Source organism: Pan paniscus, chromosome 2 (genome assembly GCF_029289425.2).
Source record: "Pan paniscus chromosome 2, NHGRI_mPanPan1-v2.0_pri, whole genome shotgun sequence".
Classification (NCBI taxonomy): Eukaryota; Metazoa; Chordata; class Mammalia; order Primates; family Hominidae; genus Pan; species Pan paniscus.
The window spans coordinates 192,242,491-192,308,031 of NC_085926.1; the positions used below are offsets into that span (position 1 = coordinate 192,242,491).

Here is a 65,541-nt window from a genome sequence, read left to right on the forward strand (position 1 = left end):
ACCAGGATCATTGAGAATGTCACAGAAATGCACAGCCCTGGGGTTAGGACAGGGGAGGCCCCTCATTCTCTGGTTGGCTGTTCAAACAGAAAAGGAGCCTGGGAGCACGCCCCGTCTCCAAGGGACTGGGGTCGGGGGTGAGGCGATTTCAAGGTGCACTTTCCACTCCAGTCAACATTTCCTGAGTTCCTGTGTGAGGGCTGGCCTCGGTGCTAGGCATCTGGGTACACGAGGGCTGAGACAGGGTCCCAGTCCTGGAGACATTCACATCACCTGTGAGAAGGGCCCTCACAGAGGCAGGGACGGAGGGCCAAGGAAAGCAGAATGGGTAGTGATGTGTTTCATCCTAGAGGACGCAGCAATTGCTGTAGGTCTTAAAGAATCAAAAGAATCAATAGACTTTTTACTAGTAAAAAAGAGAGGGCCAACTGGGCATGGTGGCTCACACCTGTAATCCCAGCACCTTGGGAGGCTGAGGTGGGCGGATCAATTGAGGTCAGGAGTTTGAAACCAGCTGGGCCAACATGGTGAAACCCCATCTCTACTAAAAATACAAAAATTAGTTGGGCATAGTGGTGGGCACCTGTAATCCCAGTTACTCAGAGGCTGAGGCAAGAGAATTGCTTGAACCTGGGATTCAGAGGTTGCAGGGAGCTGAGATCAAGCCACTGCACTCCAGCGTGGGCAACAGAGTGAGACTTCATCTCAGAAACAAAAAAAAGAGGGGGAGGCAGTTCAGGCAGAGGGAACAGCATGAACTAGCAGGCAGAGGACCGGCTGCTGCCATCCTCCTAGAAGGAAATATATCACCAGGGGTCCAGCACAACAGGAAGCCCACTAGTATTGCAAACAGAGGGAATTTAATCCAGGGGACTGGCGCATAGGTATAGGTGGTACAAAAACTGACAAGGCAAAGCAGACAGCGAGCAGACCAGTGTGCAGGGTGTGTTTGGGAAGTGACTGGTAGCCTGGTAATGGGGTGTGGGGTGTACAGCGGGGGGAGGGGTGTGTAGAGGATGGCACAGGGCTGGAAGGCAGCTTGGGAGCAGAGTGGAAAGGCTGGTCCTACGGTGCATGCTTGATTTGCAAAGTTACAGAGCCTCATCAAAAGCATGGCCTGGTGGACTTGAGCAGCCGTGGGAGGGTGGGCTGCTGGGCTGGCCTTGGTGGGAGGCTGCTGGGGTTGACCAGGGCAGGACTCGCCCAAGGCTGCTGCCAGAGAGGAGAGGTGGGATGGGCTCAGAGACATTCCCAAGGCTCAGTCTTCTGGCTCAGTGATGAATTGAGTGGGGGGAGGGACGTCAACAAGTCTGAACACTCTGACCCGGTGCCATCCTCCTAGAAGGAAGTGTATCAGCCAGGGGCCCGGCCCATCAGGAACCATGCTAGTATTTCCAACAGAGGGAGTTTAATCCAGGGGACTGGTTGCATCGGTGGTATAAAAACTGAGAAGGCAAACGAGATGGTGAGCAGCCCCGAGGTGAGCAATGGGAGGACGGCGCTGCACCATTTGGAGCAGGAGGGACAGAAAAGGGAAGCAGGTGGAGCCCGGAGGCCGGGAGCTGCCCACCAGGCAGAAGCCACAGCAGACCTGCGCAGTGGGAACTGGCGCCGGGGAGGCGCAAGCCCTGCTAGAGATGCTTCCTAGAGCAGGGACCCAGGGGAGGAAATGCCCCGGCGTCTCCCCTCCGCCCACCCTCTCCTCACCTGCTATTGGCCAAACCTACCTGGAGCAAGGGACCTGGGGAGCGTAACCCTGAGATACAAGCCAGCCCGAGAAGAATGGGCATGTGTGTGGGAGCAGCGGGCCGACAGGAGCACAGGAACACCAGAGGAAGCAGCTGCGGAGAAGAGACCGTGCGTCCTGATCTGAAGATGGGAAGCGAGAGGTCCCTCCAGGAAGGAATGTCTAGTTTGCAGCAGCATAGAGAGTAGGATGGCTGGAGAGGTAGATGTGGCAGGCGCGACTGTAGCTCTCTGTCTCAGGTTTTCTCAACCCAGGCAAAAGCTGACTAATGCCTGAGTCACTCTGTCCGCGAGCTGAGCCTCCTGGGTGGGGCAGGGCAAGGTGGTATCGGGTGATTCGGGGATGTGCCAGGCCTCAGGGAGGGGAGAGAGGATAGTGTGCGGGAAACAGAGCTGGCCTGGAGAGGCTGTCACACCCACAGCATCACCCCAGTTCTGACGGCAAAGCTGTGTGACTTTGAGCAAGTGAATGATGCGCTCCGGGCTTCGATTTCCTCGTCGTCACCAACCCCTGCCTCCAGCACAAGCTGCTCCACACCAGGCAACCGCCTGTAGTTGCCCAAACTCTGTGCTTCCTCAACACCCAGGCCTGCAGTAGACGCCACCCCCGACCTGGAATCTCCTTCCCCATTCCCACACGTCTTACTTTCTCCAGTCTTTCAGATTCAGTCCTAGCAGACTCCCAGCACTTTGGGAGGCCGAGGCGGGCAGATCACGAGGCCAAGAGATTGAGACCATTCTGGCCAACGTGGTGAAACCCTTGTCTCTACTAAAAACACAAAAATTAGCCGGGCGTGGTGGCGCACGCCTGTAGTCCCAGCTGCTCAGGAGGCTGAGGCAGGAGAATCGCTTGAATCCAGGAGGCGGAGGTTACAGTGAGCCGAGATCGCGCCACTGTACTCCAGCCTGGCGACAGAGTGAGATTCCATCTCAAAAAACATAAATAAATAAAAAATAAAAACCCACACACACACAGCAAAAACAAACCACAAAGACAAAAACGAAATCCCTTCAATGCCCATTTCCTGAATCAACTGCATCCCCCAGGAACTGCTTTGGGATTTTACTTATTATTTGGGATTATTTGTGCTCATTTCCCCTGTACCAAAAGTCAGAATCAAGTTAGCTGCGCTGTGTCTCTGTCACAAATGTCTGCTTGTATAAATAGGAGCGGGTACAAGCATGTGTCCACACACGCACACACGCCTCTCTCCGGATAAAGAGGTCTCGGGGTGAGGATTCTGGAACCTGTCCTTCCACACCTACTGCATCTGGTCACTGTCTCCGAGGCTGACATTCCTCACGCCGAGGGATGGGCAGGCAGAAGGCTGCAGGCAGTGCGCCAGCCAGGTCAGCTTACAGCGAGCTGTCAACCCAGTCACTGACGCCTCAGCGAGGCCATAAATAACAGCGGTGAAGCTGCAGCAGGCCACCCGGGCCTCCCCCAAACCACTCCTCTGCCATCAATCTCGCCTAATGACTGCTTGGTGTTCAGGCTTCCGCGTGACCTGACCACGGCCCCAAGCGTTCTTTGGGGCGCAGTGTCCCTTCCCAGGCACGGAGTGGGTCAGCCAGGAGCACACTGCCTCGCAAGGTCCCCGTGTCCTGCCAATGTACTTTCTGGATGCTGGAGACAGGCTGAAAAAGACTCCCACCACTCAAAACCCCACCACTCAAAACCCCACCCCTTTCGAGACCGGCTCCAGAAAGCTGAGTTCCATCCCCGTTGTTGATCCGGTCATGGTGGACTCAGTACCAGAAACGATGCCACACAGCAACTGCTGCCCTCCGCCATACAGCAGCGACTCACCCTGTGCCCAGGCTGGTCTTGTGTTCTTTGCAATGTGAGTGGGCAAAAGCCGACATATAAGGCAGCTCTTCCGCTCAGACTCCTTTTGTCCTGCCCTCAGCGGCAGGGACCTTATGTCCACACCCTTGGTTCTGAGGCTCCAACTCTCACCACCTTAAAACATCCACCTAAAATCACAGACCACCACACATACACCCACACACCACATACACACACACCACACACACCATACACCCACACACCCGACACACAGACCACACACACACCACATACACACACACACCTCACACACCATACACCCACACACCCGACACACAGACCACACACACCACATACACACACACACCACACACCCGACACACAGACCACACACACACCACATACACACACACTACACACACCAAACACACCCGCCACACACACCACATACACACTACACACACCATACACCCACACACCCGACACACAGACCACACACACACCACATACACACACCACACACACCATACACCCACACACCCGACACACCACACACACCACATACACACCACACACACCAGACACACACACCAGACACATACACCCACACACCACATACACACACACCACACACACCATACGCCCACACACCCGACACACAGACCACACACACGCCACATACACACACACTACACACACACCAGACACCCACACACCAGACACACACGCCACACACACCCACACACCACATACACACACCACACACACCATACACCCACACACCCGACACACAGACCACACACACACCACATACACACACTACACACACACCATATACACACAGCAGACACACGCCACACACACCACATATGCACACACACGAAACGCCACATGCCACACGCCACATACACACACACCCCACACACCAGACACATGCACACTGCACACCACACACACCACACACATGCACACTGCACACCACACACCACATATGCACACACACCACACACCACATACACAGGCACACCACACACACACCACACACATACACCCACACGCCCGACACACAGACCACACACACACCACATACACACATGCATTACACATACACCATACACACACACGAGACACACGCAACACACCACACACTACATACACCACACACATCACATACACACCACACGTCACACACACACACCACACACACACCACACACACCACATACACACACACTACACACACCATACACACACTACACACACACCAGACACATACACGCCACACAGTACATATGCACACACACTACACACACACCACACGCCACATACACACACCACACACCACATACACACACCAGACATATGCATACCACACACCACACACCACATAGGCACACTACACACACACCACACACACACCACACACACACCATACATACACCTACACACCTGACACACCACACACTACACACACACCACACCCCACATACCCACCACACACACACCATACACCCACACACCCTACACACAGACTACACACACACCACATACACACACACCACACACCAGACACATGCACACCACACACACCACACACCACATATGCACACACACCACACACCACACACCATACACACACCAGACACATATATGCCACACACACCACACACCACACACCATAAACACACCAGACACATATATGCCACACACACCACACACCACACACACACCACACACCACATACACACACACCACACACCACATACGCACACACACCACACACCCCACATAGACACACATACCATACACACACACCAGACACATGCACACCACACACACCACACACCACATACACACACTACACACACACCAGACACACACCATACACCACACACATCACACACTACACACAAACACATACACACACCACATACATACCACACACACATGCACACTCACACACCACACACACACACACACCACACATACCACACAACACACACACATACACCCCCACACACATACACACACCACCACACCACACACATATACACCACACAGACCACATGCACCACACACACACCATACACACATCACACACACACCACACACATACATACACCACATACACTACACACACACCGCACATACCACACACACCACACATACCACACACACCACATGCACACTCACACACCACACCCCCCCGCATACTGCACACACCACACATATTTACATGCACACACACACACACTTCCTCACTCACAAGCTCTCTCCTGAACTCTTGGGATTGAATTTCTGTAAAATGCTCACGTGCCCCCACTCTACCAACTAATGAGATAATTCCGTGATCTCATCAGCCTTCTAATAGGATTTTCATCACATCTCTCTGGATAAAAGCTATCTAAAGGCTCACCAAATGGTCCCTAGGCATTGCACTCTTTATCAGTACCCCCACTCCATCAAGTTAAGCTTCTGTGGCCACAGGGTGGCAGGAGGGAGGGGTCTTCCAGAGTCAAACCCCCTCACATATGGGGAACTGAACTCCAAAGAGGCAGTGACTTCTGAAGGTCACAGGGTCAGATGGGGGCCCATCCGTCCAGAGTACGGTGCGTCTGGGGAAGAAGTAACCAAATCCAGTCCTTCCCCGAGGGGACAGAGGGCACACATGGGGAAGCCATGCCCCAGTCCAGGGCCACACAGAGGGGGCCTGTGGTGGACCCTGGTGGTGCTCCTGCAAGCCCCCCCACCGGACCCCTTCGTGCATCCGGCCCTTCCCCAGCCCCGGGGGGCTTCCATGGCTAACCCAGGCGCCTGCGACTTGCTTTAGGGCCCTGTCCTCAGGCCATTGCAGGGAAGTGGGGAGCAGCCTTTAGCAGTGGCGGACTGGGGAGGGGTCTAAAAGCCCAGCTCCCTTGCCTGAGTTGGGGCAAACTCTGAGAAATAATTCATACTCCAGAACTTTCCTGCGGGATCTAGCTAGGGCTTGTTCTTCCCGGGAAACTGTACCAGCGTGGCTTCCCCCAGCCCACCCGGGCTGTGCACTCCCGGCCTCCTTAGTAGTTCCTCCTGGGATCATCTCCCTTCAATAAATCACCTGCGTCTGGGCCCTTAACGACTGCCTCCGGGGAGCCTGACCTAAGACACCAGGAAACGTGTGTGGAACAAACCGAAGGGCTCGGAGGATAACATCAGCCAGGGAGAAGAGCAAGTGGAATGGAGCACGGAGCACATGGTTAAAGGAAAAGGTCGGGGCAGAGGAGGAGCCTCGCCCGAAGGAGGGCTGGAGAAGACACTGCACTTACACATCCACACACACAGCACACACCACACAACCACACACAATCACACATACCACACACACAACCACACACAATACACACCACACAACCACACACACCACACACAACCACACACACCACACACCACACACAACACACACAACCACACACACAACTCACAACACACAACCACACACCACACACAACACACACAACCACACACCACACAACCACACACTGCAACCACACACACAACACACAGCACACACCACACACAACACACAGCACACACCACACAACCACACAGTCACACATACCACACACACAACACACCACACAACCACACACACAACCACACATACCACAACCACACACACACCACACAACCACACACACACCACACACCACACACAACCACACACCACACACAACCACACACCACACACAACCACACACCACACACAACCACAAACACAACACACACACACCACAACCATACACAACCACACACACCATATAACCACACACACAATCACACATACCATGCACAACCACACATAACACACACCACACAACCACACACCACACAACCACACACACCACACACAACACCACACACACAACCACACCACACACACAACCACACACCACACACCACACACAACCACACACACCACAACCACACACACAACCACACACAACACACAACCACACAACCACACACCACACAACCACACCCACAACCACACACACCTACACACACCACACACAACCACACAACCCCACACAACCACACAACACAACACACAACCACACACAACCACACAACACACAACCACACACAACACACACCACACACACAACCACACAACACACACAACACACAACCACACACACCACACACTACACACAACCACACACAACACACAGCACACACCACACACACACCACACAACCACACACTGCAACCACACACACAACACACACAACACAGCACACAGCACACAACCACAGTCACACATACCACACACACAACACACACCACACAACCACACACCACACACACAATCACACATACCACACACACAACACACACAACCACACACACCACACACAACCACACAAACACACAACACAACCACACACAATCACACATACCACGCACCACACATAACACACACCACACAACCACACACCACACATACAATCACACATACCACACACAACCACACATACCACACAACCACACACCACACACACCACACACAACCACACACCACACCACACCACACACAACCACACACCACACACACCACAACCACACACAACACAACCACACACACCACACACAACCACACACAACACAAACACACACACCACAACCACACACACCACACACAACCACACACAACACAAACACAACACACAACCACACACACCCACACACCACACACACAACCACACAACCACACACCACACACCACACACACCCACACACACCACACACCACACACAACCACACAACACACACAACCACACAACACACACAACCACACACAACACACAAACACAACACACAACCACACACCACACACAACCACACAACCACACACCACACACAACCACACACACAACCACACACACCACACACACAGCTACACACACCACATACACTACACACACAACCACACACACACAACCACACAACGGTGTGTCTGAAGCCAGCAGAAATGAAAAGTCCTCTGGTACCTCCCCTTCAAACAGCTCACACTCATGCGGGTCACTGTGGCACGGCGCCCTCACGCGCATCCGCAGAGCGCACCTGTCCTAGCGTGGCCAAGACCGCCTCTTTCACCCAGGGCCCTCTGTGGACGTTAGTCTGCACTGAGTCACCCCTGGATAACTGAGGACTTGCCTGTCAAGTATGAAACATTTAGCACGTACAGTCCTTTGAGTGGAATTAGAGTGGAAGAGTGTAACTCAGCGTGTAAGAGTTGCCTGCTGCTGCTTTGAACAGAGGGTAATTGCAGTAGATGCCTTCAGCCCCTGCTCTTTTCAGCAGCCACTGTACGGGGCGGTTCCACCCCGTCTCCCACCTCCCGGCCCAGCTCTCTGCTGTCTCTGCCCGGTGGCGTTCCCCGACGCCCCTTTGCCTGAGCGCCGAAGCGTGGGGAGTGGAAGCTGGCGGTGGGAGCCCGTGGAGGCATGCGCGCCTCCTGTGCTTCAGGAAGGCAGCCCTGGAGACCTTCTGGATGCTTCCCAGGAAGGCCCCACAGCAGCCACCACAGCCAGCACGTTTTTCTCTACCGGTTTTCCCCCTTCCGCATCTCATGGTCCTGCTCCCTGGGATCATCGCCCAATTAAACTGCATCCAAGTCCTTGCACCAAGTTCTGCTTTCACAGGAATGCAAACTGAGACAGTATTATACCTGATGTTACCTTTTCCAAGGTAGCTGGGGTCATCGTTATTTCCCTCAGCTCTTACCTGTGCTGGAGTAGTGTGCTGCCCTCGGAAGCTACCAGGTACCCTCCGTGAAATGGCCCAGCTGTTCTTTGGGAGTTCGTGTCTGATTTTGCCATTTTTCTATCACTTTCTTAGTTGTTAGCAAGTCTTCCTCCAGCAGGACTGTTACCTTCCTCCAACTGATCATTTTTGTCTTTAATCTGCTATCGCCTTGAAATCCCGTGACCAAACTTGATAGCCCCTGTCTGTTGTGAAGGTGAACAGATTCTGAAAGGAGCACTGTTCCTTGGAGCGGATGCATGAGCTTTCATTTCGGGCACTGGAAATTCATTTTGGCTGCTCAGGAGGTATTTTTATTTCCCTGGCTTAGAGCTCTATTGAGGAGAGTGTAGAGGTTGGATAGTCAAACATCGTATTGAGTTCGTTCTTATATTTTAATTTAGCTATGGGATGTGTTTGTGGGTGAATGCAGTGAGTCTAATAGTACCTACCGCAAATGCCCTAGGGCCGTGGCTTGACATTTATTAGCATATGCCGATTTCCAACTTTTAGATCCAGTTTTTAAGACTCCAGGAGACTTCACAAGTGTGCCAGCTGCACAGATGTGAAAACGATATCACACACCAAAAAAAATGGCGGCTTACATATTTCAGAGCAAAACTAAAATCAGTCCAGGGGTTGAATGCAAATCCCCCCCATTCAGCCCCCATGTCTCACCCAGATGTCCCCTCTCCTCTCTGGAGAAGTTGCACGTCCCCTCTTGAGGGCAGGGGGAGGTACGTGTCCGTTTCGTCCTGGGAGGACTCCCTGGGATTCCTTGTGTAGGAAGAGTTCTGTGCTGGGGCTTGCTCCCTCCCCTGCAACTTTCCTGATCTCTGGGGCTCAGGGGCAGCCTCTGGTGCCTGGCTGATGGGCACAGCTGGCGAAGGCCACAGAGCAGCTGAGTGCTGGGGACAGGTGCAAGAGCAAACTCCAGCAGGTGTGTTGACCGTAATGACACGGTCACTGATGCTGTCTCCCAAGTGTTTTCTGTGCTGCTGACAACTGGGGCAGGCGAAAGCACGTGGGAATTTGTTGTTGGAAAGGTTACACAGGAGGGAGGGAGGGTGTGACTGTGGGCACCTCCCCGGGACGTGCAGTGAGTGGGCATTTCTTTCTTGGATGGGCTCAGCGTGCATGGTGGCTGTGGGCTCCTTTTTGGAGAGGAACTCGAAGTCCAGGCAAAGAGAGGTTTACAGGCCTATGATGGGATTACATCCTGATCAACTCATTGTTAGTCCAAAATATAAGTCAAAAATGCATTTAATACCCCAGTAAATCTATCATAAAGTCAGAAAATTGTAAGTTGAAGTCTCAAGGGCGGGACCATCTGTATTTCACTGGAACCGTGGCAAGAAGACCCCACAGACTGGCATTCTGGACATGGTTGCAGGTGAGAGGAGGGCTGCAGCTTGAGGGTCATGGTGGCCTGAAAGGACCTGGGGAGGTGAAACGCTGTCATCGAGGGCTGGCGTGCACACAGGAGGTTGATGGGGGTGTGGCTGCAGGCTGAGTGTTGTTGGCTGCAGAGAGGTTGGGGGGTTGAGAGCGTGGTCATGGAGCTCAGTGGCTACAATGACACTCAATGCTCCTGAGTGTGGCGAAGCCTCAGCAGGGTTGGCTGAAAGCAAAGCAGGGCCGTTCAGTCACTTTCAGCTGTTGCACAGAGTGGCAGTGAGATGCTGACAACTTCACCCACGTGGGAATCCTCTGAGGCCACCTGAGAAGGAATCTCACAGATGAGAGCTTGGCTGGGGATGCAAAAGGCCCTGAGACAAGCTTACCACGTTGGTGGCTCCAGGGAGAGATTCCAAAAAGTTTGCAAAAGAAGAAAATGCATCATCCTTTAAAGAGGCGACGTAACTGACCTTCACGCTGAAATACGTGAGTTTCCCAAATTCATGATTCTCCAAGGAAGAACTGAAACCTGGGTATGAAAACTACTCAGCCTCTTGGGGGAGGGGTGTCTGGCAGAAGCTTGGAGCTGCTCCAGCTGGGCCCTGCTCCCAGAAGAGCAGGCTTGCAGAACAGGCCTGGGCATGGCCCAGCTCATTTGAACTGAGTTTCCCCTGTGTGCCATTGACTGGCCCAAAGAAGACATAAGAGGGAAGCTTCCCAGGGAGACTGATATCCAAATTTATCATTTCCAATTCAAGCCATTTCTGGGAAAAGTTCCAATTGTCCTGAATGCTCAGTTCAACCAGGTGCACTAGGTTGTCCAGAATCCTGAGGGGTAGTATCTAATTCTGGTCTCTTTCAGCCAAGTGTACCAGGGTCGGCTGGCACCCTTGTCCCTTGGGCAGGAAAGAAATGTCAGTATTGCTTAGGAAGTTTCACCAACTCTCAAGGTTATCAAACGGTCTCTTCTTTTGATTCACCTGTCATTCTGAAGACTGGATTTTCATTTCCACAGCTGGCAAGGTGGTGTCTGAGCACCTTGGTAGCCCATGTCATAAAGTGAGATCTCCAGAGACCCCCGAGCACACCAGGCCTTCCAGATTAGCAGTACATCTGCTTCAAAGGGCTTAGCCAGAGCCTCCACAGCCCACTTTTTCAACCTGGCAGGAGTATTAAAGCTCCCCATCCCATCACAGGAATGTCCACGACCAGGAAATGGCTCTCTGAAGGCTGCCTCCATAGTCTCTGGAATTTCCATGACAGCCAGTGTGGCAAAGAAATCTTGCAAAGGCTGTTGCTGGAATAATCCATCCCACAGGACTGGAATCAAAGGACACAGCCAGGCCAGCCACAGAGTTCCAAGAAAAAAAATAAAAACTCCCCGGATTCAATGACGGATGAAAACTGCCAGGAAAAAGGCTCAAGGAAAAAGGCCTCCCGGCTACCGTGGGACCTCAGCCCCAGATCCCCAGCCCTGCAAGGAAGCACATCCTTCACGATGGCCCGCAATCACAGCTTCTACGGCATGGAGATCGTGGAAGTGAAGGCTCTGCGTTGTGTGAGCAACTACTTGTTAGAAGTGGCTCCTGGCGATGTTTAGACTGGGGACGGGAGGACTGCCTGAGCATGATGAAGACTGCTTCCACTTCTGAAGGGCTGTCTGGGGACAGGGTGTCCACTTGCCCAGAGCCAGCGGGAATGTTACAGGGAGGCCTGCCCAGGGAAGGCTGGGCTACACAGACAGGGAGTCAGTTCATCATCACTGAGCAAACCAGTGGGCAAGGAGAATGCAGAGAAGGTTCTTGAGGGGCCAGGCTGGACAGCTGCAGTCTGCGCTGAGTGGCGGCCAAGGGGTTCCGCTGCCCCCAGAGTGCTGAGAGTTTGGGCTCTGGCTGGGCCCCACCCTGGGGAGGTGCCCACCATCCTCCAGGCCAAGTGAGGGGGTGGGTGCCTGCCGGAGAGGCGGCACACCTCAGACGGCTGGAGCAGGAGGTGGGGCATCCACACGTCCACCCAGGCTTTCAACCCCTAGTTACTCAGTGAAGATTTTGAGGCCTGGAGAGAGGGGGCATGGCTTGTTCACAGGCACAGATCGCAAGTGAGGCAGAGCGGGTGCCACAAATCAGGCTTCCTAACTGTGATGTTCAATTTTAGGTGTCAACCTGAGTGAGCCACAGGGTAGTACCCTGATGACACACACTGTTCCCAGGTGTGTCTCTGAGGGCGTTTCCCGATGACACTGGCATTTGGAAAGGTGGACTCAGCACAGCAGATCCGCTCCCCAGCCAGGGCAGGCACCACCCAGTCCACTGAGGGCCTGAGTGAACAAAAAGGCAGAGGAAGGAGTAACTGCCCCGCGTCTTCCTGCCTCACTGCTGGAGCGGGGACATCTCATCTCCTGCCTTTGCGCCGGGATTTATATCATCAGATCCCCTGGTTCTCAGGACTTGGGACTTGGATGGAATTACACCACCGGCTTCCCTGGGTCTCCAGCTTGCAGAACCTGAGATCTCTCAGCCTCTGCAATTGCATGAGCCAATTCCTGTCTATCTATCATCTCTTGTTGGTTCTTTTTGGCTGGAGAACAGACTAATACAGGAATCTGTCCTTTCCCTCCAAATGCAACTGGAATCTCTGCTCGCCTTTACAAAGCTTCTCTGCGAAAGGATCTCTCACGCCATGGTGGGAAGGGGAGCCTCAGACCCATAGCCTCACCCCAGGAGGAAAACAGGGCCAGGACACACCAGCAGGCCTCCTTTGATGAAGAGCATATGGTTTTGCTCCTTCTGTTACTTTGACCTCTGAACCGCACCCCCACAGACCTAATGATTTCCTGGTAAATCATTTGTAACACCCGCTTTAGTCTCCTGAAAAAAAACTTCACAGATAATATCATCAAACCTCGCAGAGAATTTAAAAATAAAACCTTCTATCTGTAATACTAATTAGAAGTCAAAGGTAACTTATAATAAAAGAATTCGTTTCCATGTGGAATGTTTGGCCAAGATCTCACTAACAGACTGGAAGTCACTGTCACTCACTCACGATGAGTAAAGGATGAATTTGTGTCCGTGTTTGACCTTTTGCAATCATGGCTAAGCATTGCCTCGGGATAAAGATTCCCAAAGTGCTGAACAACTCTTGATAAAATCCCAAAGAAAACAAAGCACAGTCTTCCCAGGATGCACGTTGCCAGGTGCGGTCCTGAACCGCGCGTCCACGTGGCAGCAGCGCGCAGCAGGAGGCTCCCAGCTGAGATCCTCGAGGACGGGGTTCGTACCACATCGGCATCTGGAGGTCGCAGGGGACGCTTGGAAGTCGTGGAGGGCGCGGGACGAGTCACTGTGCAGGACCGCGGCAGCGCGGGGACAATCTGGAGCGCCCCCAACGCTTCGGAGCCCCACCGGGTGGCGGGTGGACTCGCCTCCGCCCGGCGGCTCCTCGGTGCATGGGCCCCAAGCGGACCTGGCGCTTTTTCAGGCGTGCAGGAGACAGAAGCCGTGAGGGCTCCGCACGCACGCCCGCATGCACTCCGGGAAGTATCCCCCGGGTCACCGTGTCAATGTGCCCGTATCCCTTCTAGGGGACCCGGTTCTGACTTTCCAAGAGTAAAGTACCGCGCCGCGCCCGCGGGCGGAGCTGGGAGAACCCCTCCCTGGCCCTCCACGTCGGCCCGGGGCGCGTTCTTCCGTGCGACCACAAGGGGGCGCTCCGAGACCAGGCTCGGGACCTTTGCAGGCGCAGACTTAAAATGCTTGCAGGTGCGCGCGTGGCGGAAGCAGGCTGAGAGGGCCAGAAAGCATTCGTCCTTGGACTCGCATCGCGCTAGACAGTCTAATCTTTGACGGCACCGTCCAGTTTTCCAATATCCACTGTTAGCACTGAACAATTGTGTCAATTGCATTTCCAATCCTCCTAAACAATGCAATTTTGATATATAAACAGCAGTTTTAACGTCCTTCCAGAAACAGATCAACGGGAACAGGTAAAACAATTGGCCGGTGCTTGCCTACCCCGTCCGCACCCACACCCACAGTTCTCTCTAAAATAATACTAACAAAAATAATAATGCAAGATAACAATTTTGGAGAACGTACCATGTGTCATTGTTGTGGGTACTTTATATGGATGCACTTATTTTATCTTCACCAATAACACTATGAGGTGGGTGCTATGTGATAAAACTATGGTGAGGACACTGAGCCACAGACAGCTTAGTAATTTGCCGAGGGCTGCATGGCTGGCAAGTAGCAGGACATCACTAAAGAAGGTACAACATTCAAAGCGTCCTGGAAGGGCGTCCTGCCTGCTGGAAGGAGGAGCTTTGGAATGTCTTAGCCATCCTTTACTGTAAGAAAGCGAGGCAGGCCGGTGGCGGTGGCTCACGCCTGTAATCCCAGCACTTTGGGAGGCCAAGGCGGACGGATCACGTGATCAAGAGATCAAGACCATCCTGGCCAACATGTTGAAACCCTGTCTCTACTAAAAATACAAAAATTAGCTGGGCATGGTGGCACGTGCCTGTAGTCCCAGCTACTTGGGAGGCTGAGGCAGGAGAGTCGCTTGAACCCAGGAGGCAGAGGTTGCCGTGAGCCAAGATTGCACCACTGCATTCCAGCCTGGCGACAGAGGGAGACTCCATCTAAAAAAAAAAAAAAAAAAAAAAGCAAGGCAGAGCGCACCCCCAGCTGCTGTTTCTTCAAAAATGCAAGATTTATGAGAGCACCAATGCTGATAAAATTAAAAACATCGGCCGGGCGCGGTGGCTCATGCCTATAATCCCAGCACTTTGGGAGGCCGAGGCGGGCAGATTGCCTGAGGCCAGGAGTTCGTGACCAGCCTGGCCAACATAGCAAGAACCCATCTCTACTAAAAATACAAAAAAAAAAAAAAAAAAAAAAGCCGGGCATGGTGATGTGTGTCTGTAATCACAGCTACTCGGGAGGCTGAGGCAGGGGAACTGCTTGAACCAGGGAGGTAGAGGTTGCAGTGAGCCAAGATCGTGCCACTGCACTCCAGCCTGGGAGACAGAGTGAGACTCTATCTCAAAAAATAATAATAATAAAAACATCAACAAGAAAGAAAAAAAAATCCATGAAATATTTTTATACGTGATGTTTCTCACTTGTTTCATTCATGAATTCATCCAGAGCAGACACCAGGTGGGTCTGAGGAGGCCAGCATTGCCCAGTGCAAATTACACTGAACCTAGCCCTGGACAGTGCCCGAGACAAAATTCTGCCTAAATGTTCAACCCTGGCCATGCGTTAGAATCGCTGGGGGAGATTTAAACAAAATGATATCTGGGTAACCCCAGTGTTAGGGAGGCAGGAGCCTAGAAGAGACGGAGTAAGATCGTCTGAAAATCAACTCCATCCCAAAGCTAGCAAGGCATATTCCTTGACAATCATGACCCATGGTCCTAAGATGTTTACAGCTAAGGAAGCAGCTTGGGAATGGCTTGCAAGAACAAACCCCTACAACAACAGAGAGTCCAGGTGTCCCAGTACCCATGAGGACTAAGCTCTGATTTTTTTATCTTGCCCAAATTCCTACCTAAGGGGTCTAGGGAGTCGCGCCTTACAAATCATAAATTCTCATCAGATGGGTTTTATTTGACCCTGTATATCATGACTTACTTTTTAATCTGACTATGGCATAACATTACAAGACCAGGCAAAAATATTTAACCCCCAAATATATTTCCTTGCCCTACCTTGAACTTGCCCTGCAGAGTCTCTTGTGAGGAGAATCCACATCCTATAAAGAAGCCCCTTTCCCCTTTGTTTTCCTTCCTTTCTTTCCAGTCCGGGAGATCGTCAACTAAGAGCCAGGCACCCCTTTTAAGTCAATAAGAAACAGTTTACAACCTGCTCTCTCTCTCTCTGAAGTCTGCTGAGAGCTTCCCCTGCACGATAAAACTTGGCCTCCACAATCCTTTATCTTAACCTGAACATTCCTTTCCATTGATCCCAGGTCTTCAGCTAAGCTCAACCAATTGTCAACCAGAAAATGTTTAAATTTACCTACAGCCTGGAAGCACCCCCCCCCCCGCCCCGCCCCCGCTGCTTCGAGTTCTCCTGCCTTTCTGAACTCAACCAATGTATTTCTTAAATGTATTTGATTGATGCCTCATGCCTCCCTAAAATGTATAAAACCAAGCTGCACCTCGACCACCTTGGGCACATGTTCCCAGGCCCTCCTGAGGTCTGTGTCACGGGCCATGGCCACTCATATTTGGCTCAGAATAAATCTCTTCAAATATTTTACAGAGTTTGACTCTTTTCGTCAGCACTCACAGCAATATATGCTTTCGGGAAAATTATAGTTATGCTTTGATGTGCTTACATATGCTGAATGTCAAGGATCACTTCCTTTCAATCAATAAAATAATAAATGTTGTCATATGCTGTCAGCCCATCCACATGCAGTCACAGCTGAGTTCAGTCTTTCACAGACAAGGCCCCTATATAAGAAAAACTTAAAACAAAGGCAATGCATTCCTCTGCTTGCCTTCTGAGGGCGCCCTGCCCTGCAAGGGAGTAGCTTTCAATCAAATTCTTTTCACTGCACTCGGCGACTCGCCTTGAACTCCTTCCTGCGTGAGATCCAAGAACCCTCTTTCGGGGTCTGGACTGAGACCCTTTTCTGGTCACACCACCACCACCCGGCTAATTGAATCAGGATCTCAGAAAATGGGGCCCAGGCACCGGTGTTTTGATTTTTGTCATTACTGGTTTTTAAAAGCCTCCCCAAGGGACTGAAGTGTTCAGCCAGCATTGAGAGGCAATCTCTTTCTTACATAGAGGAGGAAACTGGGGCCCAGAGAGGAGCTGTGATTTGCCAAAGGCTGAAGAATGTGAAGAAAAGAGGTGTGAGTGCCGGGTGCGGTGGCTCACGCCTGTAATCCTAGCACTTTGGGAGGCTGAGGCGGGGAGATCACGAGGTCAGGAGTTTGAGACCAGCGTAGCCAACATGGTGAAACCCCGTTTCTACTAAAAATACAAAAAAAAATTAGCTGGGTGTGGTGGCACGTGCCTGTAATCCCAGCTACTCAGGAGGCTGAGGCAGGAGAACTGCTCGTCCCGGGACCTGGGAGGTGGAGGTTGTGGTGAGCTGAGATCACACCATTGGCACTCCAGCCTGGGCAACAAGAGCGAAACTCTGTCTCAAAAAAAAAAAAAAAAGAAAAAGAAAAGAGGTGTGGGAGCCGCATGTGCTGAGTTCTAGTCCAGAACCCATGGAAAATGTTACTGCTGGGCCAGACCAGACACATCACCAGGAGACGGGGCACGAGGTGCCCCGGGGAGCAGGGCACACTGGGAGCTGCCTCTTCACTGATCTCTCCTCGGCCTGAGCTGGCTGTTGGCCATGCTCTTTCCCCAACATCATTTGGCAGAGAGAAATTCCGATGTTGTAATTTAATGCAGGGTTATGTTTTGAGGGGGAAATTTAATTGAGAGAAATGTCTGCTGGGTTTTCCTATCCCTTTATCCCTGCCAGCGGACAGGATGTGTCTGTGGCTCAGACAGGCATTCAGGTGATGGGGATTTCCGAAGCTCCTGCTACGTGCTAGACATGGGGTCGTTTTCCCAGAGAGTGGCAACACGTCCAGGCTGGAGCCAGCAGCCCAAGGCCAAGATCCCCAATCTCGGAAGGGTCTGGGCAAGGTTATTCTTAAACCAAATGAATTTGGGTGTCTGTTGCTTTGGTGAATCTGTGAATCAGCTTCCATCACCTTAGAATTTAATTGATTTGAGCCTCAGGAAGCCTGTTTCTTTTTTCTTTTTTCTTTTTTTTAAGTAGCCCCAGAAGCCAAGCTCAGTGGTGTACGCCTATAGTCCCAGCTACTCAGGAGGCTGGGGTGGGAGGATCACTAGAGGCCAGGAGTTCAAGGCCAGCCTGGCCAACATAGTGAGACCCCGTCTCTAAAAAATAAATAAGAAATAAAATAAAATGCCCCACAGGAAATGAGGAAGACATTGTGTTTCCTAGTCTAATGCGGGCATGTCACACCTTCCTTCCCCCATACCTGCCCCCGCCCTTGGTTCCTGGCCTCACTGTCTTTCAGCCACCCAGGAGAGAAACCCGAGACTCAGCCCAGGCTCCCCCTCTCACATCTCCCAACACCATCCGCTTGACTCCCCCACCAAACCCTTCCTTAGACTTAGACCTGCTGGCTTGTTCTCAGGGGGCTATGCCAGTGGCACCTGGAGGTTCCCCGATGCCCTCACCCTGACCCATACTTGGCATGATGTCTTTGTAATTTTTGCAGGCCTATCAGTGTAGAGTGACACCTACGGTGCTTTCGCTGGCATTTCTGTGATTCACACTTAGGTCTTTCAGGTTCTCTGTGTATGAGCGGCTCAGTTGCTAAACTTTTTTTCCTTTTGAGCCGGAGTCTCGCTCTGTCACCCGGCCGGACTGCTGTGGTGCCATCTCGGCTCACTGCAACCTCCGCCTCCTGGGTTCAAGCGATTCTCCTGCCTCAGCCTCCCGAGTAGCTGGGACTACAGGCACGCACCATCATGCCCAGCTAATTTTTGTATTTTAGTAGAGACAGGGTTTCACCATGTTGGCCAGGATGGTCTTGATCTCTTGACCTTGTGATCCGCCTGCCTCGGCCTCCCAAAGTGCTGGCATCACAGGCGTGAGCCACCGTGCCCGGCCTGCTGAAACTTTTTGATTCTCTTCCCTTGGCATCCCTTGCCCTCTAGGCTCTCATCTCAAACCAGGCAACAGCTCTCACTGTTCCCTGACTCTTGCTCTCATAAGATTTCGCTGGGCCAGCTGCCTGAAGCACTGGCAGAAGCATGTCCCTCTTCTGCAAGACCTTCAATAACTGCCTGGGGCCTCCTTCATCAACATGCACACTCCTCACTCTGCCCCAGGGCCCTGCAGAATCAGCTCATCTGGGCTTCCAGCCTTATCTCTTCCTCGTTGCCCCTCCACAGCCCTGACCCCTCGTCCTTGCCCTTCCCCATTCCTTAGCTCAGGCTCTTCTTCACAAGTTTCCTGCTCTACTTGGAGCCCTCCTTAAGGCCCAAGATCCAATGCAGCCTTTCCCGTGGCCAGTGCTTCCTGCCGCTTCGCCTCCTCTGAACTCCCCGGCACTGGCCTGCGCTGGCCTCTTTCTGCCTTGTGTTTTCATCCCATGTGGCTGATTTGTCCCGGTGGCCAGGAGCTCCTGGGGGCCTGCTGTACATCTGGTTCCCTCCTCCCTCCCTGCCCGAGCCTTTCTCCCAGGCCAGTCCACAATTACAGCTGGAAACCAGGTAGAAGGCTGTGCAGTGGCTCAGCCGGGGGCTACAAAGCGTCTGGGAGCAGGAGGGGAGGAGCGGCTAGAGGGAGGCTCAGAGGCTGGAAGCCTGAGCATTCACGGACTCCTTGGCCCTGAGGACTGAAGGGAGGGGGAAGAGTGAGTGAAGAACACGCCCAGCTCCTGGACTGGTCAATGCACCGATGAGAATCAGGGGGAGTAGGGGACAGAGCCTGGTTAGACGTGTCTGTGGTCAACAGGAGGACATGGGGCTCTGAGCAGGGGGTATCAGCCTGGGGCTGAAAAGAGCTGAGCCCGAGAGAAGAGCTGGGCTCATTACCAAAGAGGAGGCATCCACACAGGGCTGCATGGGAGGCTGCCCAGGGCATGGGAGGACAGCGAACCCTGAGATGAAGCTGCAAGAGGCGGCCCAGGAGGGTTGCAGGGGTGGCTGAGCTGGGTAAGAGGCCGGGCATGGTGGCTCACGCCTGTAATCCCAGCACCTTGAGAGGCTGAGGTGTGTGGATCACCTGAGGTCAAGAGTTTGAGACCAGCCTGGCCGACATGGTGATGAAACCCCGTCTCTACTAAAAATACAAAAATTAGCCAGGCGTGATGGTGGGCGCCTGTAGTCCCAGCCACTCGGGAGGCTGACGCAGGAGAATCACTCGAACCTGGAAGGTGGAGGCTGCCGTGAGCCGAGATCGCACGACTGCACTCCAGCCTGGGCAAAAAGAGCGAAACTCCATCTCAAAACAAATAAAAATAAAAATAAAAAAACAAGGGAGAACAGCTCTAGTGAGTGGGCAGCTTGCACTCAGCTGCTGGGAGAATGAAGCTGCCACTCAGCTGGCCCAGGCTGCCCCTACACCTCAAACCTTTTCCTTCTCCTTAGCAGCAGCCATGATGTGTGCTGAGCAGGCAAAGCCACCCTCCCCTCTGAGGGCTTTGTGTCACAAAGTCGAGCGTCTGGGGTTTCCCTTCCCGAGGCTTCGTTTTATCTCAGTTTCTCCTGGGCGCAGCGTGGAGGTGGGTGCCGGCCACAGGGTCTCCCACACACCAGTCAGAACCCTGCCCCTGTGCTTTCTGGTCATCTCTGCTTCTGTCACATCCTTTTTTTCTCTATACCAATTTTAAATGAAATTCCAGGGAAATAAATTGAAACAGACATTGGGCTTTTGAGCCAGATGTCAGAAGGCAGTGGCCTCCACTTTGTATCACTGGGATGCAGTGAATAGACCTCAGGGTGTAGGTGAGAGCGGTTGGGTGTTACATAATGGGGAGGCATCAGGGCTGAGGATATTTTATTCTCCAGGCTGTGGTGCAGCTTTTGAGGGTGCTTTGCAAAGCATAAGGATGGCCTTGTTAGGCCGCACACTCCAGGAGAAGCGATGAAGGAAGAGGAGGAGGAGACCCTGGTTAGTGGAGCAGACCAGACTCCACTCCCTCACCTTGGGGATGTAACCCTGTCCCTTGCAGGTGAAAAGCCAAGGCTTCGGAGACTCAGCTCCCCTCTGCCCCTACCTGTCGCCTGGTCAGGCCCCAGAGGCCCCCTTCCCCAGTTCCTGTATGCGCTGCTACTAGGGCCCTGCTGCCCGAGCCTCGATAGACACGGTGAGCCGCAGAGAACCGCAGCTCGACCTCAGGTCCCACTCCTGACTAGCATTGTACTGCAGTCCCAGGGAGCCCTGCCGAGGAGAGAGCTGGACATTCAGCCAGCGACACTGGGCCTGGTCACAGGCGAGCACCACGGTACCCTCGGGGTTGCTGTAGGTGCACTGGCTCCGGGCTGCCCTTTCCTGCACAGCCAGATCCCAGCTGCCCCCTGCCTTGCTTTCGTCCAGCCACGTGACCTGGAAGCCCAAGCGGTCCCGGGTGACGGGACACACCAGCTGCTTCTCATTCAAGGCGGGCACCACCTGGCCTTTGAGGTAGGCAGGGCCGGCGCAGTAGGTCTGGATGTTCAGGAGCCGATCGGTGTACTGCTGCAGCCAGTTGAAGAGATAGGCCAGGTGGCAGTCACACTGCCAGGGGTTACCGTGCAGGGCCAGGTTGAACAGGTTGTAATTGGTGTCGAAGATGCCCTCCGGAAGTGTGGTCAGCTGGTTCTTGGAGAGGCTGAGCAGCTCCAGCTTGGACAGGTTCTGGAAGAGGGCTGGGTGCAGCGCCGTAAGGTTGTTGCTGCCCAGGTAGAGTTTGACCAACTCCTCCAGGTCTCTGAAGATGCCAGCTGGGAGGTGGGTAATGGCATTGTATGAGAGCATGAGGGAATGCAGTTTGGACAGGTGGGCAAAGGCGCCCTCGGCGACAGTCTCCAGCTGGTTATGGGTCAGAGACAGGCCAACCAGGCATGGGGTGTGGGCAAAGAGGCCGGCAGGCAGGACCCGAAGCATGTTCCACTGCAAGCTCAGAAAGGTCAGATTACCCAGGGAGGCAAAGATGGAGAGCGGCAGGTGCGTGATGGCGTTGCGTTGCAGCCACAGCCTCTCCAGGCAGAAGAGCTGGGAGAACACCTGAGGGGGCAGCTCCGAGATGTTGTTGCTGTCCAGGAAGAGCTCCTGCAGGCTGCCCAGTTTGCCAAACACACCCTGGGGGAGACCAGAGAGCGCGTTGTTGCTCAGCTTCAGGGTCTGCAGGCTGGTGAGTGGGTGGAACAGCTCCTCCGGGAGCTGGGCCAGGAGGTTCTGGGCCAGGTTGAGTGTCTTCAGATGGGTCAGAGGCTGGAAGAGCCTCCTGGGCAGGGCCTGGAGCTGGTTCCCCTGCAGGTGGAGGGACTCCAGGGCAGCCAGGTGCTGGAAAAGACCCTCGGGCAGAGCCTCCAGCATGTTGAAGTTGAGGGTGAGCTTGCCCAGCGAGGTCAGGTTGGAGAAGATGTTGGTGCTGAGGTTCAAGAAGCTACTGCCTGTGACCTCCAGGTCCTCCAGCCTGGGCAGCCCCCCGAAGGCATCCGGCCTAAACTGGCAGAGCTGGGTGTTGAGGAAGACCACCTTGGTCAAGTTGGGGTTGCTGCCAAAGGCTCTGGTTTCCAACGTGGTGAACGAGGTCTCCACAAAGATGATGTTTTTCGCATATGGTGGGATGTCGGGCGGGACGGTGGCCAGCTCCTCATCTGAGCAGAACACCTCCTGGAAGAAGCAGTCACAACCCACGGGACAGGGCTGGGCAGGCCTGGCCAGGAGCAGGAGGGAGGTCCAGAGCAGCCAGGCTCCAGGCAGCATCTTCTAGATTCCAGGCGGGAGAGAGAACAGGAAGAGAAACTTGATCATCACACAGCATGGCACAGTGACCAGGGCACAGTGACCAGGGCACCGTGACCAGAGCACTGGACAGCGAGCTCCAACATGCGGCAGGACCAAGACCCAGGGCTTTGGGGCTTTCTGTGTTCTTCTCAGACTGGGGAAAGCAGTGGAAAGGAGACAAAAAGGCATGGAAGAGAGACACAAAAGGAGACCATGGGCATTGTGGAATTTTTAAAGATAATATATAGGATATGGACAGATGATTCCTGAGTCGGAAGCTCCTAGATCGTAACTCTTCCTGAGTTTCCAAATCTCAGCACACGTCAGAGCCAAATGATGCAGAGATCCTGGCACCTGCTCTTTGCACAGTTGGTGGAGGGGAAGTGCAGCCACAGAGATGAGATGGCTCCTCAAAACTGCTGCTGAAATGCCCTCCTCCTGCCCACCACTGCCCACTCCTCCACGGCGGGGCCCGAGGAGCTTTCCAACGTCATGTGGACAGAAGGACCCCAGACCTGGGGATTCTACAGAACAGTAGATTTCTTTAAAATTCTCTAAAATTCTTTAGATTTTCTTTACTGTTTTTTAAAAAATTAAAAAACAGTAGATTTTCTAGCATGTACTCACAGGTCACAAATTGGTGATGCACCTTACAAATATGTTTTATTTATTTCTCAGTGACATTGTTCATATATGAATCAGTAGCCAACATGTAAAAATTGGAAAACGTCACAATAAAGGTCTAGGTTTCAGAGTGATCTGGGGACAGTGGGCCCGCATTGCCACATAGCAAGACCAGCTGGGGCATCGTGGCCCCTGCCTTGTTAGAGGGTGTGTGCCCTCCAGGACGCCACTGTTCCCATGCAGAGCACTTATTCACATGGCTTGCAGTGGTCCTAATTCCATGAGTTCAAATCTTAGGTCCATTGCTTTCTAGCTACGTGACCTTGGGCTTATTGCTTAATCCATCTGTACTTCAGTTTCCTTATCTGTACAATGGAGATTAGAATAGTCCCTACCACATAAGGGTAATTGTTAGGGATTAAGTGCGTATATATAGGTAACAGTTTTACATCAGGATCTGGCATAGAGTGAGTAATTAATCAACCACATTAACCATTGTTAAAGGTTGCAAACTACCTCATTACAGAAAAGGTTATTTGAACACCAAAAAAATAAATAAATAAAAACAAAATGCTCTTTAGACGGAATACACTTGAATTTACCAAAAATTTAAAAAAGAAAGAAGCTCTTTCGCAACATAATCCTAATTTTTCTTAATTAACTTCTTCTCGGTAAAAGGGGTCCGCGAATCGGGTTCTGCAGTTGCAGAATCTGGGTCCCTAGCGCTCCTCGCTGGCTTTCTCTCTGCTGCCCTCTGCTGGTGCCTCCTCCACCTGGAGATTCCGCTTCTGGCTGAAGGTCTCCCATTAAACTCATGGGTTTAGGACTCAGTGCTTATTAGGGGAGCCCCCTTGACTCTCCCGCTCAGTCACTCAGTGACTCTCAGTCCTTCCAGGAATGTTCTGCCTCATCACTAGAGAAGGGACAACTTCTCCCTGAGAAAATGCGCACCTTCCTTTAGGCTGCACTAAGGCATGCATAGCTAAGTGAGCTTGGGGAGGCGGTAAGGAAAATCTCTACCAGTAATAACCGCTGGCCTGGGATTAGAATCTGACTCCTGCGGCCAGGTGCAGTGGCTCACGCCTGTAATCCCAGCACTTTGAAAGGCCAAGGCAGGTGGATCATGAGGTCAGGAGTTCAAGATTAGCCTGGCCAAGATGGTGAAACCCCGTCTCTACTAAAAACTACAAAAATTAGCCAGGTGCGGTGGTGCACATCTGTAATCCCAGCTACTCAGGAGGCTGAGGCAGGAGAATCGCTTGAACCCAGGCGGCAGAGGTTGCAGTAAGCCAAGATCGTGCCACTGCACTCCAGCCTGGGCGACAAGAGTGAGACGTCCATCTCCAAAATAAATAAATTAATTAAAATAAAATAAATAGAATCTGACTCCTGCAATCACCTCTTCCAGGAAAAGGAAAATGTCCCTGCCACTTAGGACATGTGAGGGGAAGGAACAAGCCTCAGGCAAGCGTTTGCCTCCTGGCTCTGTGTCCCTAGACCCCAGCTACAGAGTTAGCATGAGACTAGGAACAGACAGAAAGCAGTGGGCCTGGCTGAAGAGGCGTGGGGTAGCCACTGTCCCCCAACACACACCACACACACACACAGCTGCCACTAGCACCTGGCCTGCCCCTGAGGCACCTACACAAAACCCCTAGGGGTCCTGCAAGAAGCCGCCCCTGACCCTAGGAAGGAGGACCTGGAGGTACGTGTCTCCACCCTAACACTCAGCACAGGTGCCGAAATAATGGGTTTCCATGGCAGTCTTTTCTGTGTACTCGTCTCTCTATGCCCAGAGCAGCAGTGACTTCCTTTGGGCTCAGGCAGGTTTTGTTGAATGGAGCTCTCCAAGGCTGGGAAGAGCAGCTTGGGAGGCAGAGCCGCACCCCCTGGGATGGGCAAACCCAGAACGAATGACCCCCAGCCAGGCTGCCAGAGCTGCCTCGATTCCTCCAGAGAGCAAGAGGGGAGCAGTTTTGTTTAATTTTATTATTTTTTGAGACAGAACTTCACTGTGTTATCCAAGCTGGAGTGCAGTGGCACGATCATAGCTCACTGCAGCCTCGATCTCTCGGGTGTAAGTGATCCTCCTGCCTCAGCCTCCAGAGTGGCTGGGACTATAGGCATACACCACTGTGCCCGGCAAATTCTTATTTTTACCATGCCATAATATGATCATTATGCCAGTCCCTCTTCCTTGCTAGCCCCATTGGTCATTGTTTCTCAAAGGCTATTTCCAGAAAGTACTCCCCTGGAATGATGGACCAGACAACGCTGGGGCCTGCGGGTCCCGAGACCAGCTGGCCTCCTCCCAGGGAGAGTGAGGCAAGGCCCCGGGGTCTTCACAGCAGGGCTTGGCTTGTGGAGCCCAGATCTCCTGGTTTTGTTCATCCCTCCTGCCAGGAAAACAGGGCCAAAGCTGGAGTTGCACCATGGAACGCTTGAGCCCGCTGGGGTGAGGATACCTCTCTGCAGAGCGAGCTGAGCTGCTCCCTGGCTTCCCCGGGTCTGCGCCTCTAACTTTTCATCCGTTGTCATTTGGAAATAATGTGCTTTACACATTTCCAACAAAGGAAGGAGCTCTAGGATTCAAGCCTTGAATCAAAGCCATGGCACTCGTGGCACAGAAAGTCTAGTGCAGGCAAATCAGCTAAGGCTCGGGAGACGCAGGCAGAGGGAGAGCTATTTCCCTGATGTGCGGGTTTGGCTGAGGGGTTAGTTCCCACCTGCCAGTTCCCAAAGCTCCCGCACATACATCTTGATCCTCAGCGCAAACCTAGAAGTGCCCAGGGCAGGCAGACTGGGGCTCCCGGAGCTACAGTGACTGGCCCAAGGGAACACAACACAGAAGCGAGGGGCCAGGGCCAGTCCTGACAGCCCGGGCTCTGCAGGGAAGATGGACCCGGGGAGGCAGCCCACGGAGGCCGGGGTCCTGGGTACCCAGAGCGTGGTTTAAAATGGGGGCACAGCCTCCAGACGGACATGTGCCCTTGGCACCCCTTGTGGGTGGTATCACTGGGGGAGAAGGGCCAGAACACGGCCCTCTAAAGTTCAGGGCAAGACCCCTCTGGCCTGGGTCTACTGGGGCAGGGAGCAGGGAGGCAGGGATGGTTCTCACAGTGAGGGCACAGAACACTGACAATTTCCAGACGGTCCACTCCCAGCCCGAGCCCCATCCTCACCTCACTCTGGAGTGGCTACAAGTCAGACAGCCTGGGTTCAAATCCTAACTCCCCTCCAGCTTAGCTCTGTGGCTTTGACTGCATTGCTTAACCTCTCTGTGTTTTGCTTTCCTCCTCTTCAAAACAGTGAGCACACTACTACCTTCCTGGTGAGGATGTTATGAGGATGGAATGAGAAAACGCATGGAAAGCTCTAAGCTCAGGGCCTGGCACATGGCAAGTGCATGGCAACATTAGTGACCCTGATCTTCAGAGCAGTGCAGCCCCAGCTCTGTGCTGAAGCAGTCACGGGTTAGCTAGGGAGAAACCCATGAGATCATCCAACCACCCCACTGTGAGCCAATGAGACACCTCTCCACAGCACTCCTTCTAGCTCTTTCCTCCAGCCAAGGGAAAGAGCTAGAAGGTTTAGGGGAGCAGAGATTCTGAGGGCTCTGACTGGGGGCTCTGGCCTTGGCCCCTTCCCCAGCCTGGCCTCAAGAAAGCAGGTCACTGGGGAGCTCTGGAGACGGACGCGCCCCTCCCTGGGAACTGGGGAGGCTGGCCCCCAGGGCCACAGCGGGTGGCAGCCAGAGGCTTTCTGCTCCTCATCTGGGAATAAGACCATCAAATGCCCACAAAAATGTTCCACACTTTCGGCAAGCCAAGGAAGTCTGGCTTTTTAAATGGGTTTTTTTTTTTTTTTTTTTGAGGGATAGGGAGGGTTTGGCTGGGTGCAAATGAGCTCCTTCCTCTCCTTAAATTGCTTATGGGAGGGTACGTTTCTGTGCATGCCTCAAGCCAGTCTGTCATCCACCACAGAGCTAAGCCTCACTTCTTCCAGAGGGTGATGGGACCTAGAATGGGGCCTAGAACCCTGGCCCCAGACACCCAGGGACTGCCACCCGACGCTGGCTCCATGGATGTCTGCCTCACCAACGGGCCTGGATTTGGCCATTTGGGCTCCAGCTCAGCTGGAAGCATAAAGAGGGGCTTCTGAGACTCATCCAGAGTCCCTGGCTGCTCCCCAAGCCTGGTCCCCTCTCTTCTCAATCCAGCAACGTAAGTCCAGTGGCTGAGACGGTCAGGTTTGCACTAGGTCCCAGCCTCTGCTCCTGCCTTGGCCAGCCCACCCCATCCTCTGCCCAGTTCAGCCCACCCCACCCTCTGCCCAGTTAAGCCAACACCATCCACTGCCCAGTTCAGCCCACCCCATCCTCTGCCCAGTTCAGCCCACCCCACCCGCTGCCCAGTTCAGCCCACCCCCCCTGCCCAGTTCAGCCCACCCCATCCTCTGCCCAGTTCAGCCCACCCCACCCGCTGCCCAGTTCAGCCCACCCCCCTCTGCCCAGTTCAGCCCACCCCATCCTCTGCCCAGTTCAGCCCACCCCACCCGCTGCCCAGTTCAGCCCACCCCCCTCTGCCCAGTTCAGCCCACCCCACCCGCTGCCCAGTTCAGCCCACCCCATCCTCTGCCCAGTTCAGCCCACCCCATCCGCTGCCCAGTTCAGCCCACCCCATCCTCTGCCCAGTTGTGTCCCAGGGAGTGAAGCCACCTCTCAGAGTCCCAGCGTCTGCGTCTGTAAACCAAGAACGACCAGGATAACAATAATCATCATAATACCTCAGTCCCGGCATGGTTAGGGCTATTGTGACTCTCAAATGAGAGAACAGGCATTGGGCCACAGCAAGAAAATAGAAACAACCTAAATGTCCAACATGAGGGATTGGTTACATGAATCATGCTACTCGGATATAATGGAAACCCTCTCTGCTATGTTTAAAATTATATTACAGGCTGGGTTCAGTGGCTCATGCCTGTCATCCCAGCACTTTGGGTGGCAGAGGCAGGAGGATTGCTTGAGGCCAGGAGTTTGAAATCAGCCTGGGCAACATGGTAACATCTCATCTCTTCAAAAAATTATAAAAATTAGCCAAGCATAGTGGTGCATGCTTGTAGTCTCAACTACTCGAGAGGCTGAGGTGGGAGGATGGCTTGAGACTGGGAGGTCGAGGCTGCAGTGAGTGGGTGATTGCTCTACTGCACTCCAGCGTGAGAAAGGGGAGACCTTGTCTCAAAAAAATAGAATAAAAGATAAAATTTTGAACAAAAAGAAAATTTACTATAGATGTGTATTTACGGACAAGATGTTTGCAATATCTTAAGTGAAATATATGAAGTCTCAGAATGCTGCTTTTCCATTTTTAAGGTGTATTTGTACACAGAAAACATAATAGAAGCTTATGCACAAAATATTTGTGGTGGGGTCTGGCACTGTGGCTCACACCTGTAATCCCAGCACTTTGGGAGGCTGAGGCGGGAGCATCACCTGAGATCAGGAGTTCAAGACCAGCCTGGCCAACATGATGAAACCCTGTCTCTACCAAAAATACAAAAATTAGCTGGGCGTGGTGGCGTGTGCCTGTAATCCCAGCTACTCGGGAGGCTGAGGCAGGAGAATCGCTAGAACCCGGGAGGCGGAGGTTGCAGTGAGCCGAGATCGCACTATTGCACTCCAGCCTGGGCAACAAGAGAGAAACTCCGTCTCAAAAGAAAAAATTTTGTGGTCATTACCTCTGAAAAATCGAATGGTGGATGATTTTAATTTTTTCCTTCTGCTTAAAAATATATGTTCCACATTTTTAAGTAAGAAACATATCACTTTTGCAGTAAGGTTGAAACCTATTTTATTCTAAATATTGAGATAAACATGTAAAATGCACAGCACAGTTCCACACACACAGTAGGGGCTTACTTGACTCTTTCCTTCCTGGCAGTGATGTTGCAAAGGCCTGAGGGAGCTTGTCTATCCGCCGTGTTAGCTTCTGGAAGAGAAGACAGCTGACAGGTTGAACTAAGAGGCCGTTGTGAACTGGGCACTATGCGACCCTCCCAATTTATACCCACCCTCCCAGGCCAGTGCAAGTCACACTTCCCCCATGAAGCCTTCCTTGACTACCCTCTTCTTTTTTTTTTTTTTTTTTTGAGACGGAGTTTCACTCTTGTTTCCCAGGCTGGAGTGCAGTGACGCCATCTCCGCTCACTGCAACCTCTGCCTCCCGGGTTCAAGCGATTCTCCTGACTCAGCCTCCCGAGTAGTTGGGATTACGGGTGCCTGCCACCACATTTGTATTTTTAGTAGAGATGGGGTTTCACTATGTTGGCCAGGCTGGTCTCGAACTCCTGACCTCAGGTGATCCGCCCGCCTCGGCCTCCCAAAGTGCTGGGATTACAGGCGTGAGCCACCGCGCCCGGCCCTTTCTTGGGTCCTCGGATCCCTCTTGTACTGTGTTGAATGTTTGGGCTCTTCCGCTCTGTTTTCTAGTCAGTTGCACCCACCCGACTGAGCCCGTGGTACTGCAGTCTTGCTGTGGTGTCTCTGCAAGCAGCTCTGCACCCCAGCACCTGGCTGGGGGCCGGGCACTGAGAAGGCAGTCAGGCCCTGTGTGCTGAATTGAAGGAATGTGTTTGTGGCTTTCAGTGACTTCGCATCTCAGGCCTTACTCTCATCCTGCTTAGTGGCAGGGGAAAGCACTTTAGCTCTGCCAGTGCCCCCAGCTGGGATCGGATTCTGACGCCATCACCTACTAGCTGCGTGGGCTTGGGCAAATCACTCCAACTCTCTAAGCCTCAGGTTTTCCAGACTTAATTATCACCTCTGCCCTCAGAGTTCAAATTAGCACTCCATTGGATGATAAATAGGCTAAATAAGATAGTAAATAGAAAGCCCTTAACACAGCGCCTGGCACATACTGAATGTTCAATAAAAGGTGGCTCCCTGCAGGTTTATTTCACCACAAACTTTATTATATGAGCCAGCACGCTTCTGGGAAGGAAACCAGGAGCTAGTCATCCTTGGGCCTGAGCTGGGTGCTGCGGCGTGCGCTTGTAATCCTTGGGCCTGAGCTGGGTGCTGCGGCGTGCGCTTGTAATCCCAGCTACTCAGCAGGCTGAGAGGGAGGATCGCTTGACGCCAGGAGTTCAAGACCAGCCTGAGCAACATAACAAGACCCCCATCTCAAAAAACAACAATAATTATATTAATAAATAATTAATAATATTTAGTATTAATATAGTATTAATAAGTAATTAGTAATACTATTTATTATTATTATGCCAAGATGACAAGTATAAACTAGGCAGAACCAGGCCAACCTGGACATCTGGTCACCCTGCTTATCCTCTACTCACTACAAGCCTTGTAGGCCGGGACTGGCAGATCTTCATCTCACAACCCCCCCGCCCCACCTTCCTCCTGCCTCTTCCCAGCAGCGCCCTAGCTGAGCACCTCGGGGACTTCTCCTCCCGGGGCAGGGGCCCCCCAGAACCGCAGCCTGCCTGGAGCTGCGGAATGCTCTGAAACGGGGGAGATCGCAAGTTCCCGTTCCTGCCCCCACGTCCCTGCAGACCCTGGAGCCCTTGAGCGACCCCGGAGCCTACCGTGAGGGCCGAGCGGGTGGCGCCGGGCTGCCCTGTCTTCCTCAGGAGCAGAGAGGAGTCTGCTGTGGCCTGTGGTCAGCTCAATCCAGCCCCAGCGCTGATCAAAGTTCCAGGCAGTGGTTCCTCCCCTCACGTGGCCCCAGCGTCCCAGAATGTCACCAGGGTCACAGGACGGGAGAGGGCCTTGGCGAGGCCTCTGAAGATTACAAAATGACCCTGAACTCCTCCCATGTACAGAGCCCTGCCGGGGCCAAAATCCCGCCGAGGTTGCAGGGTTGGCACCTTCAGGACCCCGAGGACACTCAGAAAGCTCTAGAGATTCCCGCAGGCGGCTGGGTTGGTGAGGACTGGGATGGGGTCCACGCTCACACCCATACCTGTGAGCAGAGGCAGAGGGACTGGGAGCCTGCCTTCAGCCTCAGGCCCCTGCTGGGCTCTCAGCGTCCGGAGGCATTTCAAGAGGGCTGTGGATTTGTTGTTTTGTCTTGTTGTGTTTGTTTGCTTGTTTAATGAATGAACTTTCTAAACCCTTCCTGAATTAGAAGGGGGAAAAGCTATAGGGAGATGAACTGGGGCCCAATATGGAGAGGAGCGCTCACACACTCAGGGCTGGCCGAGGACGAAAGATGCTGCTTTGGAAGGGAGGGATTTTCCCATCTCCGGAGGTGTGGAACCAGGGCTGCAAGACACACGGAGTGTGTGTGTGCTGAGTGCGTGCGTCTGGGGGTGTGTGTGTAAGTGGATGTAAATGTGAGTGGCTGTAGGGGGTGTGTGGTGAGTGCATGTGTGGGGGTGTGTTGTGTGTGTTGTGTAAGTGGGTGTATGTGTGAGTGGGTGTGTGTGTGCGTGGGTAGGGTGTGTGTGGTGAGTGCGTGTGTGGGTGCGTGTGTGGGTGTATGTGTGAGTGGGTGTGTGTGCACGTGGGTAGGGTGTGTGTGGTGAGTGCATGTGTGGGGGTGCGTGTGTGGGTGTATGTGTGAGTGGGTGTAGGGGTGTGTGTGGTGAGTGCATGTGTGGGGGTGTGTGAGTGGGTGTGTGTGTGCGTGGGTAGGGGTGTGTGTGTGTGGTGAGTGCGTGTGAGGGGGTGTGTGTGGGTGTATGTGTGAGTGGGTGTAGGGGTGTGTGTGGTGAGTGCATGTGTGGGGGTGTGGTATGTAAAGAGGGTGTATATGTGAGTGGGTGTGTGTGAGTGTAGGAGTGTGTGGTGAGTGCACATGTGTGGTGTGTGTGTAAGTGGGTGTATGTGTGAGTGGGTGTAGAGGTGTGTGTGGTGAGTGCGTAAGTGGGTGTATGTGAGAGTGGGTGTGTAAGTGGGTGTAGGGGAGTGTTTGGTGAGTGCGTGCGTGTGGGTGTGGGGTGTGTGTGTGTAAATGGGTATATGTGTGAATGGGTGTAGGGGTGTGTGGTGAGTGCGTGTGTGTAGGTGTGCGGTGTGTGTAAGTGGGTGTATGTGTGAGTGGGTGTAAGTGGGTGTAGGGGTGTGTGTGGTATGAGTGGGTGTGTATATGCATGAGTATGTCTCGTGTGTGTAGTATGAGAGTGTGTGAGAAAATGTGTGGTAAGTGGGTGTGGGTGTGCAGTGAGTGGGTGTGTGGGTGTATGTGTGTGGTGAGTGGGTGTGTGTGTGCAGTGTGTGGGTGTGTGGTGTGTGTAGTGAATGGGTGGGTGTGTGTGTGCAATAGGTGAGTGTGAGTGTGTTGGGGTATGTGTGTGTGGTGTGTGGTGAGTGGGTGTGTGTGTGCACTGAGTGAGTGTGAGTGTGAGGATGTATGTGGGTGTGTGGTGAGAGCGTAGGAGTGGGTGTGTGGAGGCGAGCAGGGTGAAGGGGTGACCGGGACGAGCAATCTAAGATCGTTTCAATGCCAGGAGTCTACCATTTAAAGTAGACTGATGGCTTTTTCACTCATTGCATGGTATTGATTTTTACGCTTTTTATGAGTGCAAATTAATGTTTCTTTTGCTCGTGAGCTGATTGCATCAGCCAAACTGTAAAGGTCTAATGAAGTGTGGCAAGGAAGTGTGTTTCAGTGGCGATATGCCACAAATGCACTCTGGCAGAGGACAGCAGGAGCCTCTGGGATGGAGAAAGGCGGTGAACAAAGTGCCCAGCTCCCCCTCAGCGGCCCCCAGGCTGGCAAGGGCGGGACAGTGGCTGGGAAAAATGGCTTGCGTGGGGGCACTCACAAGCAGGTCTGGGAAGAGCCTGGCACTGCCCTGTACTCAAGGTTTTCAAGCCATCCACACTCACCTCCAGCAACACCGTTTGTTCATTGGTCAACGTGGCCTGGTGAACAAGAGAAATTTGGCATTGGACAGATCTAGGTTTGAATTCTGACTCTTCAACTAACTAGTCAGTCCTTAGACAAGTGATTTAATCTCTACAAGTCTCTGCATTCTCGTCTGTGGAATGGGTGTGGCAGAAGGCCTGGGGAGGTAGGAGACAGAGAGAGTGTGTGTGTAGGGTGAAACATCTGTGGAAGGGGACTTGCATTAAAAATTTCAAGGATCAGCCAAGCGAGGTGGCTCACGCCTGTAATCCCAGCACTTTGGGAGGCCGAGGTGGGTGGAACATGAGATCAGGAGATCGAGACCATCCTGGCCAATATGGTGAAACCTCATCTCTACTAAAAATACAAAAATTAGCTGGGTGTGGTGGCATGCGCCTGTAGTCCCAGCAACTAGGGAGGCTGAGGCAGGAGACTCGCTTGAACCCGGGAGATGGAGGTTGCAGTGAGCCGAGATCGTGCCACTGCACTCCAGCCTGGGTGACAGAATAAGACTTTGCCTCAAACAAACAAACAAAAAAATTTCAAGGATCTTCTGAAAGAGAAGGGATGGAGATTCTAACTCCTTTCCCCATTATCCAAAATTCCAGAAAGCTGTTTGAGTGTGCTAAGGTTCAGTGGCTAGGGAAGGGCAACAAGGCCCTGCCCCGCTCATGGGAGGGGTCCAGCCCTATAATATGATGAACATGACTGACCCCTGTCGGGCTTAATCTCCTGGGACAGGCTTACACCTGGCAGAAGGGATCTAAGACACTAGAAGAGTCCAGGTAAATATGATTGGAAGCCCTTTTCCTGCGTATAATCATGGGATAAAGGGACAGGGACAGCAGATCACCCCTCTCTTAACTGTTGGACCTGCACCAGCAGCTGTGGCACCCCCAGAACCCAGAGGCCTGAGGGAGTTCTGGAGACACCTGGACACTTGGAGGGAGTCACCTTCCTTCAGACAGTGTTGCCTGAGAGCCTGGGACTTCCTGAGCCTGGTGCTAAGTACTTATAGGAGTCCAGAGGTGTGTAAGATAGTCCTGCCGCCTGCCTGCATGCATGTGTGTGTGTGCATACACACGTGTGCTTTGAACAAATGCTGATGGAACGTCGGTGGCTTCCTGGTGGCATAAAAGAACCAGCCTGGGAGCCTGAAGGCCTGGGTTGCAGGGCTGGCTCAGCCACTGGCTTACTGGTGACTATTGACATTCATTTCCTGTCTTGAGCTCCTTTTCCTCATCTGTAAAATGGATTGAACTTATCCTTCAGGTCTTTTCCAGCCACGGTGGCCTATAGATACCATTTGTTATTTTCTTTTGGGTCCCCACTTCTTTTCTTTTCTTTTCTTTTCTTTTCTTTTTTTTTTTTTTTTTGAGATGGAGTCTCGCTCTGTTGCCCAGGCTGGAGGGCAGTGGCACAACCTTGGCTCACGGCAACCTCTGCCTCCTGGGTTCAAGAGATTCTCCTGCCTCAGCTTCCCGAGTAGCTGGGATTACGGGCACACACCACCATGCCTAGCTAATTTTTGTACTTTTAGTAGAGATGGGTTTTTGCCATGTTGGCCAGGCTGGTCTTGAACTCCTGAGCTCAGGTGATCCACCCACCTCGGCCTCTCAACGTGCTGGGATTACAGGTGTGGGCCACCGCACCCGGCCTCCCACTCACTTTCCAAAGGCCTATTCTCAGCCCAGAATCTGCTTTCTGTAAGGATCTGTCCAGTTCAACCTTGCACAAACATAGAAAAGCAGAATCCACAGGTGTGAGACCATCTACCCAAGACTTCCATAGAGAGCACACACAGCCCATGTATACATGTATATTATTTATTGTTGATTCTGTACACCAAATGGATTACAAGCAGCATCCAGCAGAAGACAGACCCCCCAACCCTGCCCACCAGGGCTCACACTCTACAAAACCCTGAGGGCCTAGAAATCTGTAAATGCATCGCCAAGCACTGGGGCTGATTTGCAGTAATTCTCTAAGCAAGGCAAACATGATCTAGCTTTGAAGGCAGCGTGAAGGCAGCGGGTTGGTGAGAACAGTCTCTCCTTAAGAGAAGAAGAAACCTGGGGCGGAAGGAGTTTTCCCCGGAAGTGGCTTGCCAGCCCACCCTCTCTGAACCACAGCCATGGCTTCCTTCCCAAGGCCACTGCTGCCTTCCCAACAATGCAGATTCCGTTCTGACTGTGGGATCTGGGGGCTGAATCTTTGAGTGGTTTATAGCTAAAAGCTAGGATACATCTAACATCTGTCGACCAACTCTGGGTCCCAAGTTATCTCTAGCTGTCTGCTCTCTGCAAACTTCCTGAGTCTGGAAGTTCTTTCCCAATAGCTCTACATCAGCATCTGAAAGGTTGTGGAAATTGTGTCCATGAAAAGTTCTAAGTAGAACTCTTGTATCTCTAAATTCTAAGGAGGAAGAACAATATACATACGGCCCAATTCCCATGAGAGGGACAAGCTATTCTATTCTTTAAGGGATGGATGAGTTTATTTTTTCCTGTGGTTACAAAGCTTTTGATCTATATGGTACCAAGTGAGGTTCTGATGACCAAGACTAAGGAGAGCAACAGGGGAATGGCTTCCATTTCCTTTGGTTTAATGACGAAAGCCCAAGACAAGCCATGAGCTCTTGTACAAAGTTTGAAGAGATAAATAAAACTCCCAGCCTATTGAACACCATGCAGAAGAGCAAGTGCCTCTGTACCCCATCACAAGTGGGTAGAGGTGGCACTCCTACCGCAGGGGTGCTGAGGGCTAGAGAGAGAATCCACGTCCAGTGCTTGAAGAGTATCTGTGCACAGTAAGCACTTTTTAAAAATAGTGGTTCTAATTGGCTTTTGTTGTTTCTTCTCCAACACTGACTCCCAGCTCCCACTCCAGATGGGCGTGGGACTGTCAAGGAGCTGTAAACAGAGAGGAAAACGGCACTGAACTCTGTACCCCACTCCAGCTTTCTGGGGGACCAGCCGGCTCATTCCAGCCCTGAGAATTGAGCAAACGCATCATCCTGTTGGAAAGGAGACTCCACTCAGCTTTTCTAGTAGCTCCTCAGCCAGACAACATGGTGCAGAGTGGGAAAAGAAAATGGCTCCATCCAACCACTCTGATGGGAGAAAGGAAGAGGCAAGAGGTTCACATAAAGGGGCCCTCACCCCTCACCTAGGGTGCTCCTGGGTGGCGTCATCTGAGGACAGTGGCCCTCAGGTCAGCCTCTGGCTGGAGAGGAAGGTGCTCCAATGTCATGGCTACTGCCAGGAATACCTAGGGGTTCTAGGTTAAGATTGGCAGGGCCCACCGGATGAGGAGGTTTCCCACCTCCCTCCAGCCCTGGCCCACTTGTGCCTATGCACAAAGACATCTGGAGGCCATTCACAGGAGCACCCGACGGGTCTGTGGGCAAACCCATGCTTCCTGTCTGGAGGGGTACGGGCCGGGATGCCCCTGTTGGCACCAGGCACAGCAGGCCACCATCAGCGGGTGATGCTCATGGGCCATGCTCTGGGCTCACTTCCTGTTGGCTCTGGCAAGCCTTGGTGCATGTCCTCCAGGTGCCACCAATAGTTTGGAAATGCCTTGGAGACCCTGCGGGGATGACATCTCTTGACTCTGACGGGCCTCATCTCTCCTAGATTCCCTGGGACAGAGGGTGAAAAGCTACAAAGTGCACTAGTGTTTGCAAACATCCCTCTGGACACTTTTTGTGCAGGAACTGGAAGGGAAACCTGGTCAGCACGTGCTCCTATGGCCCTGGGGGATGTCACAGGTGTCTTGTGGAGTGGGGAGCCAATAAGAGCCGATCGGGATTGGTGGTGGATTTCCAGATCAGAGGTGTCTTGTGGAGCGGGGAGCTAATAAGAGCCGATCGGGATTGGTGGTGGATTTCCAGATCACAGGTGTCTTGTGGAGCGGGGAGCTAATAAGAGCCGATCGGGATTGGTGGTGGATTTCCAGATCCCTGTGGAGTCAGCTGAAGTTCTTTCCTGGGCAGACGTGGAGACCTGAAATTCTCCATTTCACTGTAAACTGGGCCAGTTGTCCAGAGAAACACACACGTTGCCATGAGCCTAACTTCTTGAGCGCCATGTGAGTATGTGTGTAGCAGGAAGGCCAGAGAAGGCAGGCATTCGTGTGACTGTGACTCGAGGAGGAGAATAACCCTGGAGCAAACAACTCAACTCCTAACCAGACCACACGCAGGAGGAGCTCCAGGGAGCCCCCAGACCCAGTGTGACCCATCGGTGTACCCCCGTGTCGCCTGCTGTAAGTGAGATTCTGAAGTTCAGCTGCCAGCTGACTATGATGTTGATGGAGAATTTTACCACATTAGAAAGATACTAGATTCCGTTACACTTCATTTTCAATTAAAGGATCTCATCTCTGAGCTATTTCACTTCCCCTAAGTGAAGAATGAAAATTAAAAACAGATACAGGCATATCATGTCCATGGAAGGCTCCAGGCGGAGAGGCCTCCGATGAGCCGCAGACAGCTTGCTGGCAGGGAAGGGGGTGTGGCTGCACGGACCTCAGCAGTCAGGATGCTTCTGACCTGGCCAGCCAGGGTGCCCCAGGTCTCAGGGTCTCTCAGGGTCTCCAGATATAATAAAATCTCCTGTTCAGGCCAGAGTCTCCCATCCTGTCCACACCCACATATTCTCCTCCACCCCTGGCCACGGGGCCTTTGCACAGGCTGCCCGTGGGGGGACCGTCCTGGCTCATGGGGGGCAGGTCCCAGGTAAGTCCATCTTCAGAAGCCCCCATCTCCTCTGGGAAAAGCCCAGGATGGGGGATATTTGTGATGCTCTGGGTCTGGGTCTAGATGCTGATTACACAGGTATGTTCAGTTTGTGAAAATCCACCAAGCCATACACTATCATGTTCCCACTTTTCTGCACATACACTTCCTATGCTTCTATTAAAAATTTTAAAACAAACTCTAGGGGTGAACACAAGGACCCCCAGGCACCAGATTTCTTTCTCTATCCCATATTAATAAGCTGATTTTAATGTTTTTAGAAGTCCAAAATTCTACATGATTTCATTCCTTAAAGGGCTAAACTTTTCAAAGCAAAGTTTGCAGTTTGGAAATATCCTTCTCTAAAAGGCTGAGCTTGCTGTGCTGGGGTCTTTCTTCCTTTTCCAGATAAAAATCACAAGTGAGACGCTGATGACGGCTCTTCTGTCTCCAGGAACTGAGCGGCATGATTTTCCTTCTCTCTTTCATAGCATCCCCAAAACCAGGCTGATTGACGGCTCTTAAGAAACCAGTTAAATGGTTTGAAGTCTTCTTTGAGGAGAGAACGCACCCTGCCTTCAGGAGCAGAAAATCAAGGGGAGAACTTTCATTTGAGGGGACATGCTGGGTCAAGCCGTAGCACAAACAAGAGAAACAAAAGAAGGGAAATCAACTTACATAATACTTAGGCGAGAGGGGCTATCTCAGCGGAGAACTATTCCCACGAAGTGAGCAGGCTGTGGACTAACTGAGTCTACAGAGGCCCGGAGGGGCCTGGGCGCAGGGAAGGCTGTTCTTGGAGGACAGGTGGGGAGGATTTGGAGGAAGAGCCCTCTTGAAGGAAGCCCAGGGGTATGAATCGGAAATCCCCAGGGCTTTTGCCATGGCCAGTTGGATCTATCTTCCTGATTGTAGGAAGGTCCGGCATGACCTGCTTCTCTACGGGAGAATCAGGCAGGTCAGGAAGAGGTAGGCACACCTTTCTCTAGGGCCAGAAAGAGCAATCACGGGAAAGCTCCATGGACCCAGGGGTGGAGGCAGAAAGATGAAATTCCCAGGTCCTCCAGTCCCATCATTCCCCAGCCCAGCTCCAGCCTGCCTCTTTAACACTCATTGGGTGCCTTCATCTGCATCAGGACGGCTTGGCTCCTCTTCTTGCAGCAGCAACAGCCGATGCAGGCAGCCAGGGAGCAGGCCAGGGCGACAATGCCAATTACAATGGCGGCAATGGCCAGCCCGCTCTGGGCCTGGGTCATGCCCCAGACGCTGCGGTCATCAGTGACCTGAATGGTAGTCAGATCAGTGTAGTCTTCCACAGGGCTGGTTAGCTCAGTGGTAGAAGAGACGGATGTGGTGTCAGAGTAACTGGGTGTGTCTGGGTACCATGGTGTTTCTGGGTAACTAGGCACCTCGGGGACATGGACACTTGGAACAGCAATGTTGACATTGATGATAATGAGGGACTGGCCTCGGACATTGGCTGGACTGAAACACACAGGTACAGTGTCCATCCCTAACCTAGGCTGGTTGAGCAGGAGCCAGTTGCGGAGCGGAAGGATGTCTGAGTCACACCTCCAGGGATTGTCATACAGCCGCAGCTCACACAGTTTCCCCAGGTGATCGAAGATGCCGAGGGGCAAGTTCTCCAGCTGGTTGTTCTGCAGCTGGATGGCCATGAGGCCATTGACGTTGGCGAAGATATTCCCTGGGAGCTGTCTGAGGCGGTTGTTCTGCAGGGAGATGTTCTGCAGGTTGGCCAACATGCGGAAGACGTTCCCGTCCAGGTCCTGCAGCGCGTTGGTGTGGAGGGACAGCTCCCGAAGCTCCGTTAGCCCGTTGAAGGCACCCGGGGAGATGAAGCTGATCTGATTGCGGCTAAGAATCAGGACCTGCAACTGGCGGAGGTTGCTGAAGACATTGTCGGGTAGAGAAGAGATGTGGTTGTCATAGAGCCAAAGCTCCCGCAGGTTGGGCATGGGCCCGAAGATCCCCGGAGAGAGCTCCTTCAGGGAATTCCCAAAGAGAGTAAGACGGTTGAGCTGGGGCAGCTGCATGAAGATGCTGGGTGGCAGCTGGGAGATGTGGTTGTTGGACAGGTAGAGTCTCTGGAGGTTGTGGTTGTTGTGGAAGAGACCAGGGGAGAGCAGTCCAATCTGGTTCTGCTGCAGAGCCAGTTCCTGCAGGTTAACAAGCCCATCAAAAGTGCCCATGGGGATATCCGTGAGCCTGTTCTCATACAGCCGGAGGACCTGGAGGTTGCCCAGGTGCTGGAAGACCCTGGGTGAGATGTGGGTGAGGCTATTCTTGCCCAGATTGAGCTTCGTGAGTCCTACCAGGTGGTCGAAGGCTCCGTCAGGGATGTATTCCAGGTGGTTGCCGTGCAACTGCAGCTCCTTAAGGTTGCTGCACTGGGAGAAGTGGGCCGGCTGGATCTGCACCAGCTGGTTACTGGACAGAAGGAGAGACTCGAGGCTGTCCAGGCCCTGGAAGAGGCCGATGGGCAGAACCTGCAGCTTGTTGTTGGCGAGGCTGAGATAGCGCAGCGAGCCCAGGTTTCGGAAGGCCCCAGGCATGATGCGCGACAGCTCATTCTTCTCAATCCTCAGGGCAATGAGGGCTGAGATATTGAGGAACGGGGACTCATTGAGTTCAGTGATGTGCGTGTTGAGGATCTGCAGGCTCATGGCGTTCCAGGGCAGAGGGGTGGGCACTGCCACAATGCGTGCCCCGGTGCACTCCACCTGGGAGGCCCTGGAGCAGGTACACTCGCTAGGGCAGCCATGGTAGGCCAACCCTGCACCCCAGGCTTGGCAGCCCACCAGCAAAAGGAGATAATGCTTCAGTGGCATAGCCTGTGCAAGGGAAGAGAGCACACGTTAGTCAAGGTCCTCTAACCGACACTGGCAAGTTTTAAGCCAACATCAATTCGCAGTGCCAATGCTGGCTTGGCTTTGAACCCCATCATCACATACTGAACGCATGCTCTCTCTGCTCTGAACAGGAAGCCTCTGCACCTTTGCCCTGCCTTTCTGCTTCCATGCCTTTGCCCAGGCAATTCTCCCTACCTGGAATGTCCCTTGTCCTTATACAAAATTTTCCCATGCTTCCATGATGTCCAACTCCAGTGCAATAACCTTTAGGACACTTCCCAGATTCCATGAGTCAATCAGTTACCCTTCCATGAAGTCATCTTCCCAGTCTCCATCATTGGCCATGGTGGCCTTGGATGTCATTCACTGTGTCCCTGTCTGTCTCCTTCCCCAGCCAATAAGCTTTCCATGGACAGGGAGTCCATCTTTCATCCCTACAGGTTCCTTAGGGCGGGAACTGTATCTTATCCATCTCTGTATCCCTCACATCATCTGAATGTGCTGGTTAAACACAGCCCTGTCAGGAGGAACACAAAGGCAATGGGAACAAATAAATAGGGCTGAACCTGGGGGAAGATGGTGAGGCCACAAACACGGTAGCCTGCTGGGAGGTGCAGCAGCGGCAGCAGAGTTAGGACCACAGAGCTGGGATCTGCCTGAATGACTACAGTGGAAGCAGCTCTTCCTCACCCTCGCCTGGGCCTGCCCAGCCCAGCCCATCACCACCAACCATCACTTAGCCATCTGCTAGCCCTTTCACCTGTGCTTCATCTAGCTCGAATTCAAACCACCCTCCCAGGAAAAGGCAATGACGTGTCTGCACCATGTCCTGCCTCGCTGGGAGAGGCTGCTGTGGCTTAGCTGGTGCCCGAAGCCAGCCTTATGGGTATAAGTCCCAGTTTCCACAAGAAACACTGGGGAGTCCTTGAGTAAGTTCCAGGAAACCTACTGAGATGTACTTTGAGCTAAAAGATGGTAGGTCAGGCGTGGCAATGTTCTGAAAATGGAGGCAAGTTCATGGAAATGTTGGTGTTTGAAATCACTGATGACAATGACATATATAACTGTGTGTGTGTGTATGTGTGTGTGTGTGTAAAATGTAGAGATATGGGACATGGGTGCTGGTCCCTATATGAATATTTAAGGATCACTAACAGTTTCACCTTGCATGAAGCTTGAGGCCTGCAAGCTTCAGCTCCCTCGTGTGTGAAGAGGGGATGGTAACTCCCGCCCCGCTCTTGGGGCTGTTGTGAGGAGCGAATGCGGAAAGGATGCAGGGTCATCCAGGCCAGTGCTGTGCAAATGCGTGCCTTGTTCCATGCTTATCCACAGCATGGACTCTATAGACTCCTCAAGTCAGGAGGGCCTCAAAGTGCTTCTGGTCTTGGCATTCGTAGTCAAGGAACTAAGAATTTCTGTGTATATGTGAGAGTATCCGCAACTTCCACCAAAGGTTCAAAGGTCCAAACTCCTGGAAGATGCAGCAATCACTGCCGGTCACTCATTCCCATCACTTTTTGGGGATGCAAGAAGCAAGGAAAGGCTTCTGAGCTTAAAGCCCAGGTCTCTAGACCCCTAAGGAAGTACTTTGAGTGTTAATGCTGTGTCTCCCTTTCCATGAGCAAAAATCCTGAGTCAGAGGAAGGAATTTCAAATGATGGCACAGAAGCCATCAATGGTTGGGTAAAGAAGGTATTTGGTCTCTGTCTGTGGCTCTGAACTCATGGGGTCTGGAGCCTGGCCCACGTCTCAGAGTAACCCAGGCTTCCTAATTTGGCCTCAGTCCCATGCACCCCTTCCCTGCCCCCTCAACAAGCTTACTCTGAGATAAAAACTTAAGCCCATTCCCCAACCACACAGACCTTGATTTTTTTTTTTTTTTTTTTTTTGAGATGGAGTCTCGCTCTGTCCCCCAGGCTGGAGTGCAGTGGCATGATCTCTGCTCACTGTAACCTCCACCTCCCAGGTTCAAGGGATTCTCCTGCCTCAGCCTCCCGAGTAGCTGGAATTAAGGCGCACGCCACCATGCCTGGCTAACTTTTGTATTTTTAGTAAAGACAGGGTTTCACCATGTTGGTCAGGCTGATCTTGATTTCCTGACCTCGTGATCTGCCCACCTCAGTCTCCCAAAGTGCTGGGATTACAGGCATGAGCCACCGTGCCCAGCCAAGACCTTGATTTTTTTACTTGTTCACAGCCCATGGAAGCCCTGACCTGCTATACTTTTACATTAAGAACTTGACTAAGCATATAGAACAATGGAAACAAGAAAGGAAAAAGAATACCTTGTCCAAAGGCATCTAGATGCAAAGGAATGGGGCCAGGTTATGCTAGGGACACATCTGAAAAAAAGAAAAAACTTACATAGACAAATGTCAGGTCCAGAACCCAGCAACAGAAAACAAGCTGCCTAAACAGAGTACACACAAAAAAGTGGCTCAATATTCACCCTAAGAGAAGACTTAGGACTTTTTACTGACGATAACAAAGGAAGGAGGCTGCCCACAAAAGCTAGTGTGGTCTGAGACTGGATTAATAGAAGTATCACATGTGGAAAAAAGGAGGTGATGGTCTCACCCTACACTGCCCTGACGTGGCCACACCTGTAATGCTGGGCTCAGTTCCACTCTGAACTTCAAAAAGGCTAATGGCAAACTGACCTCCTAAAGAATTCTAGAGGATGGCGAGGGGGTCTAGAAAGCAGAACATCTGAGCATCCATTGAAGGAACTGTGTCAGCACCCTAACACATGGTGAGAAAAAAATTAAATTAAAATTAAAATGAAGGAGCTGTGGATGAATAAATAACCAGAGGAGGAGATGCTGTGAGGAGTCTACAATCACTTTCCTAGCATCCCTGAAGGGCTGCCATGGGATACAGAAAGAACCTAGTTCAGTGTGGCTTCAGAGGTCAAGCAGGTGCAGAAGTTATAGAGTAGCAGATTTCAGTTCACACTGAAAATGGGCAACCTCACAGAGGGAGTAAGCTTACTGTCACTGGAAGCAATCAAGCAGAGGCTAAAGCAATCACTTGGCAAGCAAGCTGTAGAGAAGATTCCCACGCCTGGTAGGGTATTGGACTGGAAGACAACTGGTGTCCTGTCCATTCCTAAGACCTTAGGATTCTAAGGCTGAGTTTCAGGGCATGAGAAAACAATCTGTCCACCAAGACAACGGTGCCTGTACTCTTAGGGGTCTGCATGGACAGTGTGGGTATTTGCCCATCTCTTTGGTGTAAGTGTATGTGAGATATTTACTGCCTGGGCTGACGTGCAAAAGGTGGAGCTTGAATTGCTCCTGGAGACAAGCTGGCTGGCACTTATATTTAATGTACACTCATATACCCAGCGTGCTTCAAAACGGTGTCACAGCCCAAGTGTCAGAGACTAAATTAAGTGCACATCACCTGGCCAGCCCAGGGCAATCTTGAGTTTCCCCATCTATGAAGGACAGTGTAGGATGAGGCACCCTCTGAGGACCCATCTTTATGTGGCTTTCTCTGAGTCTGCACTCTCCAGCTGGGGAGGGGCATCAAGCCAGCCCAGGAAGGGCTTGTGCCAGGGAAGGTGCCCCTTGACCTGAGAGGACTGCACAGATAATTCCCTATGGGAACAGGGCCACCACTGTCTAAAATGGGCCACACTCAGCATGACAAATATTGCAAGAACTTGCAGATTTTCCTCTGTATAAATCCTCACATCTGCAAAACCCATCCCAGCACCACATGCAGCAGTTTCCTGTTTTCCGGCACTTTCGACTGCTGCGGCTGGCGGCCAGGGCTCCACAGGGCCTCCAAAGGGCTCCCCTGAAACCCGGCTGCAAAGCCCGCAGGGGAGGGAGGGGCCACAGAACTGGGACTGACAGCTGGGCCCTTGGATTCTCAGCATGTGATGCCAGCTCCTGCAGTGGCCGCAGCCTCTAGGAGCCCAGCACCTGGAGGCCTAATAGCCCACGCTGCCTGGTGCCGCTTGGCAGCTCTGACAGATGGCAGTTAAAGGGCCACAAAGCTGCCCTAATTATAACTTCTCCCCCAGGCAGCCAAGAGCGTCGTCAATCACTTCAGTGACTCAGTCCAGCCCCTGTCCAGCTCCTGGGAAGGGGGAATAGCCTGGCATCTATCACTGGCCCATGAAGTCAGCAAGCCGAGCAGACAAACCGAAGGACAGCCTGACAGCTCTCCTGGGCGCTCTGATGCATTCCCTCCCCGTGAGCAGTAGTGCACGGACCAGGGCTCTCGGCTTTGGGTCTCAGCAGAAGCACCGTGACTCACGAGCAAACACATAATTAGCCTCTTAGCCCTGGGCTTTGTTAGTTGGTGGGTTGGGACATTTTTGGTTTAATACCATCGTTCACATTCCCTGAACACGAGGTTTCCTGGAAGGAGACTCCTCCTTATTTTAATGACACAGAGCATAACTTTTGGAGGGAGGCTGGAAGACCGGCGTTCTACTCTGGTTGACACTAAGTTGAAGTGTGAGCTTAGGGAAATTCTCCAGGCCTCAGTTTCCCCTTCAGTAAAGACTTCCAAGGGCCCTTGGAGCTCTGCTATCTTCTGATGTGAGGCAGGAAGGAAATTTGGCCGGAAGCCCCTCATTCTCCTCATCTTCTCTGCCCCAGAGGACCTGCTGGACCTCCAGCAGGGCCGCCCGGCCCGGCTCCAGCTTCATGCTGAGGCCTGAGGAACTCGTGCCCATCTTTTCAGGCCCACCTGCCTCCAAGTTTCCCAGCCAGGGCAATCCCACTTAGTAATCAGCATGTCCGCACACAGCCAATAGCCGTTCCATGGAACCCAGGGACTGGGAGGGACCTCTGGGAGCTTCTGGTCCTGCCCAATCCCAGTGCACCTGGGGAAACTGAGACCCAGAGAGGGGCTGTCTCTCCCTGGCTTCTGCCTTCTCCCCACAGAGGGCTGCCCAGTCATGGCCTTGTCTGCAGAGAGATGTCACCCAACAAGCCTGAGGGCTCCCGAGGAAGATGTCAGGCTTGGAGCAGCCAGGGTCTGTCCCCACTGCCCACAGCTGGTGCTGACCTCAATCACGTGCTCATGGGGGCTCAGGCCAGTGGGTCTGCCTGAGAGGCTTGGCCTGAAGCTCGGGCCTCGGTGCCTCCAGACCTCCCCATCTCACCAAACATCCCCTCTCCTGGGGCAGCACATAAAATCGCCTGGCTTGTTTAATAGAACTGACCTCATAGCGTTGCTGCTGTGAGGATTAAACGAGTTAATGCATGTGAAGCACTTGGGTGAGTTCTTGGCACAAAGTGAGGACCCAATAAATGTTTGTGACGATTGTTATTTTTGTTGTTGGGTAAAAATCAGAATCTCTGGAGACTCCACCCGCAGAGATCCTGATCCCTAGGTCTCAGCGGGGCCCAGGATTCTGCATGTTTTACAAACTTCCCAAGTGACTCCAATGCAGGAGTCCACAGAACATGCTCAGAAACACCACGTGAGGTCTAGACTAGCCGAGAACCCAGGCTCAGACCTTTTGTCACTGACCGCTGAGAACAAGAGGATCCAGGATGGGGGAGGCCGCAGATCCTGCCACAGGCCTGGCCCCATCCCTCTACCAATAGTTCTCTCGGCGGCCCCTTCTGCGTCCCCATCAGGAACTGCAGTTTTTGCTGAGTTGAACCTGGCAATAGAAGCTGCTTCCAGAAACGGTACTTAGAGCCTGGAGCATCAGAGGTGCAAGAGCTTTCTGAGTGCACCTAGTCAAACCGTCTGCTCATTTTGTAGTTGGGAAAGCTGAGGGGGTCCCCAGGGAGCAGGAGACTTGCCCAAGGTCACACAGTCCGTTGGGGACTCCTGACACCCGATCAGGGCCCCTAACTACAGAGTTTGGCAAATCCCTGAGCCTCATCACCGGGATTTGGGACCTTGTCAACCACACGCCTGGCAGGGCCTGGGATTGGGGAGGAGGTGGATTTGCACCCTCCAGCTTAAATCAACTGAGGCTCATAAAATCCACATTCCCCCTGCCCAGCATGATTCGCCAAGGGCAAGTGCTTATTTCAACTACCAGGCTGCGTGAGTTCAGGGATTTCTTCTTTAAGGCTGCTCTGATGCTGGTGTTTGTTCAATTCCACCTGAGTCTCCTGGAGGACTGTAGGGAAGGGACAGAGGGGTCACCAGAAGGGGTTGACCCCTGTAATCTCAACAACAAGCCTGGATATGGAGTCAAGGCTGCAGATGGATTTGTGATGAGGTGTGTGTGGATCTTTATTTTTTTATTTTTATTTATCTATTTTTTTTGAGACGGAGTCTTGCTCTGTCGCCCAGACTGGTGTGCAGTGGTGTGATCTCTGCTACTGCAAGCTCTGCCTCCCGGGTTCACACCATTCTCCTGCCTCAGCCTCCCAAGTAGCTGGGACTACAGGTGCCCGCCACCACACCCGGCTAATTTTTTGTATTTTTAGTAGAGACAGGGTTTCACCATGTTAGCCAGGATGGTTTTGATCTCCTGACCTCGTGATCCTCCCGCCTTGGCCTCCCAAAGTGCTGGGATTACAGGCATGAGCCACCGTGCCCGGCCAGTGTGTGGATTTGAAACTGGGACAGCTGCACCTTTACCTGTGTCTCTGCTCAAATGTAGAGGCAGGACCTGGGGCCGAGGTCACAGGCCCCTGATTTGGGAATACTCCACCCCAAACAGAAAGCATCCTTGAACTCCAAAGCAAGACTGGCCACACCCTCACCCTCCACCTTGATCAAGCGGGGACCCGCGTCTCTCATCTCTCATGGCCCTTCAAAGCCAACATGTTGCTTATTGTTTGAAAACAGAAAATCAGTTAAAAAGCGCAATTCCTTTCCAGCCCTTCTGTTGGGGATCCTCCCAGGTCTGGCTTCCTGCAGAGGCTGTCATTAGCCTGGCAAGGGTAGCAGGAGAAACTGACAAACCACCCAGCAGAACAGGGAGAACTGCCCCAAAAGGGCTCTTATGAGAGCAGCCACGGGCTACAAACAGCCCCCTTCTCAGGCAGGCACCTGGGATCCCAAAGTAGAGAGAAATGGATCAGCCCCTGATCAAAGCATCTGGAAGCAGGTTCTAATTTCTGTGTCCCAAAGCCAAGAGAGGCCATAAATCTGAAGCAGCAGTGACTCCTTCGTGGTCAGGATTCAGGGCAGCAAATTGCCATGTGTGATCACAGTCTGCTTACTGGCAGGACTGAGTTGGGACAGCTCCTCCCCCACCTCTTATTCTCCACGGCTGGATCTACTTCTACCTCGCCTCACCACCCCTCCATTTACTGAGCGAGCTAAGGGAGTGTTCCCTAGCCCTGGGAAGAACCTTCCACGACCTGACTTTCTGTGGAATCTATCCAGAACTTTCCCCTGGCCCCGAACCCTCTCACATGCCTGCCTCATCCCTGCTGAGCCCGCCCAGCTGACTCAAGACCACAGGCAAATTGGGCTGTCTGGCCCTGAATTTACTCCAGATGTTCAGTCTATGCAGAATGAAGGAAGTGCCAGCCGTTAGAGCACTTCTAAATTAAGGAGCCAGTGGCACCAACACATCTGAGAGCTGCCCAAGATAAAGTGACGCATCCCAGATAACCCCAAAGGAGAAGTTGGCACGTGGCAGACAGGCACCCGGCACCTGCGGCTGGAGCACACGTGTCATCCCAGAAAGAGTGCAGCTGCACCGAGGTGATGCCCCGGGCCCGGGAGGTGGAATGGCTCTTGCACTTTGGCAGGGGTGGGAGAGTCCTGAAAGCTCTGGTTTTCCACAGTTGGTTCCTTGGCCACAGGTCCTGCCTCTACGTTTGAGCAGAGACACGGGTCAAGGTGCAGCCATCACAATTTCAAATCCACATACCACCTCATCACAAATCCATCTCCTGCCCTGACTCCCTGCTCAAAGCCTCCAGGCTCCACAGAGGCCGACGCTTCCAGCAGGAGAGAGGGGAAACTGCCAGCATAGTGTCCCCTAAGCCACACTGTTAGAGCCTGAACAATGCTGAGCCCATGTCTGAATTCCAAATTGGAACTGCAAACCAGGGACCAGCACATCTGCTGAAGTTACACTTGCAGGAGTTATCCATCTATGCAAAGCAGACAGCTCTCTTGCCTGGGAAACCCCCATGAAGGAAGGTCTTGGACAGAGCCAAATGCGGGGCAGACCACTGGGGGCCACCAGGGTAAGTGCCAGGAAAGATGGCACAGGCTCAAATAATCTGAACCTTAAAAAGAAAAGTTCTTCCCCCAGTGGATCTAGATTCCAGAAAGGTCAATCCAGTGACAAGGGGGGTGATAATTTAGTCCACTTTCAGCCCAACTTGCTGGTCTCAGACATCTCAGCACCCCAGGTTGACATCATGAGCTGCTCAGGGCAAGGGGCATAAGAGGCTGTTGAGGCATCAGCAGAGGGGCTGGTGGTCCTGGTGTCCAGGCAGTGAGGGAGACAGGCTTGCACCCCTCCAGCACAGGCTTCTTCTGTCCCTGTCCCGAGAGCATCCCCAGGCACATGTCAGCTCTGCCCCTTCTGGGGTCTCCCAGGGGAGCAGGTCCAGCAGAAATGGGAAGGGGCTGGCCGGGCCCTCTAAGCAGAGAGGAGGGACGGGGGTGGCTCGCCTACTTACCAGCAGCTCGGCGCCCGCCCGCCGTGGACAAGAGGGAGCCTGGGAGGAGGAGGAGGGACGGCTCAAGGCTGCAGCATGAGTGTGGCTCGCCTCAGCTGTCCCAGTATTTAAACTATCCCGGGCGTGAGTCACTGCAGAGGGCAGTGTTGGCCCTGGGAGGGGGGACTGTGGGCCACGGTGCAGTGCCTGCATGTCCCGGGCTGACACTGCAGGGGACACACAGCTGGCATCCCTAAATGTAAGGGGTTTGCTTCAACCGTATTTAAAAACTCAGGACACATTTTCCTCTTTCCTTCTTTCCCCCAGTGTTTCTTTTGGATTCCTTCACTGCATTGGCCACCGTGAGAGGGGAGTTTACAACGACCCCGTAACCCCCTCCCTAAGTGACTGTGGACCCCCTGCTGCCCTGCCCCGGCCAAGGAGACAAGGACCCCGAGAAAGGGATGGAGCAGGATTCAGGGGCGTTTCTTTGCTCCTAGAAGTATTGGCAAGTGCTTCTCCCTGTGGTTCTAGAAAACTCATTCATTCGTCTCTTTCTTTCTTTCTTATTTTAAACTTTTTCTTTGGCTTTAAATTTACAATTAACGTGATTCATCTGTTGTTAACATTTTGGAAGAAGCATTTGCTTTAGATTCCAAGGAAAAATATAATTACGACCACTGTGTCCCCTCTAAAAACAGCATTTCCGACTTCCTTGTGATGCTGGGGTCTTTGCCATTACTGCTGCTCTGAGAGGTGCAGGCACACACATCTCTGGCTTGGGGACGGGCAATCAAGGGGCATATTTGGGCGTGAGGAGCTTCCCTATGCCCCTCACCTCTGCATTACAGCCCACACACTGCTGCCCTCTCTACCCCCCTCCCCAGTGGGGACAAAACTGTTTCTATTTGTGGTATCCCCAAAAGGGCCTGGGGAAGAGGATACAGGAATCACAGTTGGAGGGGAGGGAAGGCTTCCAAACCCCGGCTTCTCCTCCGAGATGGAGCCTCAACAAGGCCTGAGCTGCCCCAGGCTGAAGCCACCCTGCCTTTGCCTGGCTCGGTTTACCCTCTCAGCTAAGTGGGGAGAGTGATATTTACACACAGTGCCTCATGGAGTGCCAAGAGGCTTAATTAATATTTGCGCTGTGTTTTGAGATCTGCGATGAAAGGAAGATATAAAAGTGCGTAGTGTTATTACTGAAATAGTTGCTTGGGTGGCTTGTCATGGTCAAGGCCTACAGCCTGAATCATGCCACATTCCTCCTCGCCGTGGCACCGTGATTCAGAGCCAGAAACAAAAAGTGTCTTGTCCACTAAATAACAGGAGCCCAGGAGGGGCAGGCACTGCTTGGAGTGGCTCCACACAGCTTGAAGCCCCATCCCTTCTCCCACCAGCCTTGTTCCCACGTGGAGAACACCTTCCCTCTTACTGCCCTGGTTCCTCCATGTTCCCAAATCAGGTACTTTAACTTTTCTCTTTTTTTTTTTTTTGAGACGGAGTCTCACTCTGTCACCCAGGCTGGAGTGCAATGGTGTGATCTCGGCTCACTGCAACCTCCGCCTCCTGGGTTCAAGCGATTCTCCTGCCTCAGCCTCCTGAGTAGCTGGGATTACAGGCGCCCGCCACCAGGCTCAGCTAATTTTTGTATTTTTTGTAGAGATGGGGTTTCACCGTGTTAGCCAGGATGGTCTCGATCTCCTGGTCTCGTGATCCGCCCGCCTCAGCCTCCCAAAGTGCTGGGATTACAGACGTGAGCCACCGCGCCTGGCCACTTTAACTTTCTTTCCATAGAACCTACAAGAATAAGAATATCCCTCTTTTTCCTCTTCCATCCTCCCTAATCCTGGCACCCAAGCGCTCTGTGTCGGGCACTGTGCTGGGAGTGGTGGACAAGACAGGGATGAATCGGCTGCATTTAAAGATGGCTATTTGGGAAGCACCTGCTGTGAACCAGAGACCCCTTGGGTACCTCACTGCAGCTCTCCATCATTTCACCTCCACCAGCTTTCTCGGCCTCACCACGTGACATTTGGAGGCAGATAATTCTTCATTGCAGGAGCTGTTCTATGTGTCGCAGGAGGCACCATGGCATCCCTGGCCTCTGTCCTCTAGATGCCAGCAGTACCCCCCGATCCAAAAGTAACAAAATGCCTCTAGACATTGCCAAATGTCCCCAGGAAGGGGGATTTTACACACACACACACACACATACACACACACACGCGCGCGCGTGCGCACACACACACGCACCACACACTCACGGTTGAGAACTACTGATCTGCCAAATAGTCCTATGAGTGGCAGTAATTACTCCCATTTCGCAGACAAAAAAACTGAGGCCCAGGCCCATTAACTAATTTCCCTGCAGCCATATGCTAAGTGACAGAGCCAGAGTCCAAGCCCAGCCTGTGGGCTCCATGCCATCTGCACACCACTGGATCCTGTGCTTGGGCACACAACCCCCATGGACGGAAGTTCGGACTGATGCAGAGCGGGGCTGGGAGAAGATGGAAGGAGTGAGGTCACTGACAGATCCTTCCTCGGGGCAAGCTTGAGAATGTGGTAGCATTTCAAGGGATGGACCTGGGGTGTCATGCAGAGGGTGACCTTAAAAGATGAGCAGGCTCAGCCGGGCACGGTGGCTCACGCCTGTAATCCCAGCACTTTGGGGGGCCGAGGCGGGCGGATCACAAGGTCAGGAGATCGAGACCATCCTGGCTAACACGGTGAAACCCTGTCTCTACTAAAAATACAAAAAATTAGCCGGGCGTGGTGGCGGGCGCCTGTGGTCCCAGCTACTTGGGAGGCCGGGGCAGGAGAATCACTTGAACCCAGGAGGCGGAGGTTGCAGTGAGCCCAGATCCCGCCACTGTACTTCAGCCTCGGCAACAAAGCAAGACTCTGGAAGGTGAGGGGAGAGGGTAAAGGAAAGCCATCCAGTCAGAGTGAGCAGGAGAGAGAATGTGGCTGGAGCCCAGGCTGTGTGGCAGGGCCTCACTGAGGACTGGGATGCTCCCGAAGAGTGAAGTCCTCTGGAGGCAGTAGGGAGCCACCAGGAGTTCTGGAGGAGGGACAGGCCCAGGTGGAGCCATGCTGTAGGAAGTGTGCTATGGGGGTGCGGGGGGTCCAGCCTTCACAGAGAACTCTCTCTGGCCTTCGTGACAGCGCGTGGGTTTCCACACCGTAACCAGGCCATGCAGGAAGGAGCAGTTCCCCAGGTTGGAGGTGCCGTGGAGATCGGGCTGCAGGACTCCGGGTTTCCACACATGGAGGCCCTCTCTTCCCCAGAGAAGCACCTTCTCCTATGGAGGAAGCAAGGCAGCCCCCAGTCAGCCCCCAGAACAGCCGCTCCGTTCCACTAATGAAGGGACGGGACATCTATTATTATTGGAAGGGAAAGCCTGATTTACCACCCGCAGGCCCTGTAACCTCAGGGCTCACTTTCCAGCCCCCCTGGGAGAACCAGAAGAGGTGGGGTCGCCCCAGGGCTTCAGGGAACGCTGCTATCTCCCGCCCTCGCATGTGTCTCTATTCTAGTTAACAAGCACAGAATCGGGCACTGGAGGCCGTGGGACCCAGCCTCCCCTCGGTGGGGCAAACCCCTCCACAGCACCCTCCGTAGCTGGTGTTAGGATCCCTGCTCAGTTCACCTCAGGGGTGGGGACACTGTGACCACACCATTATGTCCCCTGCTGGAGCAGCAGAATAAAAAAGATGGAGAATGCCTCGGGCTGGTAAGGATGACGGCGGTCTCACACTCTGTTGATGGGAATATAACCTGGTAGACCAACAGCTATGAAAATTCAAAAACCCAGGCATGGTGGCTCACACCTGTAATCCCAGTGACTGGGGAGGCTGAGGCAAGAGAATCGCTTGAGGCCAGGAGTTTGAGACCAGCTTGGACAGCATAGTGAGACCCCATCTCTCCCCCCCCAACAAAAAAAGAAACTCAAAGTGTGTAAACCCCCACATACACAGACATGACGGTGGATGTTCATACAGCGATACGTTCAAGCATGCTCCAGGCAGCAAGACTGGCAACAGCAGATCACTGTGAACCACTCAGATGTCTGTCTGCAAGACAGTGGCTGCACACATCATGAAAATCCATACCAAACAGCCAGTTTTAAAAGATGAGACAGATACATCTTTATTTGCAGAAGAAAAACATATCAGATGTATTGAGCATAAAAGCGAGTCACAGATTAATATATATAATACAATTGCGCTTACTGGCTTAAGAAAAAAAGACGTAAATGTACAACTCCTCAGTTATACCTCAACACATGGGAAAGAGTCAGGAAAACAATCTTTCTATCTGTCAATCATGATCACACAAAAAGCCAGAAGACGGTACGAAACATCAGTCATCCCACTGAATGGCCCTCGGTGTCTACAGAGTCAGCCTGGGATGGCCATCCAGGGCTCTCGTCTCCGCCTGGTTCCCTCCCACCTCTCTCCTGCCCGAGTGCCCCTCCATCTGCTCTCCCTTCAGGAGGCAGAAAAGGCCATGAGAGCCGCAAGGTCCCAAGGGGCAGCCAGTGGTCCCCAGCTCATTCCCGGGTCCTGGCTGTTCTCTGAAGGAGGAATTTTAGGTTGTTCCTCAGAGCAGCATATCTGAAGGACACACAGGCATCCCTTTTGCTCACGAGGACAGCCTCTCATAACAGGACTGTGTTGGAGCATTCGGCCACCTGAGTCTCTGTGGATGTATTCAGTTTTATAGAAAACTTTCCCTGACACGGCTTAAGAGGAACAAGAAAGAGCAATGCAGGTGTGAGAAATTTCACCCAGCTATATGGTGTGTGTCTGTCCATGTGTGTTTGTATCACACATATATACACACACACGGGTGTCTTTGTCTATCTATATATAAATGTATAGAAAAAGATCTAGAAAGACACATACAAAATTGCCACAGCAGTGGCGGCAGGGAGCAGTGATAAACAAGGCTGTTTATAACTATGTGTTGTTTCATGTTTCATTTAAACAAACATGCATTCCTGAATTACATCCGGTAAGTAATTAGAACAACTATTTTGAAATATAAAAATAAGGTTCTTTTTTTTTTTTTGAGATGGACTCTCGTTCTAGCTCCCAGGCTAGAGTGCAGTGGCACGATCTAGGCTCACTGCAGCCTCTGCCTCCCGGGCTCAAGCGACTCTCCTTCCTCATCCGAGTAGCTGGGATTACAGGCACACACCACCACGCCTGGTTAATTTTTTTGTATTTTTAGTAGAGATGGGGTTTGGCCATGTTGCCCACGCTGGTCTCGATAAGGTTCTATTTTTTACATCTTTTTCTTAAACTGAAACCTGCCTCCCTGGGCCCTCCACACTGGGCTCTCCTCCACCCTTTGGGCCCCATGGTGCCTGCCCTTGCCCGTGTGAGGCCCATCCATTCCAAAGCCTTCTCCTCTCCTGCACCCTTGGAACTGCCCCACACAGGCCCTCCCCGCAACCGTCCTGATGGGTCACCGGGGAGCCCTGCATTCGCTCAGTAACTGAGCATCCGGTAAGCGGCAGGCCCTGAGCCAAGTGCTGGTGTACAGAAGTTAACCCACTCTAAGGGGCTCACACACATGAACCATCAGCTTCCAGCGTAAGGCCCGTGTGGGATTGGTGCTGTCATTCAATGAGCTTTGGCAAGTGTGTAATGATATGTATCATCATCATATATCATACAGAGTATGTACACCACACGGAATGTTTTTTTCATGGTAAAAAATGAAACGTTTATAGACTGAGTGACATGTCCAGTGGAGTCAATGTCTAGTGGAGAAGGAGGGAAAGAAAAGAGGAGAAGAAAGGAGAGAGGAGGGGAGGGGAGGGGAGGGGTTAGGGGAGGCTGGAGGGGAGGGGAGGGGTGAGAGGAGGCTGCAGGGGAGGGGAGGGGAGGGAAGGAGAGGGTAAGGGGAGGGAGGAGAGGGAAGGGGAGGGGAGGAGAGGGGAGGGGAGGGGAGGAGAGGGGAGAAGGGGGGAGGGAGGGGAGGGGAGGAGACCAGACTCTTTTCTTCTTGAATCAGGCCCCTAACGCCCGCCTAGCGCTCAGCAGGAGCAAAAGGGCTTTTCCTGTCACAGAAGGAGCTCAGGTTCCCTGATGGCTTCCAAATCCCAGCCCCGTCCATCCCTGACCTGCCACTTTGAGCCTCCTTGTCCCCATGTATGAGCTCAGATAACAACCTGCCCCACTTGACTGATGAAAGGATTAGAAGGAGAATTGTGTGTGAAATGCCCAGCTCAGGGCTTAATCACAGCAGATTCCCTGTCAGTGGGAATGCGCCTCCCACTCCTGTCTTTCCCTGTTTACAGGGTTGTTGCTGCTTTGTCAGCAGGAAAAAGGCAGCCTTTGAGGAAATGACTTATTCCTACTTATCCCAAAGAGGTAAAATTTAGTCTCTATAAAGTACTACACACCATCCTCATACAGGAAGAATGAAGCCAGAAACACTAAAAATATATAGAATAATAATAATGGGACAAACAAGCAAACAGTCACCTTCTTAAAATCCCCAGTGACAACTCCCAGACTCATGTCCTGCCATACCCGGTAATTAGTGATGTTTCTCCAAAGGCAAGTTTCGTAAGATGGCCCTTGGTCCCCGGCCTCCCTTCCTCATGGTGATGATGTGTTCAGAGTCAGGAGTGTCCCAGGGAGGCTGTTTGGTCACAGTGTGGAGCCTGGGAGCAGTGGGTGGGGGAGAGAGGAGTTCACGCATAAGAAAGCAACCCTCCGACCAACAACCGCTTTTAAAAATGGGCCAAGGATCTGAACAGACATTTCTCCAGAGAAGATATACAAATGGCCAATGAGCACACGCAAAGATGCTCAAATCACAGTCATGTGGGTTGCTATCCAAACAACAGACAATAACAGGCGTTGGCAAGGATGTGGAACACTGGGACCCTCGTATGCTGTGAGCAGGGATGTAAAAATGGTACAGCCGCTGTGAAAAACAGCGTGGCAGTTCGTTGAAAAGTTAAACATAGATGACCGTGCGATCCCATCATTCCACTTCGGGGTGTGTACTCCAAAAAACCGAAAGGAGGGACTTGAACGGATATGTGTGCCTCTGTGTTCACAGCAGTGTTATCACAATAGCTAAAAGGTGGAAGCAGCCCCCAGGTCCACCGACAGAGGAATACGGATAAGCACCATGTGGTCTAGCCAGACAACGGAATATTATCCAACTTTTACAAAGAAGGAAAGGCCAGGCGCGGTGGCTCACACCTGCAATCCCAGCACTTTGGGAGGCCAAAGTGGGCGGATCACCTGAGGTCAGGAGATCGAGACCAGCCTGGCCAAGATGGTGAAACCCTGATTCTACTAAAAATACAAAAACATGAGCCGGGTGTGGCGGCAGGAGCCTGTAGTCCCAGCTACTCGGGAGGCTGAGGCACGAGAATCGCTTGAACCCGGGAGGTGGACTGTTGCAGTGAGCCAAGATCACACCACTGCACTCCAGCCTGGGTGACAGAGTGAGACCCTGTCTCAAAAAAAATAAAAATAAAAAGGAAGAAAATTCTTCCTTAGACATTGTGCTAAGTGAAATAAGAGAGCCACAAAAGGACAAACGCTTTATGATTCCTTTGATAAGAAGTATATAAAATAGTGAGGCAGAAACTAGAATGGTGGTTTTCAGGAGCTGGGAGAGGAGTGGGGGATGGGGAGTTAGTTTTTAATTAGGGACAGAGTTTCAGTTTGGAAAGATAAAAAAACTTTGAAGATGGATGGTGATGGTTGCACAAAAATATGACTGTACTAATGCCACAGAACTGTGCACTGAAAATGATTAAAATAGTAAATTTGGCTGGGCGTGGTGGCCCATGCTTGTAATCCCAGCACTTTGGGAGGCCGAGGCAGGAGGATTACCTGAGGTCAGGAGTTCGAGACCAGCCTGGCAACATGGTGAAACCCTGTCTCTACTAAAAATACAAAAATTAGCCAGGACTGGTGGCACACGCCTATAATCCCAGCTACTCAGGAGGCTAAGGCAGGAGAATTACTTGAGCCCAGGAGGCGGAGACTGCAGTGAGCTGAGATCATGCCACTGCACTCCAGCCTGGCTGACAGAGCAAGACTCTGTCTAAAAAGAAAAAAAAAAGGAAATTTGATGTGTATTTTACCACAATAAAAATTTGGAAAAATTGATACATTTTATGTTATGTAGATTTTACCACACACACACAAATCAAGCATCAAATGAAATCATGCTGGAGAAAGTTGAGGACCACCATTTTGCTGGTGAAATGTTCTATGACATTAAAAATTAGTCCTTTCTGAAAACATTAGGTATTTTTTTTAAAAACTACAGAAACCCAATCTAAGCAAGCTGGTCCCTGGTTCAGTGTGGACAGGAACCGGTCATAGAGCTCACCTCGCTGCTCTGGGATGAACTCAGCTCCCCTCACCCCACAGGCATGTGCTGAGGTGACAGGAATATGAGCCATCTTTCCTTCCTTCCTCTATAATTTTGTCTTTTTTTCACATTTTTCTGTAGCTGATGAGTTTTATAATGGAAAAAACATTCCTTGGATTCTCTCTATTTTATTTTATTTTATATTTTACTTTATTTTATTTATTTTATTTTATTTTATCTTATTTTATTTTATTTTATTTTTGAGACAGAGTTTTGCTCTTGTTGCCTAGTCTGGAGTGCAGTGGCGCGATCTCAGTTCACTGCAACCTCTGTCTCCCAGGTTCAAGCGATTCTCCTGCCTCAGCTTCCCAAGTAGCTGAGATTACAGGCACCCACCACCATGCCTGGCTAATTTTTGTATTTTTAGTAGAGACAGCATTTCACCATGTTGGCCAGACTGGTCTCGAACTCCTGACCTCAAGTGTTCTGCCCACCTCGGCCTCCCAAAGTGCTGGGATTACAGGGGTGAGCCACCGCGCCCGGCCGAATTGTTTCCATTTTAAAAACCTCATATTCCATGCCAGACCCTGCAGTGTCTCTCAAGAGGAGCCTCCACTGCCTGGAATTAGCCCCCTAGCGATGTGCTCTTTCCCAGGTCAGCCATGCTGGTAGGACCCCAGGGAGGGGCTAGACTCACAGTCTAGAGGGAGCAAAGTCCCAGCAGATCTTGGTGGCCATTGGCTGGACTCCAGGTGGGCACTCCGCTCGAGGTCTGCAGAGACAACAGGAACCAGCTTCGGCCTCCTCCCCCAGAGCCCAGTCATGGGGTCCCAAGACACACAATGAGCATAAAGCACCCCAAAGTAAAACCTGTCCTCGAAAAATTAAACATAGAGTTAAGCAACGTGTCCTGAAGCACCAAAGAAGGGAAAGATTTGCCCACCAGGATTGATTAAGGAGAGGTTCAGGGGGTAGGTGCAGAGCTTTGGAGGGTGAATGGGATTCTGAAAGGGCCGAGGAAGTGGGTGGGCCATCCAGCTGCAGAGCAGGGCTGAGCAAAGGCCTGGAGGCAGGAAGGGAGGCTATGGTGAGAGACTGAGCTTTCGCAGGTAGCTGATCACCAGGCCCTCGCATGCTGGGTGAGCCACGTGGACTTCTTTCTACGGCTGACTGGGAATCAGCAAGGGGAGTGAGTGCGAGGGTTTCGTTTATTTTATCAAGAGACCAGAGCTGGGGGCTGTGGCTCACCCCTGTAATCCCAGCATTTTGGGAGGCCAAAGTGGGTGGATCACCTGAGGTCAGGAGTTCGAGACTAGCCTGGCCAACATGCTGAAACACCTTCTCTTCTAAAAATACAAAAATTAGCCAGGTGTGGTGGCACACACTTATAGTCCCAGCTATTTGGGAGGCTGAGGTAGGAGAATCACTTGAACCTGGGAGTCAGAGGTTGCAGTGAGCCAAGATCACACCACTACACTCCAGCCTGGGTGAAAGAGCAAGACCCTTCTCAAAAAAGAAAAAAGAGACCAGCCCACCTGGCCCCACAGACCTGAGAAGCTGCTTATGCTTCTCATTTTCTCATTCAAAGCTCGGATATGAATGTTCTGCCTGACTGAAGGTTACACAGAAACACAGGGGCATGCGGGCTCAATCCAGCCTCCAGGACAGCCTGAGCCCAACCCGTAAGCTTGCCACATGTCTTTCCAAGGCTGTTTTTCAAAGAACCCTCTCATTCCTCCCTTTCAGAGAGGTTCAGAGAGTTTGAAAGCAGGCAGTTAACAGGTAGAGGTGGCAGGGGGACAGGGCTGGGTGCAGGAAGCAGAAGGGAAAAGTTCTCTTTGGCCTAAAGCAATTTATTCAAGTCGCATTTAATTGTATATTTTAATATGAGACTTCCAAATTTTATGCCACAATAAAGCAGACTAGCCTTTGAAATGATAAAACTAACAACCTCATAGTCCTCATGGCTGGAGCAGCTGCCAGCGTGTCACCGCGTGTAATTAAAGGTCGGCAGCTGTAAGAGCAATTGTGTTTTCCTTGATTAGTACATGAAGGAACAGCTCTGTTTTGAATGCCCTGCGTGACTGGAGGTTACACAGAAACACAGGGGCACGTGGACTCAATCCAGGGAGCCTCATTCCTCCACCTCATTGAGAAATTCGCCTTCCTCGTCACCTCCCCCATCCCAAATTCCTCTCAGGGAGCAATCCAAGAAGGAACAGAGAAATGCCATTAGCCCGATGAACAGGTTCAAGAAAGACATGGAAGGCTAGAAACCCAGAACATGGACCTTAGCAAGTCACTTCTGCCTTTGGGAATCAGTGTCCCATCCAGACAGTGGGGACGTCACATGAGATAACCACTTACGGCAGCCTATCAGTCTATGAAAGAAATTATATCTTTTTACCCCATTTAATCTGGTAAAGAAGGACAAGAAGGAGGGAGAAGGGAAAGAAGGAAGGAGAGAAGAGAGGACGTGAGGAAAGGAGACAGCCAGGCAATACTTGTTCCCAGTTCATGCTTGCATCCTCCTTGGCTCATTTCAGAGCTTCTTGCTGCACTGCCCGCCACACGCATGGCAATATAGTATTAATGTGCCCAGCCCAGACAGCCGTTCAACTAATGCTAATGAGCCTCCGTTCCACTGTCAGAGCCGCCACCTGAGTCCTTGGAATGACAGACCTTGTTCTCCCCAGCATGAGCCATTTCCTTCCTAGCAAATTAAGGAAAATGACGAGCTTGCTCCTCACAGCAGAGGACTCTGAAGACAGGAGCATCATGACTGTGCTTCTTAAAACTGAGCAGGTGGAATGAACAAGTGGCTGGCAGTGTGGATGCAGACCTGATGACAGGTGATGAAGAGGTGCGAGGTGCTGTCCAGGCTGATGTGGACGATCCCCCAGACTTACTCTGCTCTGACCAGCCCATCCCATCCCTCCGTGGAGGCCTTTCCTCCTGTCTGGAACGGAGCTGTGGTCCTCAGGACTGGGGACTGTCTGAATCAGCTTCCTGGTCATGTCAGAGTATGATGGATCCACCTATCCACTCGTTCATCTATTAGTGAATTTATTCTTACCCCTCCTGGCCGCAGAAAGGATTTGAGGCAATTTAAATAATAATAATAACAAGATAGCATAAATTAAAAGTAGGAAGCGGCCGGGCACAGTAGCTCACGCCTATAATCCCAACACTTTGGGAAGCCCACCCAGGTGGATCACTTGAGGTCAGGAGTTCGAGACAACAGGCCTGACCAACGTGGTGAAACCCCATCTCTAATGAAAATACAAAAATTAGTTTGATATGGTGGCACGCACCTGTAGTCCCAGCTACTCTGGAGGCTGAGGCAGGAGAATTGCTTGAATCCGGGAGGTGGAAGTTGCAGTGAGCCAGAGATCACGCCACTGCACTCCAGCCTGGGCGACACAGCAAGACTCCGTCTCAAAAATACATAAATAAATAAATACATAAATAAATAAATAAAGTAAGAAGCAAAGAAGGAAGAAAGACAAAAGTGAGAGACTAAAATCCTGCAGCCAGTGGCACACGTGATTTATGCACTTGTCTGTATGGATGCTGGGCAATACAAATATCCACTTATTTTTTTAAAGGGATAGACTTGGCTGGCATACAGTTTTGCCCGACTCTTCTCCCTGCCTGGAATGCAGAGGTGGGAGGAGCTGCAGCCATGGGGACAAATGCCACAGGCCACAGATGGCAGACGACGCCGTGGAGGTGCTGCACCGCCCTGGAGGGTCTGCCTCTGCACTCGCTCACTTGTGGGCAGGCACATGAGCACAGCCATCCCCGACTGGGCTACGCCAGCCTCTGCAGTGAGTCTGTTCCTCGCAGCCAATCAGGATGCTGATCCAGAAGGCAACTGAAGCCATGGCCAGCGGGAAACTGCCCAGGTGAGCAGAGATTCAGAAGGAGGGCGGGGCAGAGGCTTCGGGGCTCTCAGCGTTTAAAGGCTGGGAGAAGAGGTTGAGCCTGCAGGAGAGACCGAGGTGAGACAGCCAGAGACGGAGGGATGGGGAGGGGAACTCACCAAAGTGGGCCACGCCTTGGCCTCTAAGCTTCCCAGCAGGCAGTGCAGTGGGGAAAAGGAGATCCCAACCATTTGCATGGCCAGACGCAGGGGTGAGGGGCTGGAGAGGGGTGGGGTACCCTGGGCCGGGGCCAGACACAGGGGTGAGGGGCTGGAGAGGGGTGGGGTACCCTGGGCCCAGGCCAGACGCAGGGGTGAGGGGCTGGAGAGGGGTGGGGTACCCTGGGCCCAGGCCAGACGCAGGGGTGAGGGGCTGGAGAGGGGTGGGGTACCCTGGGCCCAGGCCAGACGCAGGGGTGAGGGGCTGGAGAGGAGTAGGGTACCCTGGGCCGGGGCCAGATGAGCATTTCTCCTCAGGGTCCTTGCACAGTGGACGCTTTGTCACTTGGTCCAAACGTCCCCGGCAACAGGCCTCCTAACAACAGAGCCGGGAGTGCCACGGGGTTGTCTCAGATTTTATCCACCACGTGACCCCAGCCCCTCATGTCCAGCTTGGGTGAGGACGTGTTGGAGGCCATCGGGAGGAGTGGATGAACTGCGTGTCTCCTTCCAGGATCTCTCCCTGAATAGTATTTCGTCGCACCTGAGCTTTTAAACATCAGGTGGCCGTGAGTCCGACCCTGACCTTCTGGCCAAGCGCTGAGGTGCAGGGCTTCCCCTCTCCAGAAAACAGACTCACCACACTGGAGTCGACATCTTCTGATGAAATCACGCCGCCTAAGAAGAGAGAGGCTTTCAATGCCCAACAAAGGAAACACTCGGTTAATCTGAGCAAAATCAGGAATTCCTCAGGAAGAAAGGAAGAGGCAGATGGGTTTCCAGCTGGGTATTTAAGTGACTTCCTATAATGCAGTCTATAAACGGAGTCCAAAGGGCTAGGCTCTGTTGAGGAGGAGGATGCCCTCAGGAAGCTGTGTGGCCTGGTTTCCTGTGATGAGCCCCTCTTCTCCCGCAGGCCCCTCCTCGGTAAGGGAGGTCCGGGGAGCAACCCAGGCAGGGGCATCTGTTGCTTCACTGGCTCTCACACCCAGTCCCTGAGCTGCCCAGATGGCTCTGGTCTCCCTGCTGCCACAGCCTCAGGGAAACCCAAGAGCAGAGTGGTCCAGGGGCACCAGGGAAGCAGAGAAGGTCCTTGAGTTCACGGCGCCATCGTAGGGGCACATGGATGTCCATGGCCTGGAAAGGAACCTTTTTGCTTTTTTTTATTTTTTTTGCAGTTGAGGGAACTGACTTTAGAGAAAACTTGGCCAGGGTCAAGCTGTGAGGAGCAACTGGGGGGTCCTCATTCATCCTGTCTCCCCAGCTTTGTGAGCGCCACATTCTTGCCCGCACAGGGAAGGCGCATTATCTGGCACCTCCTCCCAGAATCTCACTTTTCCTAGCACAACAATGGGAGGTCCCTGGGTTGTTGCAACCTTACTCTTGCCCCTGTGGATGGCTTGGATTAGGCGCTCTTGGAACAATCACAGTGAGAAAGTGCTTTGTGACTTGTAAAGCTCTGAGTGAGGAAGGCCCGCTGGGCACCCATAAGGCACTGCGAGGCAGGCTATCCCAGGACTTGGTCTCTCCCTGTAGCATTTAGGGTTACACATTAGGTCAACAGGTGCTATTGTACCTGAGGTCAGAGCTCCTCCAGCGGAGCCGTGAGGACAACAGCCAAGGTGCATTTCTGCAAAATGTGGTGAGGGCAGTAGGGATGCTCATGGGGACAGGGATGCCGGGGCGGGCACTTGCACCCTCTTCCACCTGCTCTGGGAAAGGGCCCTTTCTGCAGCTGCTTGAGTGTTCGGAGGGAGATTAGCAGGACTAGCCATTAAGGTACAGCCTGGGGGAGGGCAAAGGGACAGGTGACAAATGAGGTGTGTCTTTGAAAGGATGGAGGCAGACTGGACAGGGAAGGAAAGTGAGGAGTAGGGAGAGACTCAACTCTGGGCATCGGAGCATCAGAGTGGGAAGGGCCCTCTGGTCCAGTCCCTCATTTTAGATGGGGACACTAAGGCCCAAGACGGGAAAGGACTCCCTCAAAGTCACACAGCTGGTCAGTAGCAGAGGGATGATCTGAACCCCGCTTTCAAACATGACAGGATGGGCAGAGGGATGATCTGAACCCTGCTTTCAAACATGACAGGATTTGCATCTCGAAATGCCCCCCACTTTTCCATCTTCCCTAATCCCGTATCTGAAGCCTAAATATGGCCAGTGTGATCTGTGAGGTCCCCCCTTCTCCACTGTGGAGGACCAGGTGACCTCAGAGGAGAGTCACCTCACAGGGCCCTCCAATGGGCCACCTCGCAGGGAAGGAATGGATGCGGGAGAGTCAAGTTGCAATAAAGGAAGGGCAGGAAGGAGGGAGAGGTCAGAGGCCCGGAGGGGATGCCCTGGGCAGGGGGAGGTGTGGGTGTCCAGAGGAAGAGGAAGGAAGCGGTGGACCAGACACACACTTGGGACCCCTCAGGTGGGCAGGGACCAGCCCTCCTGTAAGGACTATTAGTGAAACTATAACCGAGCTTTTCCAAAGACAACTGGGAAAATAAAACCCGAAGAAGCATCTGTGGGCCAGGGAGAGGCCCCTTCCCTGGAAGAGCAAGCCGCAAGAAGCCTGCTGCTAGGACGGCTGGTGTTACATGTTTGTCTGAGGACGTGGACTGATCCCAGGGCATTAAGCACCCAAGCCAACTCAACGCCTGCAGATGGCTCTTCCTCCCAGTGCAGGTCAGCTCCGCAAGTCCAAGGCCAATGTCTCAAGTGACCACTGCCTGGGCAGCAAGTTACACCCACACCCACCCAGCGCAATCCAGGGCAGGGGTGGCCGACCGCAGACCGTGTGAGGTAGAAGGAGCATTTCCCAGCCCCATGCCTGTCTCCATCAAATGCTGGAAATCCTTCTGGCTGTGGTTGCTGGGTCTCGGCCTGAGCTCCTCCCCGGGTAGGAGCTCATGGCCCACATGGTGGCCACTCCGGCCCTGGAGGGTGCTGACCAAGGTCTTCCTTGGACGTAGACAAAATCTAACCCCCTGTATTTCCTACCAATTTGTCCTCATTTTGTCCTTTGAAACCACATAGGACAAGTCTCCTCCCTCTTCCTTGTATCACCCCTTTAACTGGTTCAACCCTGTAACCAGCAACCCTGAATCCTCTCTTCTTCAGGCTGAACACCCCTGGCTCTTTTATCCAGTTTCCATGTGGCTGGGTTCCAGTTCTTCACCCCAGCACCTCCCTTTCTGCACTCTACCCTAGTTATTTTCTACTAAACTCTCT

At 52.5% G+C, this 65,541-nt stretch overlaps 2 protein-coding genes across 4 annotated transcripts; both read right to left on the reverse strand.

Moving 5' to 3' along the window:
• Nucleotides 1–20,134: 20,134 nt before the first annotated feature.
• Nucleotides 20,135–31,527, reverse strand: CPN2 (carboxypeptidase N subunit 2). 2 transcript variants are annotated; one of them, XM_008959802.4, is made up of 2 exons: nt 31,441–31,527; nt 20,135–23,193 (listed from the first exon to the last, which is right to left on the reverse strand). In XM_008959802.4, the coding sequence occupies exon 2, from the start codon at nt 23,191–23,193 to the stop codon at nt 21,556–21,558; it is 1,638 nt and encodes a 545-aa protein (XP_008958050.3). In that variant the 5' UTR covers nt 31,441–31,527; the 3' UTR covers nt 20,135–21,555. The 2 variants fall into 2 exon arrangements, with proteins under 2 accessions (XP_008958050.3, XP_057157982.1); XM_057301999.1 differs by having other exon boundaries at nt 20,135–23,196.
• A 3,992-nt stretch (nt 31,528–35,519) lies between these two features.
• LRRC15 (leucine rich repeat containing 15) lies at nt 35,520–49,980 on the reverse strand. 2 transcript variants are annotated; one of them, XM_003807647.5, is made up of 3 exons: nt 49,898–49,980; nt 43,604–43,660; nt 35,520–41,300 (listed from the first exon to the last, which is right to left on the reverse strand). In XM_003807647.5, exons 2-3 carry the CDS (start codon nt 43,616–43,618, stop codon nt 39,552–39,554), a joined length of 1,764 nt encoding a protein of 587 aa, XP_003807695.1. In that variant the 5' UTR covers nt 43,619–43,660; nt 49,898–49,980; the 3' UTR covers nt 35,520–39,551. The 2 variants fall into 2 exon arrangements, with proteins under 2 accessions (XP_003807695.1, XP_063459099.1); XM_063603029.1 differs by lacking the exon at nt 43,604–43,660.
• Nucleotides 49,981–65,541: the final 15,561 nt, after the last annotated feature.

What these genes read in the sequence shown, in the direction of transcription:
- CPN2 (XM_008959802.4), bottom strand. Translation starts at nt 23,193, where the DNA reads ATGCTGCCTGGAGCCTGGCTGCTCTGGACCTCCCTCCTGCTCCTGGCC.